Below are 64066 nucleotides of genomic sequence, written 5' to 3'. Positions count from 1 at the left end.
GTTTGCAACAAAAACTTGCTCTAGGTTGGGTCTGCTTAAATATACTCTCTCGTGACTCCTTTTCCTCTGAGAAATGCACCTTGGATCAGCACTACCAGAAATACCTCAGGGTCTTGGCACCTTTCAGTTTGGAATTAAGCTAGAGTTGTTGATACTCAGAAACCCTTCATGGGAGGCCGGACCCAGGACAGACCTATGGTCGATTCCCAGCATCCCATATGGTCCTCCAAGGGACAATTTCTGAGCACAGAACTGTAGTATATGAAAAAGTTTCCATAAGATTATTCTTGGAATTGTTGTATATAAAAGTATTTCCTTAGGATTGTTCTGTGACTATTGCCCCACCTAGCCCTTCCAGATGGGGCGCTGTGGAGTTGGCAATAAATAGCTTGATGGACAGGGGAGAGGGGTCCTTTTGCGAAAGCTGCAGGCTGCAAGAGGATTCTCTCGCTCTCTTTGCCCAATCTTTTACACCCTATCCTTCTTGTCTGTGTGGATTATTATTTGCTGCGGATAAATATTACCAAGGTCTCCCCGAAAGGGGCAAGGGGATGGGAAGTAATTTCTCATTCTGGGGACTGTTCTTGGATTCACAAATACCCAACAAAGGATTTAACAACCAAGATAATTTACACAGAACCAGCAGTAATCCTTGAGTGCTGCCAGTTGTGGCCCAAAAATAAAGTAAAAAAAGAAAAAAAAAAACGCCTTCATGGTTGCCCAAATTCTCAGGGCCCCTCCCTTCAGTCATAGGCCCCACACAATGACTGCCCAGGCTTGGCAGTCAGGGAGGGTTCCAAAACTGAGCAAGGCTGCTTGCATTTTGAGGCACACAATTGGAGAGAACAGTCTCTCATTTGGGCATATTCCTTTCGCATATGTACACACTGCCTTCGGCTGCCACACCGCTACCAGGCATGAGCACAGGTATTGTTGGGGGGCACCGAGGGCTCTGAGGGTATGAGTGGATGCTGAATGGGCACCTGTTGTCTAGTAGAGCTCTGGGACTCTGGCAGTAGAACCAGCTTTGCTCCTGGTGGGGACAGGCAGGATCAGATCCGAGTTCCCCCCAACCGGATTCTGCCTTCTTCCCTTCACCCTGGGTCCTGGTCTGCTCAATTTATTTTCCCCTTTTTTTTTTTGTTTTTTGTTTTTTGGTCTCACCTAGCAGCGCTCAGAGGCTACTTCTGGCTCTACGCTCAGAAATCGCTCCTGGCAGGCTCGGGGGACCATATGGGATGCCAGAATTCGAACCACTGTCCTTCTACATGCAGGGTAAATGCCCTGCCGCTGTGCTCTCTCCAGCCCTATTCCTGCTCGATTCTGTTTGTCTGCACTTTGCTTATTTGTGTTTGGGCCATACCCAGCGGTACTCAGGAGTCACTCCTACCTCTGCTGAGAAATCACTCCTGGAGGGACTTGGGGACCCTATGGGATGCTGAGAATCAAACCTAGGTTGGCCACATGCAAAGCAAGCACCCTCCCCACTGTCCCATGCATGGCCCAGGCCCCTCCTGCTGAGTTCTGGAGACCCTTCACACCCAGGCATGGTAAGGAGCTGGTGAGGCCCTGGGGAGGTCAGGTGACTGGTGCAACCCTGCTAATGCCATGTCCTTCCTTGTAAGGGTGGCAGGAGCGCAGTCCCCAATCACTCACAGGATCTGAACCCCACAGTGCAGCCAGGACTACAATCTATCCACCTGCCTCCCGAAGGGGGCAACCGAGGGCCTTGAGCAAGCTGAAGCTGTGCCTCCTCCACAGGCCCCCAGGGTGCTCCACAGCTTGGGCTTCTTAAAAAAACCAACAAGATCTCCACAGAGCTCCAAGCACGGGGCTCTCCCCTCTCTCCACTTGGGCTGAGCTCACCCGAGACATAGAGATGAATGTACATTTGATTAGAATGTAATAAATTTGGGGCCGGAGAGAGCGCACGGTGGTGGGAGTTTGCCTTGCACACAGCCAACCCAGGATGGACGGTGGTTCGAATTCTGGGATCATCCCAAATGGTCTTTCGAGCCTGCCAGGGGTGATTTCTGAGCACAGAGTCAGGAGTAACTTACCTCTGAGAGCCTCCAGGTGTGACCCAAAACAAAACAAAACAAAACAAAAAGAATAGTAAATTTACAACACATGTCAGAGACTTATAGAAGAATAAAAATCGCATCCATTTCTTCTAAATACTGGACAGTAAAAAAAGAAGATAAAGATACTATTATTACTTCAGTAAAGAACTAGAGAAAAGGGGCCAAAGTAGCACAGTGGATAGAGCATTTGCCTTGTATGCTGCCAACCCAGGTTCAATCCCCAGTATCTCCTATAGTCCCCTGAGCCTGCCAGGAGTAATTTCTGAGCGCAAAGCTAACAGTAATCCCTGAGTGTGGCTGGACAAACAAAAAGAACTAGAGAAGAGGTGAAGAAAGCAAATAAAAAAGAACATGTAAATAGAAACACCAATGAGATGATATATTCACACTAAAATAAAACCATTATAGTAAAAGTAGAAATAATCATTTACCATTGGAGCCTATGATATAGGATCCAAAAATAACCTAGCTATAAATTTATATAAAAGCCATATCTCAGGACTGGCCTTAGCTCAGCGGTTACTTCGGCAAGCTTGGCCTTACAATCATCTTTGATGGTTCGAGACCTGTGGGTGCTTCCAGTTCTTTAAAAAAAAAAAAAAAAAAGCCATATCTGAAATAACAATGTTTTAAAGAAAATTAGAAAAAAGTATATTTTTAGTACACAAAATTGATTCAACTTTGATTCAAGCATGTAATATTTAACTCTGGAAAGTAAGGTTATTAAGGGTTTTTACAATCTGAAAATTAAAAGTAGCAAAATAAAAATCCCCAGACAATATAAATCCAACCATGAATGAGTGAGTGGTCACGGATCAACTTCAATTTGAAAAACAAAAATAGAAGGAAAAGAATGACAAAGAAAAAAATGCTGGTTTCTTTCATCTTCATGGAAATGAGAAGACAAACAAATGAGCCAACAGGATGAATGGTTGGAAAGGACAGAGTGGGGTGTGAGGAAAATGTTGGAAGGATAGAGTGGGTGTGAGCAAACAGTCCAGGGTCCCTTCCGGGCTCCACCCACTGTCACCCACACTTGACAGACACAGAATCTTTTCACCTTTTATCTCTCTCAACTTCCACCCTGCCATCTGATGCCCCAGGCAAACCCAACCCCAGGTCTGCCCTCCCCAAAATCCCTCTTTCTCAACACCCCTGTGCAGTCCTCTCGAACTCTCTTTCGCACTCTCTCTACTACTACTATTATTCTCTTCACACTCGCTCTCAATCTCTGATACTCTCACACTCTCCATCTCCAGAAGTCTGCGGGGGCCAGGAGGTTGAAAGAGAGATAACCCACTAGAGAGCAGGAGGAAGAGGCCCGTAGCTTCTTGGTTTGAAAGAGAGAAGGAGAGAGGGAGACAGAGCAAATTGCATCTTGCCAATGCTATATATCAGGCCCAGCCTGGTCTCGGCCCCAGACCCAGCTCTCCTCCAGTTTTAACCTGACCCCCACCCCCAGCTGCCAGGTCCTGCCTTTTTTATACTTAGGACAGTTGTCAGTTACAGAGGGGCACATTCCAGTCCAGGGGGGCCGTGGCTCAGTCCAATTGCTGTTACAGGGGGATATCATCACCCCTTAAAGGCACATTGACTATTGTCTCTGAGTGTTATTACAATATTGTCTTTTTTTAGGGGGTCACACCCGGCAGTGCTCAGGGGTTACTCCTGGCTCTATGACCAGAAATCACCCCTGGCAGGCACAGGGGACCATATGGGATGCCGGGATTCAAACCACTGTCCTTCTGCATGAAAGGCAAACACCTTACCTCCATGCTATCCCTCCGGCTCTACAATATTGTCTTTTATTTTTCTTAAATCCCACCGGGGAGTGAGACTATTCTATGTGTCTCTCTCTCCCTCTGACTTATTTCACTCCGCACAATAGAGATGAGCTCAGGCTGGAAGGACCGGCTCACAATATGAAGCTCTCCGCAAAGCGTGATGAGTGCAGTTTGAGAAATAACTACACCGACAGCTATCATGACATTGTTAATAAGTGAGAGAAATAGAATGCCTGTCTCGAATGAAAGTGGGGGAATGAGGGAGATGGAGGGGGCATTGGTGGTGGGAAGGTTGCACTGGTGAAGGAGTGTTCTTTGTAATACAAACATGTTTGTAATTATGGTGCTTAAATAACAATATTAAGAAAAAACGTACCGTGACTAATTCCTTTAATTACATCCACACTTTCAAACTCATTCTCACACTCTCAATGCTCTCACACTCTTGTACACTCACACACTCTCACAGTCACTCTCACACACTTTCTCACACATGGTTTTTGCACTCTCTCACATGGGATTCCAAGTCTTGCACACACTTTCACTCAGAATGCACATCCCTGGGCAACCCAGCACAACAAGACCAGCGCCCTTTCTCTGCTCCAGTTTCAACTCCTCACATGTCAGAGGGCAGAGACAGGATGCAGACTCCAGCCTCAGAAAATCGGCTCAGACTGGCCTGTCCCCCACTGAGCAGTTCCAGTGAGGCCGCAGTTCACCTGCTGGAGCGGGGCGAGGCTACCTGTGACCCAGAGCACTTTAGGGAGACACATGGAGGCAGGGAAAGAGGGCGCCTGGGAAATGCACCTCTAACCTCACCTTCCTCTGACCTCACTCTCCTCTCTCTGTCCTGCTGCTCCGGCCCTGCCCATCTCCTGATCCCTTATGCCTCACTATTTCCTGCTTCTCCTTGCCTTGTTCCTGAGTCCTCCCATGTGTCCCATCCTTTCCCAGTGCTCCCCTTTCCCATCTTATCATGTGATCCTCCCATCCTGATCCAGTTTATAAGACCAAGTCACAGATGTGGGGTTTTGTTTCCTATGGTGAGCTCAATGCAGAACCCAATTCCTTCCCCACCATGTTCTTGGCTGTTGCCTACTGTGGCAGCTGCCCGGCACAGTGAAGGACGAGCAAGTGCTCAGACTTGGCTGCGTTCCTGCCACTCTTCGTGCCCTCCTGTCATGCAGGGGACTGGGACAGAGGGCTCAGGCCAGGCCAAGTGCTTAGCCAAAGGGACACTGGCCCGGGCCAGGGTAGGTCCAGCCCACACTGTCTGGAGGACACACAGGCCAGTTTATGGGAAGCTGGAGGGAGGGAAGGGCTGACCAGGAACCCCTGGTGGTAAGATAAGCCTCTTCCAGCACAGCCGGGACCAACTCTTCTCTCCCAGGTTCCCCAGGAGAGGTCTGGACACACCTCAGAGCTCACAGAGGAGTCCGGGCTGGGAGCCTGAGGAGAGTCACGTATGCAGACAGATCGGGGAAGGTCCTGAAAAACCTGGAATGAGCCAGATTTAGGCCCCTCCATGAGGACTGAGGACCTCCCCCCCAACTGTCTCTCAGGGCCTTCCTCCCACACTATCCTCCAGAGCTCCTGCTCTCTAAGCCCTGGAACCAGTGGTCAGGACACAGCGGGATGGACTGTGCACAGTCCAGCACTGGACCTGGAGTAGTCCAAAGGCAATGGATACAGCAGAGTTCGGCTTCTGCCTCTGGTAGCTGGACCTAGTCAAGTTTGTTGTCAGTTCTGGGTGGCAAATGGGAGTCCTGGAGGTGCCGAGTGCTCTGTCTTTACACTGGGGAGGTGATTGACATGGCCACCAAGTCCCTAGCTCCTTCCTTGGAGGTCTCAGGCCTGGGAGGAGCCAGCTCCTAGTGGAGCACCAACTCTGAACAGCTCCAGCAGTGCAAAAACTCTGGTTTGCACCGTTGCTACTCCCACATAGCACAGTTCCCGAGACTCACATCCAAGTCTCAAGATGACCTCATTTCCTTATAAGGTTCCCAGCACACACACACACACACACACACACACACACACACACACACACACACACCACACACACACACACACACACACACAAACACACACACCCCTCTCCCCTACCTTTCTCTCTAATCACCAATCCAGATACTAAGGGGCCAGGCTTGACTGCCTACCCTAGCCTTTTCTCAGATGTTAGCCCAGGACACATCTAAAATTATCCCCACCTGCTCCTATTGCTGAAACTCAACTGGAGCAACGGTCACAGGAGCGAGTTTCCCTGAAAAACTACCCCTTTGGGGTTTGGAGCTGAGCAATAGAAACAGGTGATGGAAACTGGGCGCAGAGCCTTCGAGGCGGGAAAGAAGAGCAGGGTCAGGTTTAGATGCTGCTAGCAGGTCACCAGCCCCAGAGCCACAGCTGCAAAGCCAGGCTGACTGGGCCAGGTCAGGTGAAGGAGAGAGAGCAGGAGTTTAGGCTGAAATTTCTCCTGGTTCTTTTTCTTTCGGGGGTGTCTATGTACACAGCACATGCTTCCAGCCCATAGCGCTCTCTCCCCGGCCCCTGCCTCTAGTTTTGTGTCAAAGCTCAGACAGGGAGGGTTGGGGTGAAGTGGAAAGGGAGCTGTAGTTTTGTGGGCACATGCTGTGTGCCTACTGCCTGGCCTTTGACCTCCCGGAGCCCGGAGTCCGATTCATAGGTGCAGTTGTTCTGCCTCTTCATCACTAACAAAAGGGATTGCCCAGATCATTAGTAATGTTTAAGTTAGAGACAGAAGAAGGAAAGTCAGTCAAAGGACTGAAGAATTCAGAAATGAGGGGCTGGAGAGATAGCATGGAGGTAAGGCGTTTGCCTTTCATGCAAGAGGTCATCGGTTCGAATCCCGGCGTCCCATATGGTCCCCCGTGCCTGCCAGGAGCAATTTCTGAGCCTGGAGCCAGGAGTAACCCCTGAGCACTGCCGGGTGTGACCCAAAAACCACAAAAATAAATAAATAATAAATAAATAAAAATAAAAAAGAATTCAGAAATGATCCCAATTAAGGAATAAAAATGAATGCCCAGTGGGGCCGGAGTGGTACTACAGTGGTAGGGCGTTTGCCTTGCAAGCTGCTGACCTAGGACGGATGTGGGTTCGATTCCAGGCAACCTATATGGTCCCTCAAGTTTGCCAGGAGTGATTTCTGAGCAAAGAGTCAGGAGTAACCCCTGAACGCTGCTGAGTGTGGCCCAAAAAACCAAAATAAATAAATAAACTGTTTTTAAAAAGTAATGTCCATAGATGTGTTTTTGCAACTGTATCAAAAAGTATATGCCAATAGCTTTCTGAAAAAGAGAGCATAGAATTTCACAGAAGATTTTGAGTGGATTGGGGCCGGAGAGATAGCACATCGGCGTTTGCCTTGCAAGCAGCTGACCCAGGACCTAAGGTGGTTGGTTCAAATCCGGCGTCCCATATGGTCCCCCATGTCTGCCAGGAACTATTTCTGAGCAGAAAGCCAGGAGTAACCCCGGAGCACTGCCGGGTGTGACCCAAAAACAAACAAACAAAAAAAAAAAGATTTTGAGTGGATAAAAAATTAACAAACATAGTAAAAGAAACATATTTACAGATTCCAAAACCCTAAACCAGAAGAACTATAAACAGACCTTTTTGGTGGGGCCACACCAAATGATGCTCAAAGCTTACTTCTAGCGGAGCTGAGGTGATTTGGGGTAAAGGGGTCCACCCGAGGTCAGCCATATGCAAGGCAAACATTTTAGCTCCTGAACTTTCTCTCTAGCCCTTAAATCAGGATTAATATCAAAATGGATAGAATAGAATAAAAAGCTCAGAAATAGACCCATACTTACACATATTTTTTTTCTCTCTCCCACTTTTTTTCCCTTTAAGACACTGTGGTTTGCAATACTGTTACTGAAGGGGTATCATGATATCACTTTATCCCCTTTGAGACCCAGTTCTTGTCCAGAGTGATCATTTCCAACTATTATTGTCAGAGTGGCCCCTCTTATCTCTGCCCTAACTGCGCTCTCCCGTTCTTTGCGGCAAGCTTCCTACCACGGACCGGTTCTACAGGCCCTCATTTCTATTGTCTCTGCAAATTATTAGTATGCTATCACTTTTTTTTATAGTCCACAAATAAGTTCAATCATTTTACGTCTGTCCCTCTCTCGCTGATTCATTTTGCTCCGCGTAATGCTCTCCATATCCATTCCATATGACAGTTCTGAAATCTTCAAGCTCAAAAATGCTTTAAAAATCTTTGATTACAGGCCCGGAGAGATAGCACAGCGGCGTTTGCCTTGCAAGCAAAGGTGGTTGGTTCGAATCCCGGTGTCCCATAGGGTCCCCCGTGCTTGCCAGGAGCTATTTCTGAGCAGACAGCCAGGAGTAACTCCTGAGCACTGCCAGGTGTGACCCCGAAAACAAAACAAAACAAAACAAAAATCTTTGATTACTTTATATAAGCATCATAGTTTATGTAGTTTCTCATAATACATTTGTCTCAGAAATCGCTCCTGACTTGGGGGACCATATGGGATGCGGGGGGGATCAAACCACAGTCCTTTCTAGGCTTATGCGGGCAAGGCAGATGCCTCACCACTTGCACCACCACTCTGGCCCCATTTCTGCCATTCCATATTCCAGTACCAATCTCATCACCAGAGTTCCTCGATTCTCACCAACCCCATGCCTGCCCCTGGACAGGCATGAAATTGTTTACTTTATATTGCTTGTTCACATCTAAGTGGTAATAAAACCATTTTTTTCAATTACAGCCAAAGAAAATTATATCTCACAATGGGGACATTAAGTCATTGTCTAAAAGGTTCACTAAGCTACTTGTGAGTTGACCATCCCATTTTTGGTTTTGTTTGTTGACCTTAGGTGCTTCTATACTTCTTTGACATCTGATTCGGTGTATTTTTTCTTTTCTTTTTTTTTTTTTTTTTTGTTTTTTGGGCCACACCCAGCGGTGCTCAGGGGTTACTCCTGACTGTCTGCTCAGAAATAGCTCCTGGCAGTCACGGGGGACCATATGGGACACCAGGATTCGAACCAACCACCTTTGGTCCTGGATTGGCTGCTTGCAAGGCAAATGCCACTGTGCTATCTCTTCGGGCCCTGATTTGGTGTATTCTTACAGGGATGACAGTATTGAAAATGTGGAGGTGTGACCAGGAATTTCTGGCTTTGTGACTGCTGGAATAGCAGCAGTGTTTTGCTCCCAGGCCTTCTAGAAAAAGGAAGGGGTAGATCTCAGCACCAAAACCACCACCCCTGGAGTTCATCCCTCTCCTAATGTGGAACATTAACCTCTCACTCTAAATGCGGATCTTGTTTCCTGATTTCCCCTCTCTCCACTTTCCAAATGGCTCCACCATAAATAGGACACATGCTGGCGACTCTGAGTCAGTTCACTCAATCCCGAAGCAGCCATCTCAGAGAAAGGACGGCTGGTCCCCAGAGTACCCCTCTGACCCCACCTCCAGCTCCAGCCCTGCCTGGCACCGAGGCCAGATGTCCTTTTCAGAACATGGCATCAGAGAGTAATGCAGAGTCTCAGCTGATGGCAACCTGAGTTCCCAGTTCCAGATTCCATCATTCCAACCTCACCTTTCATACACACAAACCCTTATGTACATGTCTCTTCTTGGAGGAATGTGGGCATGTTTCAAATGAATACTAGAGTATGACTAATGGCCTCTAAGTGCTGATATGCTGCTCTGTTCAGGGAAGGAAATGGGGTTGCGTTCATGAGAGGGACCCATGCTTTCTGCTTGCTTTCCTGGCCTGGCCATGCTCCCCTGCCATTACTGGCTCTCGTTCGATGGTACTCATGGCTAGCTCCTGACTGCCTTCCTCCTTCTCTTCCTCCTCTAGCTTCTTTCCCCTCAGAAGCTCAGACTGATCATCTCTGCTGAATTTGACCTGCTGAGGTGGCTTCCATGCCTAGAGTGTTGTTTGCAGCCCCTGGATTGGGGAATAAAGATGGGCTCCAGGAAGGAGGCACGGGCTGGCTCCTCTCCGTGTCCGGGAGATCATCTATGCTGCAGGACTTCTCAGGCAGTTTGGAAACCACAGGCTCAGGAGGTTTCCGGCCTCACCTTCAGGGCTGAGCATGTCTGGGCAGCGCCGCATACTTGGATGGAATCACTGAGGAGGAGGAGGCCGACTTGGCAGGCGCTGCCAGGGAGCACCGACTGCTCCTTTCCACTCTCAGGCATCCGGATGAAGTCACCTTCCTTCTTCTGAAGCCTGAAAATCTGTCCCAGGCATCCCCGTCACTCTGGTCAGGACTTGGAGTTTTTCCACTGCGGGTCAGCAGGTTCCTTCTCCCAGGTAAGGCAGCCCTTGCTGCGAGGAACATTTCCTCCGGGAAGCGAGGTCTGAGGGTGTCCTCGGGAGCGCTGGAGTTCGCAGGGGACATAGTGCTGGGCTCTTGGCAGCCGACACACACAACGGGGGTGGAGGGGCAGCAGAACGTCCTGCACTAGCAGCTCTGAGGGCTGCTGGGGGCTGCCCAGGCCTTCGCCCCAACCTGTTCTGTCCAACCAGACAAAGGGCATGTTGAGAAGCTGCTGCAAGAGGCCTCCTTGACACGGGGCCTCCTGCTCCCTCTGTAATCCCTGCCCAGGGGTGCCTGAGCATCCTCTTCCCAGGATACCTTACGAAGGCCTGAGGAAGACCAGTTCCGGAAGCTCCCACGGTGCCTTCTTGCTTCAGTGCTTCCTTGAAGTGAGGAGACAAAGGCCTTGGGCTCCTGTCCTGACATGCTGGGCCCAGCATAGAGAGTCCATGAGAACTGAGTGCACACAAATTGTGTCTGTGTGAGCTCTGAGAACATGAACAAGCGTGTGTGTGTGTGTGTGTGTGTGTGTGTGTGTGTGTGTGTGTGTGTGTGTGTGTGTGCAGGCAGAGTGAGCGGGCTGGGGCCCTCCCATCCCTGGATTTGCCCCACAACACTTTCCATGCGTTCTGAGTCACTGCTGCTGATCTACTCACTTTGGGAGGTTCCACAAAGACATAGGCAATAATGGAGGCGCTGTAGGCTAGTCATTGAGCCATAGTGAAGAGACTGAGGAATGCAGCTCCCGGATGTCACTGGACACACAGTCATGCCACAAGGCAGTGTTGGAGGGTCACTGACAGCCAGTAAGGGGCCCAAGAGTGGCACTTTGCAGAGAACTGTGCCTCTAACACTAGCCATTGGCACTTTTGGCATACCCAAAATAAGTCCCTCTCTCTGCCCTCCGGCTGGGTAGGCAGCGCCTGGCTCTCTCCTTAACAGAGGGACCTCCCTATCCTAGCATGTCTATAGGTGAGGCCCCATCCCTACTCTCCCAAAACCCACCATCAAGGTAAGTCCAACATCGGATCATCTCCTGTCAAGAGCGAGGACACGTGTGGGTGTCATCTCTCGAGTCTTACCTCTCTGGGAATGTCAGAGAGATGACCCTGCAAAGACAAGCCAGTCCCCACAATTAATCCTCAGACAACTCTGCAATTCTGCCTTCTTGGGGTCCTCCAGGCTGCTGTGTCTGTCTACCCTCCCTGGCTGACTGAGCCCTTGCCAGTCCCTTAGTCTGTCTGCTCCCACCTACACCTTCTTATGATAAATACTGGAGCCTTCCTATTTCCCCAACTTGTGGAGGATGATTTTCTTTTTTTTTTTTTCTTTTTTTTTTTTCTTTTTTTTTTGGTTTTTGGGTCACACCCAGCAGTGCTCAGGGGTTACTCCTGGCTCTATGCTCAGAAATCACCCCTGGCAGGCACAGGGGACTATATGGGATGCCGGGATTCGAACCAATGACCTTCTGCATGAAAGGCAAATGCCTTACCTCCATGCTATCTCTCCGGTCCCGGAGGATGATTTTCTACGAGAGCAGAACTGAAAGCATTTCTTGAGCTCGTAGGGGTTCAGGATCTTTGGTTTTTGAGGAGGAGTGAGAATATTAGGAAGACATCCAGCAAGCCTGGGGACCAAATGAGATAACCTTTATTGCTCATTTTCTTGAACTGTGAAATGAAATAGGGATTTCTACCTTAGAGGACACTACTGTTCAACTTGTGGAACATTTGTGGAAGGCTCTGAGACAAAGCAATGAAGCTTTTTTAAGCTTTTTTATTTCCGTTCCTTTCCTTTCCCTTTCATTCCTTAAAGCTCAAAAATCTCTAATTATCATGTCAGAGCCAAGCTGCCAAAGATGGGCCCACACTGCTGAGTCCACGGGGCCTGGCAGGCAAGACTCTGGCAAATATCTTTTTTTTTTTATTAGTCTTTTTTATTAGGGAAGTCCGGGGGCCTATGACAAACCCCTAGGCCAGGAGAGAGATAAAGAGGGAGAGAGAGCTGAGTTTGGGACCAGGGTAAGGTCAGATTGAGGGCCAGGTAAGGTGAAAAGGATTCAGCCCAAAGTAGATAAAGGCCTGTACAAATCAGGAAGAAAAGCCAGGGGTAGAAAAAGTTCAAGCCACTTGCTCCTGTAATTGTCTCTAGATTGCCAGTCAACTCTCCACCACACACAGTCTTCCCTGGAGATGGGGATAGGGGTGGGGGTGGGAGGTGGTTTATAGTCTCAGCCATCCAATCATGATTCGGGTCTTATTTAAAGGGATGTACCCCTTTTATAGCTGGCTGGTGCTGGACTGTAGGACTAGAATCATGTATCTTACATCTGCACCACCATCTGTCTTTGTAGAAGTAAGGAGGATAGACAAAGAAATAGCAGGACTTACCTTAAGGAATTTGTAGTTTACTTAGGGAGATAAAGCAAACCCAAGAAGTACAAAAGCATCTATCCAAGCAGCGGCCTGCAATTGTCTTGTGTACAGTCCCAGTGAGTACATGCATGGGGAGGGCTTGAGTAAACAGAACCCTGAAGACCTGCAGACACAGTGTAAACAGAGCCACAGGCAAGCAGTTTTAGACTTGGCGTCTTTGCAAATTTAAGACCTCCCAGAAGGCTTTATACTTTTGGGAGTGCTGGGAGACACCCCAGCAGTGCTCTGGTTTTACTCCTGACTCTGTACTCGGGAATGACTCCTGGTGATGCCGAGGGATCGTATGTAGTGCTGGGATTGAAATGAATTGGACCCGTGCAAGACCTGTGCAAGCCTGACCTACTGTCCTCTCTCTTCCAGCCTCTCTCACACACCTGACAGTCTTTGACTTTCTCAATGAATTAAGGACATATTCTCCAAGTCCTTTCTCTTACCCACCACATCTCTGTTACTTCCCACATAGAGGCACCTCCAGGCTGAGCAGTTCAACACGGTGGAATTCAATGCTGTGTAATCAAATTTGCAAAAACAAAACAATGCTACGTGTTTCTGGACTGCTTACCTGATCATTTCTTCGCACAAACTCCATCGAGAGTAGAATGAAGGACTTTATGGGCCCTATTTCACACATGAGAAAACCTGAGAAGCCCTGATTTATCCAGTCGCTAAGTTAAAAAAAGATGCCAAAGCAGATAAGTGAGAATCTAGTTTCCCTAGATGCTTATTTGCCTTTGCCTTTGCCTTTGCTCTCAGCCTGGACTTGAGCACTGTGCTATCTGGCTGGCAGAATATGGTGACCTGCCTTCTGCCCAGATCCTAGTATGTGAAGAGCTTGCATGTACACTGTTGCCAGAGCTTCTTAGCAGCAGCATTTCCAATCTTACTCATTCAGCCAGCACCACCAGGCCCTGAGCCTGGCACTGTCTGAGGAAATGGAAGGGGGCCAGGAAGGGACTTGTTCCTCGGAGACTGTCTTCTAACGGGGTGGCATTTTTAGAAAGAACGTACTAACAGTCAGAGGAAGACATGGTATTGACGGGTTGTGCAAAGCTCTGAGAAGCACAGAGGAAGAACTGTCGAGACAAATCTCAAGTCGGAGGGATTCTGAGCTCAGCTTCACAGACAAACTTTAGAGGTGGGAAGCCTCAGTCTGTGGAGTTCTGCAAGAGACTGTAAACTTTTATTTTATTTAGGGGGGATGGGGGCCATGCTCAGCAGTGGCAAAATGATTCCCTCTATGGTTGTTCCCTGCAGTGCTCAGGAGACTATGTGGTGCTCAAGATCAAACCAGAGTTCGTTGCATGTCAGGCAAACATCTTAATTCCTCTACCATCTCTGCATGCTCAGGGCTTATACTTCTAGTACTTCACTAGGTTTCCTTAAAAAAAGGTATATGGCCGGATCTGCAAAGAATAATAGCATAAATGGTCCATTAGATTGCCTAAAATGGGACTGGAGAGATAGCACAGCAGTAGGGCGTTTGCCTTGCATACGGCCAACCCGGGAGGGATCCGGTTTGATTCCCAGCATCCCAGCCTTCCAGGCACAATTTCTGAGTGCAGAGCCTGGAGTGGCTCCTGAGCACCACTGAGTGTGACCCCAAAATCAATCAATCAATCAATCAATCAAGTTTAAAAAAATAGATTGCTGAGGCCGGAGAGATAGCATGGAGGTAAAGCCTTGCATGCAGAAGGTCGATGGTCTGAATTCTGGCATCCCATATGGTCCCCTGAGCCTGCCAGGAGCGACTTCTGAGCATGGAGCCAGGAGTAACCCATGAGTGTGGCCGGGTGTGACCCAAAAAAATAGATTGCCTAAAATATTAACATCAGTAAATTCTAAAGTGGCTTCACAAACATTTGGCTTCATTTGAAGAAATAGCTTTGAAGTTATTAAAATATCCCAGTTCTAAGAAACAGTAAGAACCCTTGGAAACAAAAGATTTGTTCCAAAGAATCAATGAGTTGGGTCAACTTTCAAAAGTTGCTGCATTTCGTGTGCTGGCTCTGTGGTGAAAGGCTCCTTCCAGTCAGTACTCAAAAGGCTGTTCTCTCTCTTCTCTTCCGATAAGCTCAAGTCTTTGCTGCTGAAATTTATCTTTTTTATAAGAGCCCAGTTTCAGTATCGAATGCAGACAGAACCATATATCTGTTGGCTATGTGAAAATTGTGTGGAGTTGGAAAGAAAATCTTCCAAGTTTAGCAGTTGAACTTGTCAGGCTGTCATTATAAACAGTTGATGTCTTTTTTTTTTTTTTTTTTTTTTTGGTTTTTGGGCCACACCCGGCGGTGCTCAGGAGTTACTCCTGGCTGTCTGCTCAGAAATAGCTCCTGGCAGGCACGGGGGACCATATGGGACACCGGGATTCGAACTAACCACCTTTGGTCCTGGATCGGCTGCTTGCGAGGCAAACGCCGCTGTGCTATCTCTCCAGGCCCAGTTGATGTCTTTATATACTTGAACATTTTGTTTGCAGACTTCAACACAATCCCTTTTCCCACTCTTTCTTAATTTGGGGGGGGGGCCCACAGTCAGCAGTGCTCAGAAGTTACTTCTGGCCCTACACACAGGAATCATACCCAGTGGTGCTGGGAAAACCATATAGAATGTGGGGGATGAAACTCAGGTTGACTGGATGGGGAAAATAATACCGTATCCAGTGTACTATCGCTCCAAGTCCTTCCCCCTTACTTATAAACATGAGTTAATATTATTTTACCATAATATATATGACTGTGATGTAGCTTTTTACCTTAGAAAATTAGTAAAGATAAACACTTTTTTAGGAAACCACACCCAATAGTTCTCGGGGGTTACTTCTAGCTTGCCCTCAGTAATCACTCATGGCAGGTTCAAGGGATGATATGGGATCCCAAGGATCATACCCATGCTGGCCAAGTGCAAGGCAAGTACCATAGCTGCTATAACGTCTCTTGAAAATATTTCCATTCTAGTCTAGACAAACCTTTGTCAATACTGAGGCTGTGAAGCGCTCTGTCTGTGACCTCAGCCAACTCCTCTGGAGGTTCCTCTGGCTCTTTCCAAACCTGAAAATCCACACCCCACCTTTCTCCTGTCTTGTTTAACCTCCTGGTCCAGCCTAACTTGCCGAGATCCTCCCTCCCACACCGTGTACCGGCCTCTCTGCCTTGTACGCCCTATGTATCCCTTTCACCACTACTTGCTCCCTTCCAGACTGAAATGTAATCACGCTTGTGATTGTCTGCATGAGGTATCTGCCCTCTAGTGAAGCCATGTCTCCCCAGGGCCTTGAACCTCCACTCCTGGGCTTATTTCTAATGATAGAGGTTTGAGCTAGGGAATCCAAGTTAGGCCAGAAATATTATCTTTCTGGAGATCCTTTTGTAGAATTAAAATATAAAATATGTAGGGGCCAGAATGGTGGTGTCTACCTTGCCTGCGCTAGCCTAGAACAGACCACAGTTCGATCCCCCAGCATCCTATATGGAGTGATTTCTGAGCGCATTTCCAGGAGTAACCCCTGAGCAGCACCGGATGTGACCCAAAAACCATAAACAAAGCAAAACAAACACACACACACACACACACACACACACATAATATGTAGGGTCCACGTGTTGGGTGAGTCCTCCCCCAGCATGGCGCTTCTAGTTCCTTTTGTCCAGCAGGTCTGAAGATGCAGGGTAACAGCAGAGAAATAATTCACAAGCAGTCAGTTAAAGTTTCATCGGAGTCCGCTTGCTTTGTTTTTAGCTCAGTCTGCCATGTGCTTTACCTCACGTGTCTTTCTCTGCCATTTTTTGCTGCCTTTTGCTGCCATCTCTATGCATTTTGCTGCTTCTCTCTTCACCTACCCACAGCCAGACTTTTTTATTCTTTATTTATAACACCCTGATCTATCCCAGCTGTGGGCTGATCTGATCATCCAGGTGGGATTAACATCTCAAAAGAAAGTTTAGGCGGTGGCGCTAGAGGTAAGGTGCCTGCCTTGCCTGCGCTAGCCTAGGACGGACCACGGTTCGATCCCCCGGCGTCCCATATGGTCCCCCAAGCCAGGAGCGACTTCTGAGCACATAGCCAGGAGTATTCCCTGAGCGTCACCGGGTGTGGCCCAAAAACAAAAAAAAAAAAAAAAAAAAAGAAAGTTTAGGTAAAAGGACTTTTGGAGAAGGGTTATAGCCTTTGACTTAGCATTCCCTGCCACCATCATTTATTTTCAGTACCACACTTGTAGAGGTTGAGGCCTGTTTCTTTTTCTAGGCTGTGCAAGTCTAAGCACACTGTCATAGCAAGCAAGATCACATCTGGTCAAGATAGAGGATATAAGTGCGTTCAGCAATCTGAGCAATATTGGCCTTTCCTATAATCAGTTGCCTACTACATACTTAGGGCAAAACCAGTAAAATACTGGCTCCATCAAGGAGAGATGAGTATCTGGTGATATCGCTCAGAACAATGTGTTCAGAGTGACCACTGCCTTCTTTCAGAGTCTTCAGGTCCACTGAGTCTGCACAGCTCCTCCCCAGGCATCCACGGTCACTTCCTTCAAGCAAGTCTGCAACTGGTGGTAGGGAATGGGCCACACCTGGCAGTGCTCAGGAGTTACTCCTGGTTCTGCACTCAGGAATTGCTCCTGATGGCCTTGGGGGGGGAGGGGGCAGACCATATGGGATGTCAGGGATTGAACCCAAGTCAACCACATGTAAGGCCTTACTCCAGTATACTATCTACCGGGCCTCTAATTCACTTTTGTTTGTTCGTTTGTTTGTTTTTGGGTCACACCAAGCAGTGCTCAGGGGCTACTCCTGGATCTACACTCAGAAATTTCCCCCAGCAGGCCCGGGGGATCATATGGGATGTCAGGATATGAACCACCATCTTTCTGCATGCAAGGCAAACACCCTACCACTGTGCTATCTCTCTGGCCCTTCTAATTCACTTTTAAAGTTTTTTTATTTGTTTGTTGGTTGGTTTGGTTTGGTTTGATGGCAGTGCTCAGGGTTACTACTGGCTCTGAGGTCAGGAATCGTTCCTGGTAGGCTCATGGGACCACATGGGATGCTGGGGATCAAACCCAGGTAGGGCACGTGCAAGGCAAAGGCACTACTCCCTGTGCTATTGCTATGGTCCCTGTAATTTACCCTTAAGCTCTTAAAAAAGTGCTGAGCTCACTGGCTATTCGAGGTGCAGAAAGCTTTTCCTGTGTTCAGTTTGACCAAACCTCTCCCAACCATGTTCGTAATATAAACACAGCACGTTTCCTGGTCAAAACCTGGTCTGCAATCATTGCTCTGTTGTATTTATTACATAGATGGAGAGGGAAGCTAGGATTCGGACATGCAAATAGCCTCCCTTCCATTCAGATCAGTCTCCAGAATGTATCGCTGAGACTGAGAACCAAGAGAAACTAGGATGAATCAGGCTGCTCGGGTTCCTAGGAAAGTCTAAAGAGTAATTCAGCTCCCTTTCTTGTACTCAACCTTTATTTCAGGACATTGTACTTGAGCTAAGAGCTGCATTCACAAGAGACCGGCATGAGAAATGGACCTCAGTGACAGTTGGCCATTGGAGGAAGGAACCTGGCTGTCTCATGGTGGACTCCATGATTTTGCAAACACCAAAGGGGGTAGGGCTTCTTTTGCTGTTCCTGGTACTCCTTCCTAATACCTTCGCAGGTAGAGCGTTGTGTCTGCCCAAGATGTGCTCAGAATGGACCCAGAACCGTGCACCTTTGTGGAGGTAGCTAGGTAGAGAGGAGAGGAGAGGAGAGGATTGGAGAGGGATGTAGATTAAAATCCCAAAGTCCCTATTTCTAAGCCACGTTCCCTATAGAACATCTCTGTTCTCCCAGGAAAGGGGTCATCCCTGCTGTGTGGGAGATGAGCTCTCACTGAGCAGGTGGGGAGTACCCACAGATCTCTGGGCCCCTGGAGCACAGTCCTGGGCCCCTGGTACATGGTCCTGGGACCCTGAGTGTCTTGTCCCACTCCATGCAGCCACGCTGTGAGGACGGCTGTGGGTCCTAAGATCAGTGCTCTCCTGCCTTGCCCTGTCCCTTCAGGAGATTAGTATAGCTCAGTGCTAAATAATGGTGAGGAGGATCCTCTCCCAGAGTGGAGCTAGAACCCCTCACAGAGTTGTGTCTTCCAACATCTGTGTTTTCCACCTCCCCAGCCCCCCAAATCTAATGGAGAGCCACAGTTAGTGGGAAGTCCAAGATCACTGAGGGAAACACATACACACACAACATTTTCAGCACTATAGCGTCCTTTTGTTTGTTGTATATTCACTAATTTGACCAATAATATTGAGCATCTCCTATGCCAGGGGTTCTCAAACTTTTTAAACAGGGGGCCAGTTCACTGTTCCTCAGACCATTGGAGGGTCTGACTATAGTAAAAACAAAACTTAGGAACAAATTCTTATGCACACTGCATATATCTTATTTTGCAATGAAGAAACAAAACAGATACAAATGCAATATGTGGCCCGCGGGCCATAGCTTGAGGACCACTGTCCTATGCATTAGGTACTGGAAATACAAAGGACAGAATAAGGCACACAGAGATTGCCAGCTTGAAAACAGGGTGACTCACACAGCACCAAATCTTGGCTGCGTTTTGAGCCCACACTAGGGGGCATCTTGCAGTTCAAGTGACCCCCAGAGAGAATGTCAGTCTCAGAAACAGGAGACTTGGATCCCGTCCAGTCAGAACCCAACAGCTGTTCTCTCCAGTTCATTCTTTTCAGGGGTTCCTCACCAGTATCTCCTCATGATACACAAAGGGCAATTGAACGTCCTTAGATGGATAGCTGTGTCGGCTCTCACCTCTCCCTGCCTCTCTAGCTGACCTCCTGCCAGGCAAACTCCTTCTATTGACCTGGCATGCTCTCACACACAGGGGATGCTTTGCCAAAGCTGCTGGCATGGTTGCCTCTACATGCCTCCCTCTGACCCGCCTTTGCTCCTTTCACTTCAGTCTACTCTGGAATCTCTTCTGTCCCTGTGTGTCCAGCCTTCTCTCATCGGAGGCCCCTTAGAACTACCGCACAGTGCACAGACAAAGCCAATAAATAAGCTGAAATGTTCCAGGGCATACACTAGTGTCTGGGGTCTCTGTTGCCACCCCTGAGACTGTTTTGGTAAAACCTCCACCAACCAGCCCATGGGTCTCCCTCTTCTACGCTCCGGCCTTTTTCTGATCTGGTTAATGCCATCTGCCCTGCCTCTGAGCACCAATGTGGGGCTCAAGGGGTTTATATTTCCAGGGAAGTCCAGGAGGTGCCCAGGCTATGGGACCTTGTCCTGAGGGGACACATGGGGTCCTAAAGCCATGTCCTCTGCCGTGGCCTGGGCATCAGGGGGTCCATGGCTGTGAGTCGGGGACAGATCCACACAGTATCTGTTGTGGTATGGGAAAGCCTCCAGGAGGCTACTGAGGAGAAGTCAGCATGTTTGGGGTTAGGCTCAGAATTTCTAGAGAAGAACATCTCCCCCACTCTTGCTTCCTGCACTCCTAAAAATATCCTCATGTAGCTGGGCCAATGGTTTTTCTTTCGGAGGCCTGGAACTCGTTTTCTAAGGAAAATGTTATACAGTACCCGAATATAAAATCTCAGCAGCCCGTTTTGGCCAGAGCTCTTTTGGACAGGCATGCAGAAAGCTGATCGGGTTCCCTTTGCCAGGCGCCATATTAGTGGTGATTTGGTTCAGAGATCCCTTCTGGTTCTCAGCATCCCTTTTTAGTGACTTTGGAAACACTTCTTCTGGTTGTAAATTTACTCTGGCTACTGGTTTAGAATCCTCCTGTCCCCTACTCTTCTCAGCGCTTTTAGCTAGATCAGGTTTTCACTAGGGAAAGGCAGGAGTCTGGGAAACAGAAGGTGACAATGCCAGGTGTGGGGAATGAGGCCCGGCTGCTCCCCTGGGGGTCAGGAGTCAGGAAGCAGCTTCACTCTGGTGCCCCTGCAGGTCCGTGAGAGTTCCGACGATCCGATCAATCGGAAGGAAGGAAGTCTGTTTTTCTGAGCCGCCTTTGTGCCAAGCTCTGCCATGGATGCTATTGTATCACATCCCAAACCTCACTGGAGAGACAGATGAGGAAACGGAGTCTTAGAAAGTCGAAAGAATTCAGTGTGGCATATCCAGCGAATGCTGGAGACCACATCAAACTTGGGTCTCCGGTCCAGGGAGGCTGTGAAAAAGTGATCTGCTTTTTGGCTGGTTTTCGGGGGGGGGGGGGAGCCCAGTGTTTGATATCTCATCTTTCTGGGGCACTTGCACCCTTTCCTGTTTTTCTCACAGGAGAAAGGAAAGATGGGCAGGAACAACAGTACAGTGGGCAGGGCAATTGCCTTGAGCATGGGTATTCAAAGTTCAAATCCCCAGCATCATGTATGGTCTCCTAAGCACCCCTAGGTACGAAGCCAGTTTTAGGCCGAGCACTGCCAGGAGTGACCATCACCCCTCTTAAGTAAGTCCAGGTGATCTGCTATTAATACTCTACTGGCACCTGTGTGAACATCTTGTGGTCTTTCCATGTTAGAAGAGCTCACAGACTGGGCAGGGCTAGAAACTTCTCAAAAACATGAGGTGTTCCAGGGCTTGATCAAACGCAGGTCCTTCTGTCTCCCAACTCAACTGATCTCTCAGGCCACAGCTTCTTTTGCGGGGAGGGGTTTGGGTCACACCCACCAACGCTCAGGGGTTACTCTTGGCTCTGTGCTCAGAAATCGCTCCTGGAAAGCTCGGGGGACCATATAGGATGCTGGGATTCGAACCATGGTCTGTCCTGTGTTGGCTGCATGCAAGGCAAACGCTTTACCGCTGTGCTACCACTATGGCCCCCAAATATATGAACTGTTAGACCAGTATTGCCTTTTATCTCGTACTTTGGACAGGCTGCATTTGCCATTGCTTTCTTTTTTTCTTTCTTTTTTTGTGGGGGGACAACACCTAGTGACTGTTGGTGTACCTAGCTAAAACCCTGAAGTTGGGTGCAAAGACCCTAAGACCCATCCATATCTGGGAGGGGTCTTGGGAACCGGATAATAGGTGTAACTACCTGCAAGACCTCCCATTTCTGGGAGGGGTCTGGAAAAGGATAGATAAACCTCTGAGCCAGGGGATTCGGCTTTTGGCCGTTTCTCTCTTGGCCCGGCTTGGCTTCCTGGCTTTTGGATCTTTGGGCCGCATGGATCCCAAAGGGAAGATGGCTAACAGGAGATAAGATGCAGGGCTAGCAAAATATAGCTGAATGCTTAAAAGGTTGACATAGGCCACACACCTGTGGTGGCTAGGGCATAAATAAAGATGATTCTTCCTGAAGCGTGCGTGTGAGTGATTTCACCTGGGCCTGGAACTCGCCGGCTGCATGGAGGATGCAGAGCCACGTGGGCTGGATGGCATCCTTCACCATCCAGCCCCATCGTTATTTATTTAACACAACAGTGACACTCAGGGGTTATTCCTGGCTATGCTCTCAGAAATCGCTCCTGGCTCAGGGGACCATATAGGATGCCGGGGATCAAACCCAGGTTCATCCTGGGCAGCCACATGCAAGGCAAATACCCTATCTCTGTGCTATCGCTCAGGCCCCATCAGGCCAGAGCTTCTTGGAAAGGCCACTAATGTGAAAGATAAGAAACTCCTCTGCAGCCTAAGAAAATTATATGCAGTTCCTGAAAATGGTTGATTGGTTGGTTGGTATGGTTGGTTCTGTCTGGGATCCTGGGATGATAAGGATTGTGTCTGGAAATTTTCTTTTTTTTCTTTTGGTTTTTGGGTCACACCCGGCGACTGCGGCGGCAGTGACACTCAGCAGTTACTCCTGGCTCTGCACTCAGAAATTACTCCTGCAGGCTTGGGGGACCATATGAAATGCCAGGAATCGAACCCAGGTCTGTCCTAGGTCGGCTGTGTGCAAGGCAAACTCCCTACTGCTGTATTATCACTTTGGTCCTGGAAAAATTCACCGTTTCTTAAGTAGTTTGAATTGAATTTTATTTCATATAAATTTAAAAAATATTTCTACTTGGTCTCAAAACAATTATCTCATAATTTCTTTACTGAAAGCTTTATCTGTTTCATAGTTTTTTATATAAAATCTTTATATAAACACCATGGAAAAATTCACTTTTATCCCCAGAGATTTCTTTAGTGGTTTGGACATCAATTTCAATTGCAACAAATGTTTTTGCCCCTAATCCTCACAAAATATGTTGAAATGTAGGATGCTTTAGAGTAGAGGGTACTTCACAGCAGATTCAATTCACTAAATCAGACACAACTGAGTGTGAGTTGGACATGTATGATTTTTCTCTGCTGAAACTTTTCTCTGCATATTTGTGGAATTCTTTATCTGTGTCTACAAGCACTTTCTAACAGCTTACTGGCTCAATCACAGTTTATTTCATTTGCTATGATGTTGAATGAGGAGTCACACTCAGTAATAAGAATTTTGGGGCTAGGGGGCCAGATGGTCCCCATTTGAGTAAAATACATTGCTTTTGTTCAGATAATTTAATGAGTTGATGCTTGAAAAGTTTTCGAAACCCTAGTTAGCCTTTTACTAAAAGTAATCCTTGGCTTCCTGACAAACTTAATATCGTGTCATCTCTTGGCTTGAATTTCTTTCTGCTCAGGATGTGACTTTTTTTCAGGGGAAATATATTTAACTATTCTTCCCAGAGAGCCTGTTTTTCGCTCACATTTCTCAAATACTTGAAGCAGTTATCTTAGGCTTGGCTTTCATTTAAGGGAAAGAAAGCAATTGTGTTTCCTTCTCCCTTGCACGAAGGAAACTCTATCTGTAAGAGACCCCATCTTTTCCTCTTCTCTCTGCTGACCAAGAGGGCATGTGTCTCTCTGGGAATCCCCAGAGCTCAAGTAACCCAGAAAAGTGATCCAGGACTAGTGGTTGCTCTCTCCAGACCCTTTCCTCCAGGCTGCCCACCCCCTAGGCTGGCAGGGGAGGATGTCTGTCATTCCCAGACAAAACTCCAAGGGACATCTTCTTAGCAGGAGCTCAGCAGCAGGCTGTGCTGAGAAAGATTCATCCAGCACCTGCCATGCATCTGGAGTGCACGGTGTACGGTGCACGGTGCTGTCTGGAATTGTAGCCAAGAATCCCTGGGATCCCACCACGGGATTCAGTGTTGAGAGAGACCAAACTTTCTGGGTCTGGGAAAGAGAGCTCTGGTTACATTTCCCAGAAAACACAAGCAAAGCCTATGCTGTTTGAAGTTTTACTGTTTTTTATTTTTGTTTTTGTTTTTTTGGGTTTTTCGGACCACACCCGTTTGATGCTCAGGGGTTACTCCTGGCTAAGTGATCAGAAATTGCCCCTGGCTTGCAGGAACCACATGGGACTCGGGGGGGGGGGGGATCGAACCGAGGTCCTTCCTTGCTTACAAGGCAGACACCTTACCCCTAGCGCCACCTCACCGGCCCCGAAATTTTACTGTTTTCTAACAGTTAAGACTTTTTTCTATGATTTTGCATACATTTCCTTCCCCACTAAACAGAAATCATCATGTCTCTACTGATGATTGGAATTGGATCAAGCTTTCCATTTGAAACTGATTACCTTTCATTTGTATCCAAAATATTATATCTAACTTGCTCAGAGATACATCATTCCTATACATTTTCATATATTGAATATATGAATGTTGAATTGTACTTCAAAATCATTACTGGGCACATAAATAGCTATGGATAGCTTTTTATTTTAAACTTTTTTTAATTGATTAATTGATTTTGGGGCCACAGCCAGTGGTGATCAGGGGCTGCTCCTGGCCCTGCACCAAGAAATTGCCTCTGGCAGGCTGGGGGACCATATGGGATGCCGGGAATAAAACCAGGTCCCTCTAGATTTGCAAAGCAAATGTCCTACCGCTGTGCTATCTCTCCAGCCCCAAACTATTCTACCCTTATGTCTATGCTTTTCTAATCAGTTTTAGCTGGGTGATGGCAGAGAAAAGTTGGAGAATTTCGATTTTATCAAAGTTGCAGCTTTTTGTTTGATTTTGTTTTTGCAATTTGTAAATCCAGCTGTCCTTGGGATTTACTCCAAGTTCTACATTCAGGGATGATTCCTGGTGGCCTCAGAAACCACATAGGATGCCAGTATTAAACCTAGGTAGAATGTGTGCAAGGCAAGCGTCTTACCTCTATGTTGTATTTCCAAGTAAGCAACATGAACACAAAGAGAGGGGCTGGAGTAAGTACAGAAGGTAAAGTGCTTGCCTTGCATGCACCTGTCATGGGGTTTGATCCTGGCATTCCATATGTTCCCCCATGCAGTGCAGAAGTGATTCCTGAGTGAAGAGCCAAGAGTAAACCCCTGAGCATTGCTGGGTGTGACATCAAAACAAAACAAGATAATGGAGAAAATAAGCTGGAAATGTAGGAGAAAGCGGTGGGAGAGGGCAATGTTTGCCACTGGGGGTAAACTGGTCTCATAGTGTGGTCAAGGAGTTGGCAGTTGGAGATCAAGGGAGAGAAGGAAACAGCAAAGCTGAAAGACAAGCTATGAGATGAATTCACTAGTTAGACGTGAAAGTAAGAATATAATGGGAATGGCATTGGGAAAACAATAGTAGGGATGGGAGGGAGCATTCACAAGATCCAGGGAGACTTGAGACTGTTACCAGTCAGTCTCTTTCTTGGGCTGTGAGACTCAGGCAGCTGCTTTTTCTCCTCCAGGGCCATTTGCAAACCAAAAACTCACAGTGGAGAGTCCAGGCCTGGCTAAGCATTGGCAGAATGAAAACACACTGGCACAAATTAAGGGCCCTGGGGCTATCCTGGGGGGCTGACCACTGAGCAGAGAAGCCTCTGCCCCACAGGCTGCTCAGATTGTTCTTTCAATTGGCTCCTTCCTCTCTCTGCTCCTCAGCATCAAAGTGGGGCACATGCTAACTCTCTTTCTCTGTCTCTGTGTATCTGTCTCTCCATGTCTCTGACTCTGTGTCTCTGTCTCTCTCTCTCTCTCCCCCACCTTGCCCCAAAGTTCAGGGCCCTCCCAAATAGTCAGCCAGCCAAGCATAAATACATAAATACGTCACAGAGCTGGTTACTCAGGCCAGAGCCAGAGTGACCATTCTGACCTAATGCCAGTTCCTGTGGCCCCCAGGGCAAAGCGAGTACCTTCCTGCACTGTGGCAAGGAACTGCTGGGTCTTCGTGCACAACCGAGAGGCCTGTGTGCTCTTTACACGCTCACACATGAGCATATGCATACTCACTGTGCACGCTACACCATCAGTCTCACACACTTGTTCACAGACACTCACATGTATCCACATGAACACACAGGCGCTCACACACCCAAATACACACATTCCCCAACTCTGTTTCTGTCTGTCTCTCATGAACCACAATGTTTGCATCTCTATGTGGCAACTCCCAGAAGCCATTGAACTCTAGCTTCAGTTTTCCCCATCAGAGAACCCTGCTTGAGCCATGAACCCCTGTTGTGCTGGAGCAGGAACTGGGGTCCCCATGGGCTTGGACCAGCCCTTGTACCCTGTGCCCTAAGCACCCTGAGCACCATCAGCGTCACCTAGCAACAGGGGAGGAGGGATGTCAGATCTCAGACGCTGTGCTGTGCCTGGAAACTCCAGGGGAACTCAGAGGAAAGAATACTCCAGCCATTGGGGGTGCTCCAGGACGGTGCTCTGGGCCCGGGGATGGGGCCTGAGGTTTCTAGAGTGCATATGCCTGGACCTGATCCTGGGTCCCAGGGGGGTGGCGGCTGACAATGACACCTGTAATGGCCCTTCTGTTCTTCCTCCTCAGAGGCCGACTACCCTGATGCCTGCGCACCTGCCCACCCCAAGGATTGTGGTGAGTCGGCCCTTGGGACACGGTCCATCAGCCAGTCAGCCCCTAAGTCAGTCAACCCATCAATGTCACTGGGTCAGCCAGTCTTTCAGTCCCGTGTCACCCCATCAGTCAGTAAGCCGGCCAGTAAGCGACTCATCAGCCTGTATGTCCCTCACCCCAGGCTCCTGGCAGGCCAGGAGGTGGAGAGCTGCAGACCCCGTACCAACTGCCCAGATGCGGAGGGTACATGTGGGCTATAGGCATGTAGGCATGCAGAGGACACTGGGAGAGCAAGGTGGGAGCCCACGAGTTATGCTCCATTTCACCCTAGTGAGGGCTGAAGCTGGAACTTGGTCCTGCCGAGTGAGGTCAGTGGATGCTGAGAACTGCTTCATGTCCCCCTTTTCGGGAATCCAGCTGCCAAAGTACTCTGGTTATCTGCAGATCTGCAGCTTACCCCATTGGTTTGCAGGGTGTTGGCTGCTTCCGTACAGAGGGAAGCACTCAGCCCTGCTGGGTGGACACAGAACTGAGGACACCAGTGCCCTGTGGACTCTCAGAGTAGAGTGCAGGCCAGAGAGACAGAACAACTGATAAGGAAGGCACTTGCCTTGCACGCAGCCCACCAGCACCACCCACCAGCAGGCATGACCCCAGAGCACTAACAGTTATGGCCCCAAAATAAAACAAAGAGTAGAGTGTGACCGCGTCCCTCCAACCACTGCCTAAGTCCAGCCCCTTTTGCGGGTATGGGAGCAACTTGACTGTGGCCCCAGCTCTGAGCCACCCTTCAAGGGTCAGGGCCATTACGCCAAGCCAACGTCAATGCCTCCACCCTGGGAAGCCTTTCCTGCTGTCCTCCTCCCTCAGAAAGAAGGAGAGTATGTTCACCCAGATGAACTCTCCTCAGAATAACTGACAGTGGAAAGTCCAGTTCCTTTGGCAGGAAACCTCACCCCGACCACAGGGTGGGGTCCGGCCTCCCAGCTCTGACAAAGCAATCACAGAGAAGCCCTCATTTCTTAGGGTCCCCTTAGTCTGGGCATCTCACTCCCATGATTATTCTTATTGGGTCTGTTTGCTCATTTCATCTTCAAAACAGCTCCATGAAATAGTTGTTTCAGAAACTCTGAGAATTTAAATTATCTGATGCCAAGCAGCCACTTAGATGCAAAGATGAATATATTTAAAATATAATCTCTGGGCCCGGAGAGATAGCACAGTGGCATTTGCCTTGCAAGCAGCCGATCCAGGACAAAAGGTGGTTGGTTCGAATCCCGGTGTCCCATATGGTCTCCCGTGCCTGCCAGGAGCTATTTTTGAGCAGACAGCCAGGAGTAACCCCTGAGCACCACCGGGTGTGGCCCAAAAACCAAAAATAAAAAATAAAATAAAATATAATCTCTGAGGCCAGAGTGGTAGAACAGTGCAAGAGCATTTGCCTTACACACAGCTGACCCAGGATGGACCTTTGTTTGGTCCCGGAATCTCATATGGTTCCCCGAGCCAGGAGCAATTTCTGAGTGCAGAGCCAGAAGTAACCCCTGAGTACTGCACTGTACTGCTGGGTGTGGCTTCATAACCAACCTGAAAGTCTTGGGATGGAGAATACCTGAGTTGGTATTCCTGGCTCTGTTCTCAGAAATTTCTCCTGGCAGGAAAGGGGGGACCATATGGGATGCCAGGATTTAAACTTCTTGAATGTGTCTGTCCTGAATTGGCTGTGTGCAAGGCAAATGCCCAACTGCTGTGCTATCTCTCCGGCCCCGATTGGTACAAATGTGTTGAATAAGGAAAACGATAAGTTCTCAAACCTATAGGTATACATGTATAATATTGAAACCACCAAATAATGATAAATACTTTCCAAAGGAATTTTTCCATAAATAGGGTCTGAGGCGACAACCAGACACTCCCTGTCCTGACTTCTAAAAATCCTTCTGCCTTCCTGCCCTATATTGCGACTAGGGACCCTGGGACAGGAAACTTCAGTGGCTTCCTGATAGTGCCAAGGCTCATCCTAAAGGAACTGAGGCCTTGGTGGAGGCATAACTTGGAGTAGAGTAGCAGAAACCTGCAGGGGGCACGTATATTCGCTCCTCATATTTATTTGTGAAGTGATATATGTCTAGTTCAGAAAGTGACATTATATTTCAGGGTGTTCTTGGAGAAAAAAGAGAACATGGAAGGAAGGAAGGAAAGTAACCAAAAATTATGAGGGAGAAATAATTATTTATATTGAGGAAGAAAAGAAAGGAAGAATGTAGGGATAAAGAAACTCAATAATCTCTCTCTCTCTCTCTCTCACACACACACACACACACACACACACATAGCATTGCCTTGCCTTGCCTTGCTAGAAAGACATTTTACCAGGAACATGTAGGACTATGTCCTTCATTTCTAAATAGTAAACACAGTGGCCCCAAACCAACATTGCATCATCTGTCAGGACCACCAGAATCTAGGTCTGACTTTTCAGCTTGCTCTGCTCAAACATATGACTGGCTGTGGCATCACGTTCTTCCTGCGTAGCAGATCTTTCTGGAATATGTCATGTTTCACTTTGCTCCTCTTACACAATTTTTGCCCAGAATGAGTGCATACTGTTCTATGCTTCTTGTCATCATACCTTTCCTTCCCCACACCTCCCTCCAATCTTCCCTTCTCCCTCATCTCCTTCTCTCCATGCGTCCACTATTTCCCTCTGACTCTTCCTTTTTTCTCCTCTTGCTCCTTCCTTTTCTCTTTCATCTGAAGTTGGAATATTGAATAGACTGGGCCTGGGGCTGGAGAAATAGCACAGCAGTAAGGCATTTGCTTTACACACGGCTGACCCAGGGCGGATCCGGATTCAATTCCCAGCATCCCATATGGTCCCCTACCTGCTAGGAATGATTTCTGAATAAATTTCAGGAGTAAATCCTGAGTGCCACCGGATATGGTCCAAAAACAAAACAAAACAAAACAAAACCAGAAAAAAAAAAGAAAAGAAAGACTGGGCCTGCCTTCCTAGGACCCACGACAGAATGTATGTGCTGTGGATCATTCTTTCTATCAAGTGCTTGGGTCTTACTATCTCAAATCCCTGCTCTCTCTGCCTCCTGCTGTTTCATGGTCCTGCTGTCTGATACTGACCTCTCCAAGTCTGAAGGCAGGGACCCTCCACACAGAGTACATAGGGGCTTTTTTTTCTGTCAAGTCCATGTCTGATTACTCTAATTTTTTCCTCCCTGTGTACAGTAAACACCCAAGTCTGGAGCTGACAAAATTACTGTCTGTCTGGTGGTGAAGTTATTTTCATGCTCTACTCAGAGGGTTGCAGACCCAAGGAAGCCGGCTATTAAACATGCTTTTAGATCACTGGTCAACAGTAAATCTCTCAGGGGCATTTCAGTCTCTTGAGCAAACAGAGAACAGGCTTGTTCTCAAGCCCATGTCCTGCCATGAACATGCATCTCACTTGCTTACCTCTATCTTTGCTTGCCCATATTCTCTCTCTAGAACATGGATTTCTCTTTTTCTGTCCCCTCATGTCTTTCTAGGCAAGTTTTACTCAAGAAGAAGTATCTTGAGGAAGGAAAATAGGAAGGAAGGAAGGAAGGAAGGAAGGAAGGAAGGAAGGAAGGAAGGAAGGAAGGAAGGAAGGAAGGAAGGAAAGAACATACTTTTACTATGCCATTCTACAGCATTTTTTCTTTTTCTTTATTTCTTTCTCTTCCTTCCTCCCTTCCTTCTTTCCTTCCCTTTTCTTTCCTTTTTCTCTTTCCCTCGTCTGGTAGTGCTGAGGGTTTACTCCCAACTCTGCACTCACTGGCAGACCCAGAGTTGCCAGATACCGAACCTGGGTTTCTGCATGCAAGGCAAGTGCCCAGCATACTGTACGATCCTCCCAGTCCCTCTGTTTTCTTTTTGAAAATAACCCCTAATGGACCAGAGAGATAGCACAGCATTTGCCTTGCGAGCGACCCAGAACCGATGGGAGTTCAAATCCAGGCATCCCATAGGATCCCCATGCCTGCCAGGAGTGATTTTTGAGCAGAGAGCCAGGTGAGCTCTCTTTTTGAGCGCTGCCAGGCGTGGCCCAAAACAAAAATGAACAAAAACAGAAAATAACCCCCAAATAGTTTCATATGGTCATCAAATTGTGCCTTAATATTTTTTAGCATAATGGGGAGATATCAGACCTCTCAATTGCACCTTGATATCACTCTTCCTCCATCTTAATCTTATTCCACGAATCAGCACCCAATGGGCAAGATAACCTAGTTGCTTTGGATTTACCGAAGATACATGGTAGAGCGCATTTCACCCCGTTTTGTCTAGAGGGGGCAGCTGAAGATACTTTCCTTGTTGGCCTGGGGGTTTATCACGAAGGATCTACTAGTAATATCCTCCAAAACAAAGAATGTCAACAGAACAGTGTCTAGCTAGTTAGTGTATTAGAAATGAAAACTCATAAACTGACCCAGGCTATTGGGTTGCTGAAACGGCTGTTGTTTAAGAGCCCCGTTTGTTTGCATTTCAGCTGGTGGCTGCTCCCAGTGCCCAGGACAATAGTGGGTGGGTGTTATTGAACTGCTGTGTCCAAAGAAGGAAAAGGGACATCAGCATATTTATCTCAAGTCCCCCAGCTAGGTCAGAGGCAGGTGGGAGTCTACCCCGCCATCTGACTCTAAGGCCAGTATTTTGTTGGTTTTTGGTTTCTGTTTTGGAGACACACCCAATGATGCTCTACACTTAGGAATTACATCTGGCAATGCTCGAGGAGCCCTATGGGATTCCATGGGATCAAACCCCGGTCAACTGTGTGCATGGCAAACACTCTCCCCCTGTATTATCATTCTGACCCCTGAAGACAGTATTTTAAATATTAACTTTCTCCCCCATTAAAAACTGTCATTGGCAGTTTGGGAAAGAATGGGTCTGGCTATACTTTAGTAGGAGTTAATGGGTCCCCTCTCTCTGCCCTCAAGGAAAGGGAACCACTTAGGAACCAGCTCAGCTAACCCAGGAGTCTTGCCCACACTGCAAGCTGGAGGTACAACCAAGGAGCTATGAAACAGGCCTGGAAGGCAAGCCTGAAGCAGGTGCCTGGTTTTGGAAAATGTAGGGGTCTGTCCCATCTCAGCCTGCACTGATGGAAGAAGCAGAGGGGAGCTCTGGGAGGGGCCGTGGGTGCTGCCCTTCCTGTGGCCTGGCCCTGCCTGGTCACATGATTCCCCCTGACCTTTCCCCCTTTCCCGTACAAGACCAGAGCTGCTCTGCTCCCAAGCTGGCCTGGCTTTTGACTGGGCTTCTCTTGTCAGCTCAATGGCAGAACTGTGCATGTGCTGAAGGAGCACCCTCCCCCAGCCCTTCCTTTGCGAGGTTGGGGAAGGCCCAGTCTGTGAACCAAAGCCCAGGGCTGGGGGGGGAGGGCTTCAAATGAGACTTCAGTGTACTAGAAGCAAGTAGAACATCTGCTAAGCTGCCTGGAATCTCCATCCCTTGGCCTCATTCCTGAAGACCTGACCCGGGAAGCCCCCTGGCGTGTCTTTCAGTCCTTTGCTTGCACACCAGGATGTTCAGGCCTGATGATAGGCCCCATTCCAGGGCAGCAGAGAAGGGCCCTGAGGAGCTTGAGAGAGATCAGCATTTTAACAAAAAATGCGATTTCCAGGGGCCAGAGAGAGCATAGCAGTAGGACGTTTGCCTTGCACGCGGCCAACCTGGGATGGACCCAGGTTGATTCCCGACATCCCATATGGTCCCCTGAGCCTGCCAGGAGCGATTTCTGAGTACAGAGCCAGGAGTAACCCTTGAGTGCCACCGGGTGTGACCCCCCTCCCAAAGAAAAAGAAAAGAATGTGATTTCCTGTTATTTCAAGTCACTAGAGAGAAAGGTTTTCTCCTTTTTTTTTTTTTTTTTTTTTTTTTTTTTGTTTTTGGGCCACACCCAGCGGTGCTCAGGGGTTACTCCTGGCTGTCTGCTCAGAAATAGCTCCTGGCAGGCACTGGGGACCATATGGGACACCGGGATTCGAACCAACCACCTTAGGTCCTGGATCGGCTGCTTGCAAGGCAAATGCCTATGTGCTATTTCTCCGGGCCCAGGTTTTCTCCTTTTTATCCTCCTTCATTCCTCTCCTCCCTCTGTCCTTCATTTTATCCTTCCTCCCTCACTCCCTCACTTCCTTCCTTCCTTCCTTCCTTCCTTCCTTCCTTCCTTCCTTCCTTCCTTCCTTCCTTCCTTCCTTCCTGCCTTCCTCCCTCCCTCCCTCCCTCCCTCCCTCCCTCCCTCCCTCCCTCCCTCCCTCCCTCCCTCTCCTTTTCCCATGCTTCTCTCCTGGAGATGGAATCCAGACCTTATGCTTACAATCTACTCTCTTCTCTCTTTCACCCGTTTCAGTAGAGGCTGAAGTGCAGGATTAGCCCTTCCTGGGGGGGCAGCACCAGGGGTGGGGCCAGAGCCAGGCCTTCCTGCAGGCACCCCCTCCCTTTCCTCTGTGCTTGTGGGGAATGCCTGACCCACATCGGAACCACTCACTTTCACAGTCCCTGAAATCCTGTCCTTCCCTCCAGAGCCTCCCAAGCAGGCCTGGGTCACCCTGGTGCAGAGAGTAAGTCTTGAGGTTCAAAGATCTCTAGCCACTGCCTCTCTGTGCCCCCACACTGCTCAGGCTTGCTCCAGCCCCACTGTGGCACTGTGGCCATGGGTGCTCTCTGTGCCCCCTTGCTCATAGAATCTGAAGTTTTAGACTCATACGTTGGCTCCTGAGCGGTATTTGCAGACATACTGAAAGTGGGAACTTCGGTTCCTATTTTTGACTGGGGGGAAAGTGAGGTGCATGGCAGGACTGGTCCTGTGTGTTACTCTTAGTACCCAGGGAAGATTCTAAGTGGCCCTCCTGAGTGGTGGATGGTGGGGCCTGTCCCTCTGTGGGAAAACTGGGATCTATAACCACGAGGGAGTGACCATCTCAAGGAGCCTCCCCACAGTGCTTTTTCCTCCAGACCCCTGGCCCCATTTCGACCCCCACACTCCCACCCCGCCTCCGGAAATGCATCCTCACAGCTTCATCTCTCAGAGACAGCCCCTTCCCGGCCTCTACCCAGCCCTCTGCCCCTAGCCAGACCCTGCTGGCCGGGCCTTCCCTCCCAGAGAGTGGGCACGCTTCAGGATCAAGTCTCCTGCGCCCACTTTGCTTTCTGGTTTTTCTGCCTGTGGACCTTTCCTGCTCCAGCTGTGCGTGGGCGAGGGGAACTCCGGGGCCGACCATGGACATGCACGGAGTAGGGGAGGAGAACCCCGGGGTCACCCGAGGTGAAAGGGTGGACTCTGCGTTTTTGCGCGCGCTCCTGCGGTGGGTACCCGGGACCCAGACAGTGGTTCTGTGTCTAGGGGGGCAGTGTTGGGACTCGTGGACAGCTGTGTGGGTGCGGATGGGGAGGCAGGCCCGTGTCCTGGGGTGCAGGGGAGCCTTCTCCCTAGAAGTCCCGGAGTAGAGCTGGCCTTGGGGCGCAGCGCAGAGCCAGGCGCGCGGGTTTGGAGATGCCTGTCCTTCCTTCCCCGTTGCCGGCGGTGGAGACACTCCGGAGTTGGGGCGCACTAGGGCCCCGCGGCGAGGCGAGGCGAGGCGATCAGGCGGGGTGTAGGGTTACAGGCCGGGCGGGGACGGGGACCCCCCTTCCCGGGTGTCGGGTTTCCGGGCCCCCGAGTGGCGAGAGCGCGCGGGGCGCGGAGCAGCGGCCGCCGCGTGGAGCGCCCCAAGGGAACAGGGCGGACCCCAAGGCGCTGCCCCGCCCCGGCCAGGCCCGGGACGAGCCATGGTGGCCTCATGTGGCGGCCAGCGCCGCGCCGGGGAGCGTGCGAGCCCGTGGGGAGAGGTAACGGTGCGCGCGCGCGGGTGGGCGCAAGGCGCACCCCGCTCCCTCCTGCCAGGACTGGGCCCTGCGCGCCCCACTCGTCCCCAACTGCCAGTGGGGTTTGCCCAGAGGCGCTCGGACCCTCCTAGGCCGGGCTGGGGGCGGGCCGGGACCCCGAAGCTCCACCGTCCTTTGTTCTCTTCTCTCCAAGACAAGTTTCTTGGACCCGCCCGACCCGGGCACTGGGCACCGGACCCCCACCCCGGCCTGCTGGAGGCCTGGAAAAGCCCTTGCCTTGCTTGCGTCTTGGGGTGGCTGGAGTGCATTTAGGGTGGGCTTGGGGGAGTGGGCACAACTTTGCTTCTCCAGAGATGGGGCGCTGCTGGTGGGGGGAGCTGACAGCCAGCCAGCCGCGCCCACCGCTGGCCCCTTGCTCGCCACCACGCCTTGCGCACGGGACGGCACGGGACGGGATGGGGGAATGTCCCCCCACTTTTGTGCCAAGTCTTTCTAGAGCTCGTCTGGGCCTGGTTTGGGGAGGGGTTCGTCATCCCCAAAGTGGAGAGATTCCTGGAGGTCCTCCCCCTCTCCCCAGCTGCCCCTCCGGGGATGCGCCCCTGGAGCGGGGAGGAGGGGTCCTCAACCTTCCACGGTACTTTTTTTCTTTTCTTGCTGCTAGCCATCACCCAGCCCCGACCCGACCCGAGGGATATTTATAGCCGCTATTCCCCCCCAAACGTCCTTCCTTTTCGGGAAGCGGGAAAGGCGGCTGGCCGGAATGGAACGGGACGGAATGGAACGCAGGCCCGGCCTCGCTCCTGTCCCGTCCTGTCCTGAGCCCTGAGCGCTCAGCGCCCTGGGGCCTGGCTAGGAGTTGAGGTTCCAAGCCTCGCCGCACCCCCCTTGACTGCTCAGACCCGATCCCCGACCCTGGGCCTCATCTGTCGGTGCACCTGGCTGCTCTCCACGCGCCTGACTGTCCCCACTCCTGACTGTCGCGATTCTCTCTCCTGACTGCCCCACAATTGCTGTCTCTGCTCCCCTGTCCCCACTCCTGGCTGTCCTCCTCCTTCCTAGCAGGCTCCCTTGGAAGTGGCCCAGGTTGATGATTCCGGGCATCTCTGGAACTGACTTTTCCTGCCAGGCTGCTGAGCTCTTGCTATTCTAGGCCTGAAAGGGGGCTGGGTCCCCCTGGAAGGCAAGGGAGGACTTGGAGAAGGTTCTGCTCTCTGTGTTGGGGTGTGGATCCATGGGCACCAAGTGCCCTTCTAGAAGGCATCCTATTTCTTTTTTTCTGGCCACACCCAGCAGTATTTAGAGGTTACTCCTGGCAGGGTCTGGGGGGACCCTCTGTGGTGCTGGACTGAACTGAACTGGGGTCAGCCGTGTGCAAGGTAAACTCCTTCCTCACTGTCCTACCTCTTGGGCTCAGGACCCTCTACTCCTCAGCCCTGTAAGGAATGAAGGAATGGGAGCCGCACTTCTTTTATTCCTTGGAAGTACTGAGATACAATGCTGCTGCTCGTGGGGTGGGAGTACGAATGTTTGGAAGGTCTCATGGGGATCAGGCAGTTTAACTGCATCTTTTCATGCTTTTCCTGGATGCTGGTGGAGGCAGTTCCACTAGCATGAGACTGGAAAGACTGTCACTAGTGCACAGACATAGAAATATGGATGACTCTGTGTGAAGGCTGTGTTCAGCAGCGGGGGTCTCCTGGGCCACCACCATCCCCAAGGCCTGTAGCAAGCGGCTAAGATGTTTGAGGCTTGTCCCACAGCTGAGGGAACCTGGGCACACAGGGCCCCATTAATGGAAATTCGTGCACACTCTGTGGCCCCATGCACCTGGGTGCCTGCACTGTTGGTGCAGGTGGTCTGAAAATGATGGCAGGCCATAAAATCCTTCTCAAAGATGGAGATACCACGAACGAGGCATTGTTGGTGGAAATCATGACAATCTGAGGGGTTTTCTAAGGTGATGAATGAGATGAAGGGACTACTGTAAGACCTTTCGGTTGTTCTGATATGCATGATTCTCCTCAAAATATTGATATTGATATGAGAGCCGGAGCAATAGCACAGCGGTAGGGCATTTGCCTTGCATGTGGACAACCCAAGACGGACCCCAGTTTGATTCCAGCATCCCATATGGTTCCCTGAGCCTGCCAGGAGTAATTTCTGAGCCAGGAGTAACCCCTCAACGCTGCCGGATGTGACCCAAGCCCCCCCAAATATTATATGATACCTGCATTTTCAATGCATATGGAAGCTCAGGACAAGACACTAAGAGCAGTGTTTGGAATTATTTTCTCCTCATGTGTTTTCATTTGGTCGGTTCTCACATTCCTAGGTCTCAGCTTCACTCAGTGACGGAACCCTTGAAAGAAAAAAACAACGGGGTGGTGTGGAGGGCAAGGAGAAAGGGCCAAGTTAATTATAAGGTTTGCTGGGAATAGCACGATGTGGCTGAAGGTTCTGCTTGTTGGCTCTGCATTTGAAAACATTTTGGCTTTCTTTCATTTTGCTGGTTTGACTGTGTTTTGTCTTGGAGGAAGACAGTCCTTCAAGTTCCATCCCAGTTAGGCTCCCAGTGAGGGGCTGTGTGTGGCCCCCTGTGCCCTGAATGGTGAGAGAGGTCCCTTGGCCTTGGCCCAGGTGAAATTTGTGGCAGATTCATCTGGGCACTGTGAGCGGGGACTCCCAATCTCCCTGAGACTCTCCTTCAGGCTTTGGCTCTCCTTCCACTGCAGGTGCTGGGGGAAAAAAATAAATAAATAAAAATTTCATGTGTGTCTCTATATCTGTCTTTGGGGTCTCTCTGGGCCGCATTGAGTCTTGTTTCCTTTTTCAGTCTGTTTCGTCTTCAAATAAAATGACTGTGATTCACTCTCCGAATTTTAGTTATGGAATGATTGTAGCGTCATAGAAAGTTGCGAAAATGGTCGAGAGGTCCTGCGAGCTCTACCCAGCCTCCCCAGGTAGCATCTTTCATGAATGCGATAAAGAGGTAGGGGCAGGACTTGGCACTGGCTCCATCCCAGATGTCCTGTGTGTGTGTGTTTGTATGTGAGCATCGAGTGCACATGTGTGTGGGGGTATATGTCTGAATATGTGTGTGAGTGTATGTATTTATATGTGGATATGTGTATGAATTTTTGTGTATATTTATGAGAGTTTGTGCATTAGTATATATATGGATTTGTGGAGCTATGTCTGAGTAAATGTATGTAAATGCATGGATTTGTGTATCCTGCTCGCTGGTCTGCTAGGGGCTGCGTCTCCCCTCTTGTCTGGAGGAGACGCACTCAGCAAGGCAGAGTTCCTGGGTGGCTGCTTTGGCTATGGAGTCCATGGCCCAGGTGAGCAGAGGTTTGTTTGACTGTTTGCAGAGCTAGCAAAGGGCCTGGGTTGTTTCCATCCAGGGCCCCTCTCAATTGGAGTTCCCTTGAATCTAAATGTACGTCTGGTTTTGGTGTCCACGTAAGTTTAGTTTCTCTGCGGGAAACAACCAGGAGTGTGACTGCCAGACTGGATGATGCGTGAACTTGGTTTTCTAAAGAAATGCAAGAGCACTTTTTCAGAGTCCCCCTGCTATATTGGCTATCCCGGTCAGCCTGTGGTATTGTAGAGAGATGCAGTTTCTCTGTGTCCTTATGGGGATTTGTTTATTATTTCTACCCCTAAAGCTGCCCTAGCTCAGGGAGGTTTCGGTTCGTCATTTGTAGATGTCTTCTGCGTGCATTCTAACTAGCGCATTTCTTTTTATTTATCAGCTTCGGTATTAAACTTTGAGAATCCTTGATAGATTCAGGACATGAGCCATTTGCCACACATGTAGTTTGCTGTCACACATGTGGTTTACACGTGTGTAGGTTTTCCAGTCGGTGGCCTGTTTTGTTTTGTTTTGTTTTGTTTTTTGCTAAGTGGATGAGTGAACCATTCTGCCTTTGCTGTTCGCCAGATTCACAGACCCTTGGCCCACTGTAACTTGTTGGCCTTCTAAGGCGTACAAACAATCCCACGAGTCTCAGGTGTTGGGAAATGCCTCTTAAACTCTGTGGAATGCGAAAGAGCAGTCAGAAGTGCCTCCACACACGTGCCTCGGCTGTACTGCCCTTTGCTTTGCTATTCTTGTGTTGAGGTAAGAAAAGGGAGACTGGGCCGGAGAGATAGCAAGGAGGGGGGCCGGGTAGGTGGCGCTGGAGGTAAGGTGTCTGCCTTGCAAGCGCTAGCCAAGGAAGGACCGCGGTTCGATCCCCCGGCGTCCCATATGGTCCCCCCAAGCCAGGGGCGATTTCTGAGCACATAGCCAGGAGTAACCCCTGAGCGTCAAATGGGTGTGGCCCAAAAACCAAAAAACAAAAACAAAAAAAAAAAAGCAAGGAGGGAAGGCATTTGCCTTGCATGCAGAAGGATGATGGTTCAAATCCTGGCATCCCATATGGTCCCCAGAGTCTGCCAGGAGCAATTTCTGAGCATAGAGCCAGGAGTAACCCCTGAGCGCTGCCGGGTGTGACCCAAAAACCAAAAAAGAAAAAGAAAAGGGAGACCACAGAACCCCATCTCCAGACATGTGAGGATGACTGGAGGGACTGCCAAGGCCCCGGCTTGCTTCCTCTGCCTCTTTCCCAGTAGCCACAAGGCTGCTGACTCAGAGCAGTCATCCACCGCAGGTCCATGACCAGTGGAGCTCTGCAGAGCAGACGTACTAGCCACCACTGTGCTTATGACCAGGACCCTCAGGCTGGTGGTGTCCAGTGTAGGCGTGGGCCTACAAGTGTAGAAGGTGGAAGAGCACTGTCTTGAAGAACTCTTGGGGCATTGATGGCTGAGTGAGCTTTGAGTTCCGGGTTGGTCCAGCATTGACTGTGAATATGGTAGGCATTTCCAGATTGAATTAGATATATCTGGTACCAACATTTCAGTGTCAGATCTTTTAAAAATAGTGATGTGATGGAGCTGGAGTGGTGGCGCAGGCAATAAGGCGCTAACCTAGGACGGACCACGGTTCCATCCCCTGGCATCCCATAGGGTCCCCCCAAGCCAGAGGCAATTTCTGAGCACTTAGCCAGGAATAACAAACCAGGTTATTCCTGGTTTGTCTTTGTTATTGGGTGTGGCCCAAAAACAAACAAACAAACAAAAATAGTGATTTGGGGGCCAGAGAGATAGCACAGTGGTAGGGTGTTTGCCTTGCCCGAGGCCAACCCAGGATTAATGGTGGCTCAATTCCCGGCATACCATTCTGCGATTTCTGAGCGCAGAGCCAGGAGTAACCCCTGAGCACCACTGGGTATCGCCCAAAAGCCAAAAATAAATAAATAAATAAACAAACAAACAAACAAATAAATAGAAGGGGAATGTGTTGGGGTCAGAGCAATAGTGCATAGGGCATTTGCCTTGCACATTGCTGACCCTCAGGGTTTGTTCTCTGGCATACTATATAATCCCCTCTTAGCACCACCAAAAGTGGTTCCCGAGGGCAGAGACAGGAGTAACTCCCGAGCACTTTTGAGTGTGACCTAGAAATAAAAAAATATATTAAAATAGGGATGTGTTGGGGCTGGAGTAATAGTACAGCACATAGGCCATTTGCCTTGCACGCCGCTGACCAGGTTCAATTTTCAGCATCCTATATGGTACCCCCGAGAACCTCTAGGAGTTATTTCTGAGTGCAGAGCCAGGAGGAACCCTTAAGTGTCGTTGGGTGTGGCAGAAAAGAGCATATGGTACTGAGGATCCCGAAAAGCCTCCCTGTCTCCCTGACCCCCCTCTTGTCTCCACCAGTGGCTCCCTGGGTACTGGAGCCTGTCTGCTCTGCCTCCCAGGTTCTCACAGGACCTGGGTCCCTCTGGCCCCTCCTCTCAGGCTCGAGGCCTGGCTGCTCCCTTCACCTGGGGGTCAAGTCCTTACCAGGGTCTGTCCTCAGACTCTGAGGCCAGGTCAGTGAGTTTCTCATCTCCAAAGCACAAGGGACAATGGGGTCTGTGGGGTCCATTCCTGGTGGGCCGGGAAAGTAGGGATGGTGGGATCACTGCTGGTGGGGCTGAGGAGCGCTACCGCTGCCCCAGCCCTTGTCTCCCTCTCCTCAGGTCGCCTCTGCTCCCTTTCCAGTGCTCCCTGGTTTGTCTCTACTGTGTTATATCTGCATCTTCGTCTTGCGTGGGGGTGAGGTCATCCAGTGCTGGTCTTCGGCAGCTAGCTGGCGGCTTCTGCCTGCCTTGGTCTCCTGCAGTGCCTTCAGTGCGGCTGTGACTGGCTCTGCTTCATTCTCAAGAGCTGAATTTCCCCACGGGCTTCACCTTCTGCTCCTCCAACGGCACAAAGCTGCTCCCTTCCTTGTCAATAGTGCCGCAATTATACGCACTGTGAAGTCCCGCGAAAGAGTGTTCTTTGGGAAGACACTCAGAGGCAGAACTGAGGATCTTAGGGTAGTGGCTGTCTTTAGCTTCTTATTCTTTGTGGGGAGGCTGGGGTGTGGAAATTTGGCCACATTCCGAGGTGCTCAGGGCTTACTTCTGGCTCTGTGCTTAGGAAGCACTCCTGGTGCTGGTCCTCGGAACCCCAATCAGCACTGTGCAAGTGCTATCTCTATTTTTGTTTTGTTTTGTTTTGTTTTTGGGTCACACCCGGCAGCACTGAGGATTACTCCTGACTCTGCGCTCAGAAATCACTTCTGGCAGATTCAGGGGACTATATAAAATGCCAGGAATCAAACTTGGGTTCATCCCAGGTCAGCCACATGCAAGGCAAACACCCTACCACTGTGCTACCTACTCTGGCCCCTCACCAGCCCCATCAGATCCTCAGGGGACTGTGCAGTATTTTTCGGACAGGCTGCACCTGCCGACCCCATCAGATACACGGGTGCCCCCTTTCCTTTCCTCTCTCCCTCGACGCTTGTGCCATATAATCTGCATACACTGGTAAGAGATGGTGTCTCTGTGGCCTCTGAGTAAGGAGGAACAAGGAACAGCACTAAGTCTGTGAGCAGGACCCCAGCTTTATCCCCCCAAAACCATGATGCACTTTTTTTTTTTTTTTTTGGTTTTTGGTTTTTGGGCCACATCCGGCGGTGCTCAGGGGTTACTCCTGGCTGTCTGCTCAGAAATAGCTCCTGGCGGGGCCGGGAAGGTGGTGCTAGAGGTAAGGTGTCTGCCTTACAAGCGCTAGCGTAGGACAGACCGCGGTTTGATCCCCCGGCGTCCCATATGGTCTCCCCAAGCCAGGGGCGATTTCTGAGCTCATAGCCAGGAGTAACCCCTGAGTATCAAACGGTGTGGTCCAAAAACCAAAAAAAAAAAAAAAAAAAGATATTTTTAGGGGCCGGGCGGTGGCGCAAGAGGTAAGGTGCCTGCCTTGCCTGCGCTAGCCTTGGACGAACCACAGTTCGATCCCCCGGTGTCCCATATGGTCCCCCAAGCCAGGAGCAACTTCTGAGCGCATAGCCAGGAGTAACCCCTGAGCGTTACCAGGTGTGGCCCAAAAACCAAAAAAAAAAAAAAAAAAGAAATAGCTCCTGGCAGGCACGGGGGACCATATGGGACACCGGGATTCGAACCAACCACCTTTGGTCCTGGATCGGCTGCTTGCAAGGCAAACACCGCTATGCTATCTCTCCGGGCCCCCATGATGCACTTTTGCCTTGTGGGAAATTGTTCAATAGCCACCAGCAAGAAATTTCAAAAGACCCATTTGAAGGGATTCTGGAAAATGGTTTCCTTTTTTTTTTTTTTTTTTGGTTTTTGGGCCACACCCGGCAGTGCTCAGGGGTTGCTCCTGGCTGTCTGCTCAGAAATAGCTCCTGGTAGGCACGGGGGACCATATGGGACACCGGGATTCAAACCAACCACCTTTGGTCCTGGATCAGCTGCTTGCAAGGCAAACGCCACTGTGCTATCTCTCCGGGCCCGAAAATGGTTTTCTTCCCAAAAGATCAATGTTACATTGACCTTCCCCTATTCCCAGAAAAACAAGTTGCTTTTACATAGGAGAGCCCTGACTGGAGCCTATGCTGGGGGCCAGGGGATGCCTGGTAGAGTTCGCTCTTGGAGCGAGTAATTTGAGGGCCCAGCATACTCCTGGTTTTTGTTTGTTTTTGTGGGGCCACACTCAATGGCGCTCAGGGCTCACTGCTGGCTCTGTGCTCAGGAATCACTCCTGGGGATGCTCGGGTGAACATACGGGATTCTTGGAATCAATCCAGGTAGGCCCAATGTAAGGCAAGCACTTTCCCTACTGTCCTATGGCGTTGGCTCAGCACTCTTCTGTCTTAGGGGAGCAGGAAGCAGAAAAGCCATCAAAGAGGCCAGAATACTATAGGTCAGGCCATGCTCAGGGACAGGGGTACCCCAGCCTGGTGGGGAGGGTGTGTTCTTGTGAACCCAGGACCTGGTGCAGCTTCCCGTCTTTACCCCCTTCCCGGATCCCTCTGTGACTTGATTTGTTGGGGGATGGGGGGGAGCACACTGTGGATGTCCCTGCAACTGGGACGTCGACCATCACTTTGGCCTGTCAAGATAGTGGGTGGCTGGGCTGGTGACCCGTGTGCATCGTTGCTGTGGAATGCTCTGAGTAAAGGAGCCCTGGGCCCTGGGAACTGTGGTGAGTCACACAGGAATCGGAGCGCACGAGCAGCCACTAATCCCCACTCTGCTCCCCAGGTGCCCCTCCAGCCTGCTACAGCCCTAGTGGCCCGCTGCCGCCGCTAGAAGATCCTGGCACCTTCTTCGCCGACTTCCAGGTCTTCGCAGGGAGGCATGGCGTGACTGCACTGACCGAGGCCGACGTGACGGACATCAGGGCCAAAGCCGGTAAGTTCCAGGACTTGGCAGGTCCCTGGGCACATCCAGGGCCACCTTTCCCTCTGTACTTGTCTCAGCTCCACTGTGGGCACTGACTAGAGTGTCATATTCTTGGTGGTTTTTCATTTCTTTTCTTTTTTGGTTTTTGGGCCACACTCAGCAGCGCTCAGGGGTTCCTCCTGGCTCTCTGCTCAGAAATCGCTCCTGGCAGGCACAGGGGACCATATGGGATACCGGGATTCAAACTGCCTTTGGTCCTAGGTCAGCCGCTTGCAAAGCAAATGCCCTACTGCAGTGCTATCTCTTCTGAGAGAGAGAGAGAGAGAGAGAGAGAGAGAGAGAGAGAGAGAGAGAGAGAGAGAGAGAGAGAGCATGCAAAGGGTTAGGCCATATCCAGTGGTATTCAGGGCTTACTCCTAGATCTGCATCCAGGAGTTATTTCTGGCGGGACTAGGGGGACCATATGCGACGTTGGGGATTAAACCGGGTCAGCCACATGCAAAGCAAAATGTACTATATCTCTAGTCCATTTCCTTCCTTCCTTCCTTCCTTCCTTCCTTCCTTCCTTCCTTCCTTCCTTCCTTCCTTCCTTCCTTCCTTCCTTCCTTCCTTCCTTCTTTCATTCTTTCTTTCTATCTTTGTCTTTCTTTCTTCTCTTTCTTTCTTTTCTTTTTCTATCTTTCTGTTTTCTCTCTTTCTTTATCTCTTTCTTTCTCTTTCTCTCTCTCTCTCTCTCTCTCTCTCTCTCTCTCTCTCTCTCTCTCTCTCTCTCTCTCTCTCTCTCTCTCTCTCTCTCTCTTTAGTTTTTGGGCCACACCCAGCCTCGATCAGGAGTTACTCCTGGCTCTGCACTCAGAAATCGCTCTGGCTGGCTCCAGGGACCACATGGGATTCTGGGAATGGAACCCAGGTTCTTCCAGGGTCAGCTAAATACAAGGCACACTCCCTACCGCTGTGCTATCTCACCAGTCCCCTTGCTTTCATTTTTTTTTTTTTTTTTTTTTTTTGGTTTTTGGTTTTTGGACCACACCCCGAGATGCTCAGGGTTTACTTCTGGCTGTCTGCTCAGAAATAGCTCCTGGCAGGCACGGGGGACCATATAGGACGCAGGGATTCGAACCAACCACCTTTGGTCCTGGATCGAACCGCTGTGGTATCTCTCCGGGCCCCCCTTGCTTTCATTTTTATCTCCTTGCATGTGAATGGGAGGCTCAGAAGAAATCAATGGCCTTGCAGGGAGGGACTACCAGGGCCTTTGTAAGAACTTCCTGCCTGTGTTTCAGGCTGCTGAGGTAAAGCTACAAGTGGATCTTTGAAGCTGCTATAGGGAGGGATTTCATGGTTTTTGGTAGAGGAGTTTATGAAAAGAGAATTGAGTTGTCACTCACTGGTGAGGTACATTTCTTCATGTTTATCCCCCTAAGGATCCTTCCACTAAGAAGCATGTGTTTGTGTTGTTTGAATTTTTACTGAGAATTGGAGGGGCCGGAGAGATAGCACAGTGGTAGATTATTTGCCTTGCACATGACTAACTCAGGACAGGACAGACAGTGGTTTGATCCCCGGCATCCCATATAGTCCCCCAAGCCTGCCAGGAGTGATTTCTTTTGTTTGTTTGTTTTGGGACTACGTCCATTGATGCTCAGGGGTTACTTCTGGCTATGTGCTCAGGAATCCTTCCTGGCTCAGGGGACCATATGTGATGCCAGGGATCAAACTCAGGTCTGTCCTGGGTCAGCCATGTGCAAGGCAAACGTCCTACCGCTGTGCTATTACTGTGGCCCCACCAGGAGCGATTTCTGAGCGCAGAACCAGGAATAACACCTGAGTGCAGCTGGGTGTGACCCTCCCTCCCCAAAAAAGAAATTTTACTGAGAATTGTTGGTTTTGACTTGAGTTTGCTGCTTCTGACTTGTGTTTGCTGCCCTGAGGGTGAGGCATGCCAGTTTTCCTGGCTCTACCTATCCAGGTCTAGGTGGTTGGGGCTGCGGGGGCTGGTGGCCTGGAGAACGCAAGGCTCACGCAACCCCTGAGCACTTGCTCCCACCCTGAACCCCTTGCTCATCAGCAACAGTGTGGATTCACAAGGGTCTGTTTTGGAGTCTACAATGTTTATTGTTGGGGCTTCGGGAGGATTGTGGCCACACCTGGTGGTGCTCAGGGCTAACTCCTGGCTCTGCACTCGAGGATTAGTCCTGGTGGGGCACAGAGAACTATATGGGATGCAGAGATTGAACCTGGATCAGCCACAAGAATGGCCAGCACCCTTCCTACTGTACTTTCTCATCAACCCCAAAGATGTTTTCTTGTTGACCTGGGCTTTGTGACTCAGTTTCCCTACCTCAGGAATTTCGTCTTAGGAGGGATCCTACTTCAGGACACCCCTCCCAAGGCATGGGAGCTTCTCAACCTTACTCTCCCTTCCTTTCTGTTTCCATAGTTAAAGTCTTTTTTTAAAGAGAAAAAGAGAGGAATTTCATCCCGGGAGCAGATACCCATTTACAGAGCAGAGAGGCTCAGAGAAGCCAGCTGGCCTGAGAAGCCTGCTGGGGTCACTCAGGGTTGATTTGGGGGTGGAGAATACTAGCATTGGAGTTCCCTTCAAGAGCCAGGCGGGTGCGCAGGTGTGTCTGAGTCTGCGTGTAGTGGTTGTGTGTGAGTGTGTATGTGTGGTATATGTGAGTAGGTAGACGCATGTAATATGGTGTGAGCAGTAGATATGTGTTGGTGTGTTGTGCGTGGTATGAATATGTCCCGGTACTAAAGAGTATGCTGCGGTTCCGGCAAAGGAATCTGCCAAAACCCTACCCCTGGGGCTTGAATTCTGCAGAGAAAGAGAAAGGCCTAGAAATGCAGCCAGTCAGCTGCCAGGGGTTAGAGGCCCTAGAAATCAATGCAGCCAGTCAGCTGCCAGAGCTGGGCTCAGAAGACAGCTCAGCCTCAAAGCTAAAACCTGCCTTTAGCAAGGGTACCGACTATGGTGCCAGTTCCTGCTCAGTCTCTGCCCTGTATAATAGGGCTGTAGCTCCTAGCAGTCAGCAAAGGCAGGCACAGGGTGGAGAAAAAGGGCCCAAAGGCAGGGCAAAGTCTTTGGGTAGGAGGTGGGAGCAGGACAAGTGAGGACAGCAGAGTTGAGGGACACCCCGAGGCTTAGAGATGGCCTGCAGTCTCGGCATGAACCAGAACTGAGGGGCAGGACGATGGAGCTGCAGGGACAGGGACAGTGGGCGTGAGGCTTTGAGGACAGATGGGCAGGTGCAGCAGGCAGACTGAGTGCATCCAAGATGGTTCCTTTCAGCCAGTTGGTCCTCTCTGAGCAAGACACTGAGAAGGGGACGAAGGGGCCGGTGATGCCAGGACTGTGACCTCCTCCCTTGTCCCTTCCAGGCGAGGACCCTCTGTTCACCGCCTGCTCCGCGACCTTCCCGAGGGTCCCAGAGGTGGAGATGAGAGGGTCCGAGGAGGTGGCTGCCGGAACCGTGTTGCAGCGGCTGATCCAGGAGCAGCTGCGCTATGGGCCGCCACCCGAGACCATGAACCTGCTGGCCCTGCAGCACCAGGCCACGGGCAGCGCAGGCCCGGCCCGCCCTCCCGGCTTCCCTTCCACGGAGAGCCTGGCCCCCGAAGACCCACCAATGGTCTACCAGTCGGCGCGCCAGGAACCGCAGGGCCAGGAGCACCAGGTGGACAGCGGGGCCATGGAGAAGCAAGTCCGTGCAGCGCCACCACCACAAGGCAACGAGGAGCTGCCCACCTACGAAGAGGCCAAGGCGCAGTCCCAGTTCTTCCGGGGGCCACCGCCGCAGGGCTACTACCTGGCGGGGGGCGTCGGGCAAAAGGCCCGCTCCGAGGGACGCCCCACGGTGAGCCGGGCCCACAGTGGCCAGGCCCCCAAGGACGAGGCGCTCCGGGAGCTGAAGCAGGGCCATGTGCGCTCTCTGAGCGAGCGCATCATGCAGCTGTCCCTGGAGCGCTCGGGGGCCACCAAGCAGCCCCCACAGGGACCCAGCCCCGGCCCTGGGAAGGGGCTGGACCCCCGTGGGCCGCCCCCCGACTACCCCTTCAAGGCCAAGACGGTGGTGTCGGCCGTGGGCAAGCCCCCTGAGCTCGGCCTCTTCTACCCGGAGCAGCACCCCAGTATGTTGCAGGAGCTGCTCAAGCCCTACCCGGGGCCCCAGCCTGTGAGGACAGAAGTGGCCGTCCTACGCTACCAGCCTCCCCCGGAGTACGGCGTCACCAGGTGAATGCGTGGTCCCCAGGCCTAACTCTGTTTCTTGGGGTTGGGGTGTGGCGTTCCAGAGACTAGCTCCTCCAAGCTCCTGCAGCCTCCAGGGCCTGTTTCTCTGGGGTGGAGCAGAAAGAAGGTAGATGGGACGGAGATGTCTGAGGTGCCGGCAAGGTGCTGAGGCTGGGATGTGGCCAATGGCTTTACTGCACACCCCGTAGGAACCTGTCTTCCGGATACCAGAGTCAGGGCTGAGGCAGGGAGCTGAGTCACCTCCACCTTGAAGGGGCTCCCACCCTTCACGACCTGACCAACTCATTCCCACCCCACACCTCAGCTCCTCCTGCTGAGTAATCGAGCAGGCAGCCCCCAGTAGACCCCTTCCCAGCATCCTTTGGTCCTGGCTCCACAGGGAAAGTGTTAGGGGAACCCTGCAGAGAACTGAGGAGGAAGGGTGAAGGCTGAGGTAGTGGGGAAGCAGCCATGCTTACTGTCACAGCGGGCAGAGCCAAGTGGCTCACCAGTTGGGAAGCTGAGCCCCCCGGAGGATGTATCCCTTGAGGAAGTATGTCTGACAGTGGCTCCTGGGACAGAAAGGGGCCTTTTCATCATCCCACTACAGAATGGGGCCTGCTCTGGACTGGAGCAAAGGGACCCCGGCTGTGGAAGTGGGCACCAAATTCTCCTTTGCTGCATTTGCACTTGCCTGTTCTGCAGATGCTAATAGGTCCAATCACCGTCATGCTCAGTGGGAAACCTGTCCGTGTCCATGGAGTGGGGCATGCTGGGGAGACCCCGCCCAGACCTCAGGAGCACTGCACATCTGAGCAGAAGCACATCCTAGAGATGGTCCCACCAAGCTGCACCCAGTAAAGACAGGGGCTCTGGGCCGGAGAGGTAGCACAATGGTAGGGCATTTCCCTTGCATGCAGCCAACACAGGATGGACTGTGGTTTGATTCCTGGCATCCCATAGGGTCCCCCGAGCCTGCCAGGAGCAATTTCTGAGCATAGAGCCAGGAGTAACAACACCTGAGAGCCACCGGGTGTGACCAAAGCACCAAAAACACTTGCTCTGATCTGGCAGGTAAACCCCGAGACCTTTCGGAGCAGATAGTGGGAGCCCAAGAGATGGGTCGTTTGGCAGGGGAGGCCTTCATTTAGCACGTGCTCCACCGCTTTGGTCCCCCACACTATGTCACTCCTGAGCACAGAGCTGGGTAGGCGCAGGCTCAGCCCTGATGGATCTGGCCCAACACCCTTCCTCCCTGCCCACAAGGAATTGGGATTCTGAAGCCTGAAGCGAGCAGACGGGCCTGTGAGACTGGCTCCTGGACCTGCGTGACCCTCCTTGCTCGCTAAGGGGACAGCGTCTGAGCAGCTTTACTAGTTCCCTGTGTCCCCATTCAAGCCCACTTTCACATCAGTCCTCGGGGCTCCCTAGGAGTCCATTCACTGGAGAAGCCGGTTGTTGTCCTGGTGATGCAGCAGAGCCGGCCAGAGTCTACCCGGTCCCCTCAGAGTCGTGGATCTCCAAAGATCCGTCTGGGGGAAGTTAGACTTGTTTTTAAAGCCCATTGAGCCAAGGCCGTCTCCTAGGTGCCAAGTTGGGACTAGAACTCACTCAGTGGCAGTTGAGTGAGGCTCTGACTTCCTCCATGCGGCTGTGACCCCTCTCCCAGGCGAGGCAGTGCCAATGTGAGGCAGCTGCAGCCACAGGAGGGCCTCGCTTGGACCTGTTCGTGGCTTTGCTTTGGGGTATCTTGGAAAAAGAGGAATCCTTCAGCCTGCTACAGCAGCTGGGCCTCCCTTAGCTCCAACTGTTCTGGGCCTTACTTCCCTTAATCTGGTCTCCAATGGACAGGGGAAGCATCTAGTGGTGGTCACAGACCTCACCCAAGCACTGGCTAGTGTGTCCCTGCTGCTAAGGGAGCTGCGGAGGCCAGTGGGCATTCCAAGTTCTAATATGAGCTCCGTGTCTGCCCTGGCCCCTGCTAGTCACCGTGACTGGCACCCTGCTCTGGATGTCTCAGCTCTGCTGCCTCACCCATTGCCGGATGCTGCACCATCTCTGTCCCCAAAAGTGTGCCCGGGGCAGGGACATCCATCTGCCCTGGTGTCCCCAGTGTTACTGAAAGGCTGGCAGAGCGGGATGAAAGCACGTGCCCCGCCCTAGACGGTGCCCACTGGCCTGACCTCTTGTCCTTCCTGCCCCTCCTCACCCGCACACCCGGGTCTAAACGCCACTCTTGTCTTTGCAGCCGCCCGTGCCAGCTGCCTTTCCCGGCCACGGTGCCGCCACACAGCCCAGTGCCCTCCCAGGCCTCTGTGGTCAGCGGGCCGCTGCACTCTGTGTCCCTGCCTCTGCCGATGCCGATGGCCCTGGCTACTCTGCCTCCGCCACAGCCGCCGCCGCCGCCAGCCACCTCCCCTGGCCCGCAGCTGGGGCCCGACACGCTGGCCATCGTGGAGCGGGCCCAGCAGATGGTGGAGATCCTGACGGGGGAGAACCGGGCTCTGCACCAGGAGCTGCAAGCCCACTGCGAGAGCTCCGAGAAGCTGCACAAGGTACCGACTGGGCGGGGCCCGGCCTTCCCTCCCCACAGACCCAGCACTGCTTGGGTTCCTGTGCTCACAATCATGGGGCTTGGGTAACACGGGGAGGAGCTGACAGCAAAGGGAGTGGCCCACAGTGTCTGAATGCATGGCTCTGGAGATACCCTTTGGCACAAAGCCACCTTCCCCAGAGGGAGGGCTGCAAGGTGCAAATGGAAGGGGGCGCTGCAGCTCTCTTTAACACCCTTGGTGGGCAAGTTCTAGGTATCATGTGTCTTAGCTTATGACTTTTCATGCCTGGCCAGAAGAGAGTCCAGCAGGAGGCACTGGAGGTGCCCGGGAGAGTTGGAGGCTCCTTACTGCCCGACTGGGCTGACAGGTGCAGCTGAAGCCCATCTAGGTGGATCGATTTTTTTTTTTTTTGGCCACACCCAGAGGCACTCGGGTTATTCCTGACTCTGTACTCAGAAATCACTCCTGGCATGGGGCCGGAGTGGTGTCGCTAGAGGTAAGGCATCTCCCTTCAAGTGCTAGCCTGGGACGGTTTGAACCCCCAGCGTCCCATATGGTCCCCCCAAGCCAGGAGCAATTTCTGAGCGCATAGCCAGGGTAAACCCTGAGTATCAATGGCTGTGGTCCAAAAAAACAAACAAACAAACAAGAAATCACTCCTGGCATCTTGGGGGACCATATGGGATGCCAAGAATCGAACCCAGTTCCATCCTGGGTCGGCCGCATGCAAGCAAACGCCCTACTCCTGGGCTACTCTCTGGCCCCAGGTCAGAGTTTTGTGAGGGCTCTGAGCGCCAGGGCCCAGAAAATATCACCCCCATATGAACCCTTTACTTTAACTCCCAGCCACCCACCTTCACCTGAGCAAGGAGACAGGGTTGCTGTAAGCGTCTTTCCCAGAGGGAGGTGCCCAGCAGTCATCCCAACAGGGCCTGGGGTCTGGTGTGACAAGGTTGGATCCCGGTTGCTGCTTTAGGGAGCAACTTTGTTGCTTCGTGCCTTCATGCTTCTGGGGGCTTAGCTTTCTGCTCTGCTTGTGGAATCTTCTGGCAATCACTGCACCCCTTTGCTTGGGCCAGGAGTGGTGAACAAGTTCGACACAAAGAGCCAAAATTTTAAACTGCTGGGGCCGGAGAGATAGCATGGAGGGTAAGGCGTTTGCCTTTCATGCAGAAGGTCATCGGTTCGAATCCCGGCGTCCCATATGGTCCCCCGAGCCTGCCAGGAGCGATTTCTGAGCATGAAGCCAGGAGTAACCCCTGGGCACTGCCGGGTGTGACCCAAAAACCAAAAAAAAAAAAAAAAATTTTAAACTGTGAGAGTCAGAGAGCCACACCACGCAGTGATGTGACCTGCCAAAACAGACAAACACTCAGACAAAAGCATATAATTTTCACAATAATCTATTAAACACATACTGCATTTTGCCATTTTGAGTGAAGGTCAAAGTCCTGCAGTGATGGTGAGGGTGTGCTGCGTCCTCCACACTAAGAACTAACGGCCAGATGTGACCCAACATGTGACACCCGGGTCCCCCACTCGCTGGCCCGTGCAATTGTTTTCGAGGGATGGGAGACAGGAGGATGCAGCCTGGGGGTGGGACTTCACGCTCAGAGATCTCTCCTCAGAGGTCCCTCCCTCCTCAGAAGCAGCAGAACAAAATCCAAACTTGGCAAAGAACCACAGTACACAAAATAATAAGAGGCAAAGAGCCGCATTCATTTTGGCCGGGAGCCGCATGCGGCTTGAGAGCTGTGTGTTCGCCACCCCTGGCTTGGCCTCTCCTGTGAGTGCTTGGGGTGGGGGTCTCTCCTTTGTGCTCAGGGACCTCGTGGTGCCAGGAATCGAACCAGCCCGCTTGCATGCTAAGCATGTGTGTTGCTGTCTGAACCAGCTCATGGCTCTGTGCACGATGTCTGAGGATGTGTCTGTGATGGTGAGGTGGGCAAATAATCTTCTTTGCTGCCCTTTCACTGTCCATGACCTTCCTAGCCTGGAGATGCCTCTTTCTGGGGAAAAGACTCATTCAGTGACCCTGTCTCCCTGGTCAGGTTATGGTGGGTCCTGACCTGGCTGGCTGGAAGAGTTTTATGTTAAAGCTTCGATAAAGTAGAGGAGGGGGCCAGAGCAACAGCATAGCGGGTAGCGCATTTGCCTTGCATGCAGCTGACCCAGGTTCAATCCCCAGCATCTCATATGATCCCTCGAGCCTGCCAGGAGTAATTTCTGAGCACAGAGCCAAGAGTAACCCCTGAGCACTGCCAGGTGTGACCCCCGAAAAATAAGTACAGAATGAAAAGCAAATTCCTACCCAACCTCTGAGACTTGCTTTAAATGGCCTTTCCTGAAGTCTCTGCTCACAGCTGGAAATATCTGTCTCCTTTCTCCTGCTAACCAGGTGTCCTCCTAGGCCCCTTCCTCACTGTTCCTCCCTGATGGTCTGTGCCTGGTGTCAGACTCACAGCACATCTCACCAGTAGATGTGAGAGAGAGAGGAAGAGCATCTCCTTGGTGGGGCCAGAGAACAACCAGGCCTGGCAATTGGGGTTCAGATAGTTAAGGCCCTGTTTTGAGATTCCAGCACTCCTAAAGGGATGAAAAAGTCCTGGTAGAGGTTAAGTGCCCAGGGAGGCCCGAACGTCAGGGCCTGTCTCTCAGCCTTCAGCTCCGACTGTTGGCAGCAGGCGATGGAGAGTTCAATCTGCAGGTCCTTCCAAGTGTGTTAGACAGGGCCGGAGCGGAGAGATAGCACAGTGGTAGCATTTGCCTTGCATGCAGCCAACCTGGTCCTGGACTGGGTTTGATCCCCGGTATCCCATATGGTCCCCCGAGCCTGCCAGGAGCAATTTCTGATTGCAAGAGCTAAGAGAACCCCTGAGTGTTGCTGAGGTGGCTCCAAAACAAAACATAACAGAACAGAACAAAACCAAGTGTGTTAGACAACAGTGACCTGTGGGATTTATTGATCCCGGCCTTGAAGTCGCTGGACTCCCTGTACCACCCACTCCTACTGCTCTAAGCCTTGGATCAAAGGCTGCCCACTTCCCGATTTCATTTCAGTGAATTTACTCCCCTCCCTAGCGGTTCCTTAAGCACAGGTTTCCTTAAGTCCAGGGGACTGGAGAGACGGCACAGCTGGGAGGGTGTGCGTTAGTTCGGGCCTGTGTCCTCACAGGGTCCGGCGCTTAGTCACTTCTTCCTTTCAGTTCGAGAAAGAGCTTCAGAGGATTTCTGAGGCCTACGAGAGCCTGGTCAAGTCCACCAGCAAGCGCGAGTCCCTGGACAAGGCCATGAGGAACAAGCTGGAAGGCGAGATCCGGAGACTGCACGATTTCAACAGAGACCTTCGAGGCATGTGGCCCTGCCCCCTTGACCCCAACAAGCACCAGCCCCACAGCCTGACCTGGGCTGATGGGTGCCCTGTGGAGTCCAGCCCCAGATGGGCACAGGGCAGAAGTGGTCCTACCTTCTGCTCACATTGGCGGGTGTGCAGGGACGTGCTCCGTGTCTAGGCATGAACCTGGACTTCTTTTATTGTTTGTTTTGGTTTTGAGTCACACCCGGCAGTGGTCAAGGGTTATTCCTGGCTCTGCACTCAGAAGCCGCTCCTGGCAGGCTCAGGTGACCATATGGAATGCAGGGAATTGAACCAAGGTCCTCATGTGTTGGCCACATGCAAGGCAAACACCCTACCACTGTGCTATCTCTTCAGCTCTGAACCTGGGCTTCTTCGTTTTTTGTTTTGTTTTGTTTTGGTTTTTTGAGCTACACTCGGTGACACTGAGGGGCTACTCCTGGCTATGTGCTCAGAAATCGCTCCTGGCTTGGGGGATCATATGGGACGACGGGGGATCAAACTGCAGTTCGTCCTAGGCTAGCGAGTGCAAGGCAAATGCTTTACCACTTGTGCCACGGCTCCAGCCCCTGAACCTGGGCTTCTTGGCTGTGGTGTGACTGTCCTACATGTCACCCACTGCAGACTGAGTCTGATGGCTGGAGCAGAGCAGGCAGATGGAGTCAGTTCGTCTTTGGAGAACTGTGCCCCACAGAGGTGCAGAAAGCAAGCCACCCACCAGGGAGACCTCACCCTGACTTGTCACTTTGCTTCCCCCGCTGAGTTCTTTTCCGTTGTGTGGTGTCTGTGTACCTGGGGTGCCAGGGAGCCTCCAGTCACTGAATCCTTCCTTTTCTGGATACCATTTCCTTCAGTAACTATATATATATATATTCCTTGGAATTATTGGATGTGCCACACAAACATTTTCTTAGTGGTTTGAGCAGACATCGAGCTCCTGTGTGGGATCTTCTCCTTTTGGAGGGAAAGTGCTTCCTGCTGTTTGTGGCTGGTTTTGGTCCTATCCTGCAGAAAACAGTCACTGGCTAAAGCCTGGGGCAGCCAGGCTTGCAGCATGGAGGGAGAAGGGGAGCAGACAGCAGTCAAGCACTGCCCCTCCACACAGCTGTCTGCCAAAGGCACCCCAAACTTTACCTCTGAGTCTATAGAGTGTTGATTCTCCCAGAACTGTCTGTTGGGCTGCTCCCATGTTTGTGTGCAGGGCCCACTCTTCGTTTCCTGTCCTATACAGATCGCCTGGAGACGGCCAACCGGCAGCTGTCCAGCCTGGAGCGTGAGGGGCTGCAAGAGAGGGCAGCAGAAGGTCTGTACGCAACCCAGAGTGAGTACCCAATATGCCTTTCCCTTGCCGCCCTCTTGACTGGCCCCTGTAACTTTTGGGAAGATCTGCCGCAGGGTTGGGTTCTGGGCCTCCTAGTGTCCTGTGTCACCCAGTCACCCAGAACTTAGTGTGTTCCTCTCCAGCTACACTAGCTGTTTACCCATGGCCCCCAGCTGAAGCCCCTGCAGCTATCTTGTAGAACTCACAGCTCTCCTGAAGAGGAAAAGCTGGTGCTGGCCCTTGTCAGCCATAGCTCACTGCTGGGTAGTCTCTGAGCCCCTCGACAGAGTCAGCCTGGTCTCCACTCTGCTCCTCGCCAGCTCTGTCTTTGAGTGGGTGGGACAGAATATTTCCTTCTGTTGCCAAAGGCAGAGAACAGAATCTAACAAGTTGTTGTTTGTTTTTGGTCCATACCCATCAGTACTTAGGGTTTACTCCTGGCTCTGCATTCAGGAATCACTCCTGGCAGGCTCAGGGGACCCTATAGGATGTGGGGATTAAATCCAGGTCAACCACATGCAAGGCAAATGCCTTTCCTGCTGGACTATCGCTCCAGCCCATTCTGTCCTTTGTTAACACTGCCATGCACCTGAGACCCTTGGCCCCTGTCCTTTGTCCTTTGTTATTTCACGTGTCTTTTTCCTCCTCCACTCCATTTCTCTCCCCACTATATTCCACACCCCCCATTTAGACCATTGCATTTCTTCATGCAGTTGTTGTAAATACCACCTGTAAGTGAGATCATCTTGTATGGATCCTTCTTCTGGCTTACTGAATTGAATATAATATACCTTTCCGTTCGAGTGGGTTTATTTTAACAACCCTGCTAGACAGACTGTTGGAACAAACACTGTCCTTGGCACAGAGATTGATCCAGTAAGTGATATGGATCCCACAGCCCCAGGGACCCTCCCGTGTGTGCCGAAAATGCCCATCACTGGGCAAGAGGACAGCCACTTCTCTGAACCCCGAGCACTGTGCCCTCCCGAGAGTGTAGTTGAGTGGGTGCTGCCTGCAGGGACACCCTCTGGTGCCACAGTGACTGAATTTCAGGCCTATAAGGGAGGTACCTGGGGCCCTGTTTCAGGTGAAAGACAGGAGGAGATACACCCAGGGGAGTCCTGGGGGTGGGGGAACTGGGATTCCTGGTGCCCATCATCTTCAAGCCTGTGACCTGGAAGCAGGCCAGAGCGTATGCATTCTGGGCAGGGAAGGCCTCCAGGACTGGGAGGTCTCTCCCCACAGCTTACCTCTCACTCCCTTCCAGACCAAGAATTCCTTTTTTTGGTTTTGTTTTGTTTTCTTGTTTTTGTTTTTGGGTCACACCCGGCAGCGCTCTCAGGGGTTCCTCCTGGCTCTACGCTCAGGAATCCCCCCCAGGCAAGCTCAGGGGACCCTATGGGATGCCGGGATTCGAACCACCGTCCTTCGGCATGAAAGGCAAACGCCTTACCTCCATGCTATATCTCTCTGGGCCCCAGACCGAGAATTCTTGAAGGAGAAGGAGAAGTTGGAAATGGAGCTAGCGACGGTGCGGACCGCGAGCGAGGATCACCGGAAACACATCGAGATCCTGGAGCAGGCTCTGAGCAATGCCCAGGGCAGGGTTATCAAACTGGAGGAGGAGGTGAGACTGGGGTGGGGTGGTCTCACCTGTGTCTGCCCAGACCCAAGGCCAGAGTTGAGGAGAGGCAGGTGTAGGAGTGAGAAAAGATGCAGCTTTTTGTTGTTGTTGTTGTTGTTTTGTTTTGTTTTGGGGCCACACCAAGCGTCGCTCAATAGTTACTTCTGGCTCTGTGCTCAGAAACCGCTGTTGGCAGGCTCCGGGAACCATATGGGATGCCGGGGATTGAACCCAGTTCAATCCCAGGTTGTCTGCTTGCAAGGCAAACACCCTACCACTGTGCTATCCACTATGCTATCACTCCGGTCCCCTAGATGCAGTTTTCTAACCTGGCCCAGTGGAAGCCTCAAGGCTGGGCTGGGCAGCACTGTGAGGGTGGAGGACAGGGCCAGGGCCATCGCCACCCCAGGAGTCCCCGTGATACTTTTCCTTTCTCAGTACCAGCTCCAGCAGTGCTCGGCCACAGCCCAGAGCATCTTACTAGATCCACTGAGGACTTGTGCATTCACCCTAGACATGATCCAGGACACAGGGAGGGAGGCCAGTGGCCTCTGGAGGCCCCCTAAGCCAGCGCAGGACAGCAGGCAGCTGCAGTTTCTCCCACTTTCCCTCAAGTCCAGGCTGTGTGGGGCCTTGAAGGAGCCTCAGGCTGCAGGCAGGTGGGAGGCTGACTCCATTGTGGGTTTTGCCAGGACTTTGTTGGCTTCTGGCTGTGCTGCCCTGTGGACTCAGCCCTCCTGGTGGCTCAGCACCACTGACTCAGACCCCCTAGGCCCATCTTGGGGTCTGAACCCTGAGAGGCAGAGTGGCAGGGAAAGGCATTGAAGCCAGAGCCTCTACTTGGTATTGCAGTAGCCAGCCCTGCATCAGAAATGTGCAGGGCCCAAAAACAGGGGTGCGGGGCGGCAGAGAGATAGCACAGAGGTAAGGCGTTTGCCTTGCATACAGAAGGACGGTGATTCAAACCCCAGCATCCCATACGGTCCCCTGAGCCTGCCAGGAAAGATTTCTGAGCATAGAACCAGGAGTAACCCATGAGCGCTGCCGGTGTGACCTCAAAACCAAAATATAAATAAATAAATGTGCATGGTGTTGGCACCAACACGACCGAGCCTCCTTCTGTGCAGGAAGGAGGGGGCAGTTGGAGTTCGAAGCATGAGACATGATCCAAGTATTCTGCGCCCATCCAGCTTCTGGCCTCTCCTCCAGTCAGTGCAGCTATATGGGCTGTCCTGATCATACCCTTTGGGTTGGCTGTTGGTTTACTGGTCCTACCCTAATCAATATTCGTATCCTAGGGTGTAGTCTGGTGATGGGATATTGGATTATTCCCTACTTGGTATTTCTCTCCCATTTTTGTTTGGGGGCCACACCCAGCAGACTCAGAGGTTACTCTTGACTCTGTGCTCAGGAATCGCCCCTGGTAGGCTCGGGGAACAATATGGAATGCCAGGAATCCAACCACCATTCACCCTGGGCTGGCCATGTGCAAAGTAAATGCCCTCCTGCTGTGCTATCTCTCTGGTTCTCCCACATGGATTTTTTTTTTTTTTTTTTTGGTTTTTGGGCCACACCCGGTGACACTCAGGGGTTACTCCTGGCTATGCGCTCAGAAGTCGCTCCTGGCTTGGGGGATCATATGGGACGCCGGGGAATTGAACTGCAGTCCATCCTAGGCTAGCGCTGGCAAGGCAGACACCTTACCTCTAGTGCCACCGCGCTAGAGACCCTTCCCTCAGCCCTACATATGACTTTTTTTGATGGGGGGACCATACCCGGTGGTGCTCAGGGTTACTCCTGGCTCTGCACTCAGAAATCACTCCCGGTAGGCTCAAGTGACTGTTTGAGATGCTGGGGATTGAACCCCGATCAGCTATGTGCAAGACAAACAAACGCCCTCCCTGCTGTGCTATTTCTCTGATGCCCTCCATATGACTTTTACAATCACATGTCTCCTAGACTCTTTGATGCTGTCAGCCTTGTTCCCTGTCCCCGTAGGTACTGTGGTTGAGGCAGCCCAGAGTGAGCCATGATTAGTAGCAAGTGGCTGCCCAGGTCGCGGCCTCTGAGTGCCTTGTGACTGAGCCATGGTGCTTGAGCTGCGGCTGGGGTCTGGTTCTTTCCACCCCGTATAGCAGCCCGTGTGGCAATGGGAGGCCCCCACCCACCCACTTGGTGTGAGCCCCCTGCCCAGCTGCAAATGCCTCTTCTCTCACCCTCGACCCTCGACATAGCTTCGGGAGAAGCAGGCGTATGTGGAGAAGGTGGAGAGCTTGCAGCAGGCGCTGTACCAGCTGCAGGCAGCCTGTGACAAGCGCGAGCAGATGGAGCAGAGGCTGCGCACCTGGCTAGAACGGGAGCTGGACGCATTGAGGGCCCAGCAGGTGAGGGCTGAGCGTGGGGACCCCGACAGGTGCATCCTCCCTCTTCCCACTGGCCTGTGCCCCACTAGCCCTGAGGACTGAGGGATAGAAGGTTGGGAGTGGGGACATGGTATCCTACCCACCCAGAAGGACAGGTGACTGGGTGAGCTTCAGTCGGAGGGAGTGTCCCTTGGAACCCCAGACTCAGGAGCAGATGGACACTCAGCTTCAGGGCCCTGGTCAGCCTTGCTGGTGCCTCTTGTACTTTTTTTTTGGGGGGGGGAGGGTCACACCTGGCAGCACTCAAGGGTTCCTCCTGGCTCTGTGCTCAGAAATCGCTCCTGGCAGGCTCAGGGGACCCATATGGGATGCCGGGAATCAAACCACTGTCTGTCCTGGGTTGGCTGCGTGCAAGGCAAATGACCTACCGCTGTGCTATCTCTTCGGCCCCCGCCTCTTGTACTTTTGCAGAAACATGGGGTGGGCCAACTAACCGGTGGCCCTGAGCCCAATGCACCGGCCCTCCTGGAGCTGCTGCGGGAGAAGGAGGAGCGGATCCTGGCACTGGAGGCAGACAAGACTCGGTGGGAGCAGAAGTACCTGGAAGAGAGCACCATTCGCCACTTCGCCATGAATGCGGCAGCCAGTGCTGCAGCTGAGAGGTGAGGCCCCGGGCTGTTGGGTCCCAAGAGGTTCTGCCCCGGGGTCTTGTCTCCCAGGGAGAACTCAAAGAGGTCACTCCCCTGGTTCTAGGTTTGAGAATTGAGGGGTTTCTCCTGGCAGGGCTGGAGACAGCCTCAGATGTGAAACTGTGGTGGAGAGGAATTCCCATGCCCTAATCCAACTAGGACAAGAGATGCAAATCCAGTAGCAATTCCAACATAGGAAATAATCCACACACAGTTGGGAAGGAAGAGCAGACCAGAAACTCACACTGCAAGCTGTTCACCCTTAAGACAGTCGCTCCACCATGTGGAACCATTGGCCAAGATGGCAACTTCCCCTCCAGACCTCCATCGCATTTTTTATTGGGAAAACGCAAGTCCATCCCCAAGGGGAGAGCAAAAAGAAGAGGAGGCAGTAGGGAAACACCCTTTTAACATGTAAACCAAAGGAACCAATCAAGAGGAATCTAATTAGAAGGCAATATGAGGACTGATCCAAAGGCCTCTTAGAACACAGAGAGAAAAACCATCTAGTACCAAACACCTGGACACTAACCCAAAGTGCTAGGCAGTGCATCCTCATGCACAGCCAAGTGCCCATCCTTGGGGCATGAGCCCATGGGCTCCTCTTGAAGGACCTTGTGTCCCAGACTCCTGTGGCCCTTGGTCAGGTCCTGCTACTGGTCCAATATGAAGGGAGTAGATGGTCTAGAGGGGCTATGAGAGACAGATCCTGAAAGATGGGTCCTGTCAACTCTGGGAAACAAACCCTGTGGTCTCTGGGAGACAAGGACTGTGGACTCTGTGGAGACAGGCCCTGTGGCCTCTCCATGAAATAGTCACTGTGGCTGGGGTCTCACCCAACAGCCATTTCCATTTGCTTCACTCACTGTGGATGCCTCTGTTTCTCTATGTCTTTCCTGGAGGTAAACAGCCCGAGTCCTCATTGGAAAGGACTTAGACCCAGCACTGGTTCAGGAAAAGCACTGTCCTGCACATAACCAACTCCCATTGAGTCCTTGCCACCACCTACTTCCCTGAGCACTGTCAGAAATAATACCCAAACACAGAGCTCGGAGGAGTTGCCCCCAAGAACCATTGAGTGTGGCTCAAACCCCCCAAAATAAACGAAACGAAAAGGTGCTGAGTGAGAGTTTCAGTGCTACCTGTGTAAACTGTGCCTCAGGGACACGACGCTCATCCGCCACTCCAGGGCTGGCAGCTACGGGGAGGGCTCCCTGGAGGCCCATGGCTGGCAGGAGGAGGAAGAGGTGGTACAGGCTACACGGCGGTGTCAGGACATGGAGTTCACGTAAGACGCAGCCCTTCTGACCATTCCCCTGTGGGGTGTGGGGAGGCCTGGGATGCTCAGAACTGCACCCCCCCAGAACCCAGGGTCAGCTCTCTGTCCGTGGGGCAGCACCAGGTGGAGGCTGAGTCCAGAGCATGGTACTAGATGATATTTCCTGGTGCCCACCTCTCACTCTCCTAGACAGCATGTCCAGGAAGCCAGCTCCACACCTGGGAGTTGCTCAGGATTTGGGGTGGAACTCCAACTACCACTTGGCCTTGCTGGGGTGAAAACTGGTTCAGGGTCAGCCCCACCTTGGCTGGCTGTTCTGTGACTCTGGGAAGAACTCAAGGATCCCTGAGTCAAAATGGGGCTCACCTCTTGGGAAGCCTGTCATTTCTTTTAGCACTTGCCTGAGAAAATGAGGGTAGTGGGGGGCCGGAATGATAGTACAGTAGGGAGGGCACTTGCCTTGTATATTGTGGGCCCAGGTTTGATTCCTGGCATTGGATAGAGTCCCCCGAATCTGCCAGGAATGAACCCTGTGTGCAGAACCAGGAGTAAGTAACCTGTGAACACCACCTAGTGTGGCTTAAAAACAAAAAAGAAAGAAAAGAAAATGGAGAAGAGCTGCTGGGAGCTTCCCTTGTGTGGGAGGCTTCAGGGCATCTGTGCCTGCCAGCCTGGAGTGGGTGCCCCATGGAGGTACCCAGGGGACAGTACCCGATGTCCCCCCTCTGAGGCCCCAGTCCACCCTCTGCCCCATGTGCAGCATCAAGAACCTGCACGCTAAGATCATCGAGAAGGACGCCATGATCAAGGTCCTACAGCAGCGGGCCCGCAAGGAGGCTGGCAAGCCTGACAGCACCAGCCTGCGGCCCGCCCGCTCTGTGCCATCCATCGCCGCAGCTTCGAGCACTCACTCACGCCAGACCTCCCTGACCAGCAGCCAGCTGGCCGAGGAAAAGAGGGAGGAGAAGCCGTGGAAGGGGAGCATAGGTGAGCGGGGGGCTGGGGTGGGGAGCAGGCAGGGCAGAGCAGGGCTCCAAGGCCACTCGCTCAGCTCAGCTGATGCCAGTCCTGTAACCCACATGTGGCACCAGTGCTCCTGCCTCCTGTCTACCAGGAAGGGCTTCCGGTCCTGCAGCCTTGCCAGGCTGGGCACGGTGCACAATGGGGAAGGCTCTGAAGAACAAGCTGCCTGCCGCAGGCTGTGGCTTGTCCCACAGGCAGAATGTAGCGGGGTTCGCCACGTGACTTCACCCCCGGGCATTTCCTGGGGAGCTGTGGGTACAAGGCAAGGCCTCCTGCAAGCAAGCACCGTCCCCTCCCTGCACTCTGGTGTTTGCCGGGTTACGGCTGGCTCGTGTCTCTGGGAGCCAAATGGCAGTGCCCTCAACATGGATCCCCAAGAGCGGTGACTGTTGGGAAATCCCCATGGGGTGCTTTGAAAAGCTGTAGAACTAACAGGGCAGTGCACCAGGCAAGATCCTGGAAGACCCTCCCACCCCATCAGACATCCACAATGTCTGAGCTGGGCCAGAAGCTTCTGGAAACCTGGAGAGTTTCTCTAGGGGACTGGTGAAAGTGGTCTGTATTTCTTATCAGAACTTCGGGGCCCTCCCAGGAACTCCCTCTGTTCAGCCCATTTCCCAAGCAGCTCTGCTGCCCCTAGTCTGATGGCCCATTGTGGCAGTCACTGGCCACGGTTCTCAGTTGTCAGGGCGCCCTTTGATTCAGTTTGGGAATAGCTCCTGGAATGACTGTGGGATTCCTGGAGGACGTGCACCCCGCAGCAGTGCCTACCGAGCCCTGTCAAAACAGCTTCCCCCTTCTTGCCCTCAGGGGTGCTGCTAGGAAAGGAACAGCAGGATCCTGCACTCAGCCCACTGCCGCTTGGCCCACCGGCGCCCACCACGGTCGCCAGCAGCACCCATGTCAAGACAAGCAGCAGGGACAGTGGCACGCAGACCGACCGGGGCTCTGAGCTCTTCCGGCCCCACACGGCCTCACTGCCCGGCCGCGGCCGGCTGAGTGTCACTCCAGCCAACAGCCCTGTCCTGAAGCATCCTGCCCCCAAAGGTACGGAGCAGGGCAGGGACAGGAGTGTCAGACCCTGATACCGCCACTCATGAGGCGATTTATATGCTGAGGTGGGCCTGGGTGTCAGCAGTGTGGGACCTTCTGGTGGTGTGGCCCATGAGAGCTGCTTGTCTGTGAGGTTTAGGGGTGGGAGCTGATTTCTGGGGGAGAGGGGGGACCTTGGTTTTACCCTCCGAGTGGACAGGTGGGGCCGGAATGGCAGCACAGTGGTAGGGCATTTGCCTTGCATATGGCCAACACAGGACCAACCCTGGTTCAAATTCCGGCATCCCATACTGTCCCCAGAGCCTGCCAGGAGCGATTTCTGAGCACAGAGCCAGGAGTGACCCCTGACCACCGCCAGGTGGGACCCAAAAACAAAATAAACAAACAAAAAGAATGGACAGGTAGCCATGGATGGGAGATGTGCCTCACCACTGCTGATACCCCACCCCACTGTTTGCAGAGAACTGTCCCGGCCATGGAAAGACGCTGGAGCACAAAGGCCGGGCCGGCAACCTGTTGCACAAGGGTGAGCTCCCAGATATGGAGATGATGGAAGTCCTCATCTAGCTGCGTCCCTGAAAGGGTGGAGCCTCCCACTTGGGACACAGGCAGCCGGTGGTCAGAGGGGAGCCATCCGGTTGGGACACAGGAGCAAGGAGAGACACATGTTGTGTTTGTTTTATTTTCTTCTTTCGTTCTTGGGTTTATTTCAGTTTTCGTTTTTGTTTTTGGTATCGGGCCATACTTGGGACCATGCAGTGCCAGAGATGGGGCTGGAGGCGCCTGCCTGCCAACCCTGTGTCAACCCCAAAAGGTTCCATGTGCTAGAGTGGGGAATCTCCATTGTACCCCTGTGTATGTCGCGGAGGGGGTGAGTCAGCCGCAGATAAACCTGGGTCCCTTTGGAGCGCCCACTCTACTCACCTTTCGGCATGTTTTGCTCCCTATGACATCACAGGGTTTACTGTGATGGGGAAAGGAAGAGAGAGGTGAGGTCAACAGGGTGGGCACTCCCATGGCTGGAGCCAGTTTGGGGGCTGCTGGCTCCTACGTCCGCTCAAGTGTGTCTTGTCTGGAGTCAGATAGGCCCTGGCTGTGCATGCGTCTGCTCCGCTCTCACTCACTTCCACTTCCCTTCCCTGCATTTGGCCAGGTTCTGGGGCCTTTAGAGAGGCTGCCTGCTGTGTGGGACCATCACCCCAGGGTCACAGTTAGTCTCTCACACTCACACACACACACATCCACATACATGTATCCATGTTCACACACACATATGTTCATACTTTCTCACACACACGCACAGCCATCACCCTCCCCAGTGGCTGAGAGGCAAGAGCTCCGTGCAGAACACCCAACACTGCCTGTGAACACCAGCCAGAGATGGAGTGAACGGGGTGGAGAGGGGGGCACAAAACCCAGCTCAGAGCCATCTCAGTGTTGCCCGCCTTGGACGGCGGCCATGT

The 64066-nt window shown here is 51.7% G+C and overlaps 1 protein-coding gene across 1 annotated transcript; it reads left to right on the top strand.

Moving 5' to 3' along the window:
- Positions 1–34134: 34134 nt before the first annotated feature.
- AMOTL1 (angiomotin like 1) lies at positions 34135–63616 on the top strand. The gene is made up of 13 exons (XM_049778085.1): positions 34135–34321; positions 42964–43113; positions 46492–47344; positions 49590–49896; positions 53103–53247; positions 54483–54572; positions 56054–56199; positions 58431–58580; positions 59031–59221; positions 60411–60536; positions 61288–61514; positions 62361–62597; positions 63064–63616. Exons 1-13 carry the CDS (start codon positions 34273–34275, stop codon positions 63168–63170), a joined length of 2778 nt encoding a protein of 925 aa, XP_049634042.1. The 5' UTR covers positions 34135–34272; the 3' UTR covers positions 63171–63616.
- Positions 63617–64066: the final 450 nt, after the last annotated feature.

Source organism: Suncus etruscus, chromosome 8 (assembly GCF_024139225.1).
Source record: "Suncus etruscus isolate mSunEtr1 chromosome 8, mSunEtr1.pri.cur, whole genome shotgun sequence".
Classification (NCBI taxonomy): Eukaryota; Metazoa; Chordata; class Mammalia; order Eulipotyphla; family Soricidae; genus Suncus; species Suncus etruscus.
This window is presented reverse-complemented; position numbering and strand designations above follow the sequence as displayed.

Bases quoted from the DNA above. Each gene is read 5' to 3' on its own strand.
- AMOTL1 (XM_049778085.1), top strand. From the start codon at position 34,273: ATGTGGCGGCCAGCGCCGCGCCGGGGAGCGTGCGAGCCCGTGGGGAGA. The intron at 53,248-54,482 runs GCATGTGGCCCT...TGTCCTATACAG, and splicing joins TTTCAACAGAGACCTTCGAG to ATCGCCTGGAGACGGCCAAC. The intron at 54,573-56,053 runs GTGAGTACCCAA...TCTGGGCCCCAG, and splicing joins AGGTCTGTACGCAACCCAGA to ACCGAGAATTCTTGAAGGAG.